We start from the raw sequence: 71,766 nt of genomic DNA on the forward strand, positions 1-71,766 counted from the left end.
GTCTAAGTGCTATTGCTATTGCTATTGCTATTGCTATCTACTAAGCCTTCCATTTATTCTCACATATATTTTATTTCCATCTTAGACTATTCCTACCACATCCAAATTCAATTCTCCAATCTTTATTTTTAATTTTGTTCACTTTACTAAAAGTGCTTGTTCAACTCTTTTAATCCCCTTCCATAGAAAGAAAAGTGTAATTTGGAACATACTATATGTGACATATGTTGGGGACATTTCAAACCAAAAGTGTCTTTTTGTGGGATTATGCAACACCCGAGAAAGGGCAGTCCATGCAAACTGAGAAAAAGGGCCTCTCAGTAAATCAGAACAGAACAAAATAACAGAGTTGGAAGGGACCTTGGAGGTCTTCTAGTCCCACCCGCTGCTCAAGTAGGAGACCCTATATCATTCCGGACAAATGGTTGTCCAGTTTCTTATTAAAAACTTCCAGTGAGGTTTTTATGAAGGCAAGTCATTTCACTGATTAATTCTTCTCACTGTCAGGAAATTTCTCCTTAGTTCCATGTTGGATTTTTCTTTGATAGGCTTCCATCTGTTACTTCTTGTCGGCCCTGAGGTGTATTGGAGAATAGCTTGTCTCCCTCTTCTTTGTGACAGCCTCTCAAATATTGGAAGACTGCTATCTTTTCATTAAACTAGACATCAATTGTTCTTCATATGTTTTATCCTCCAGTCCCCTAATCATTTTTGTTGCTCTTCTCTGCAGTGTTTCTACAGTCTCAGCATCATGGTGATCAGAAATGGATGCAATATTCCAAGTGTTTCAAATTCTGAGATGTGCTGTCATACAATTTCATTACCCATTAGATAATTTTTCATCTTAATTTTTTTGTAATTATTTCCTTACATACATTTTATCATCCATAACGTCTTTCACATCACCATTCCACCAAACCTTTTTTTAAAAATCATAGGTTTTTTTACACACTTCTAAGACACTTTGTAACATAATTCTTTTTCCTCTGTTTCAATCAGTTTCACATTTTACATTATGTCCTCATTTTGCTTATTCTGCTGGTAGGTTATCTTCTAATACTTTTCACCAAGTATCTAGTACTTATTTTCATGAAAACTTTCACTGTAGTTTTTAAAACTTTTCTTTCATGTACATTTAAGTCTCCTAACGCAATCCTGTTCTTCTAGGACACATTCCTTCTGAATAATAGACAGTGCTACCAAATTCATCTCTAATACTTTCATTATCACTATTTACAGGAATATAATATGCATCGGTGATCAATAAACACATTTTTTTCATTTACCCATGCCAATTTAAATGACATCAATTCGTACAGTCAGGCATACATTTTATTCCTTTTATTTATAATTAATTCTGTATCTTCACTTCCCTCCATAAGTTCAAATCACCATCATGCAGATCTGTTATGTTCTCCTTCTTTCTCTTACAGATACATATTTCTTAATTTCACTTCATTTGTCAGTTCATGCTTTTTATCATTTATCCTTCTTACTATCCAAGTTTCAATCTTCCATTTGCTCTAACCCTAACTCAACCAGGAAGATTTGGTAAAAAAACATTGTTGAGAAACATTAGCAGGACAAAATGTATGAGATGGATTTAGTAGGAGCAGCTTCCAGAGTGAAATAAAAGGGTACCACTGTAGTACTTAAATACAGAGACTATATATTTAAACATCTTTAAATTGAGAGTTGTAAAACAGTGGCTTATATATGCATATATGTTTGTGCATAAGTCTCTTTTGGCCCTTTCCCTTTAAAAAAAAAATAAACTACTTCATTCTGTTATTTCATTCACCCTTCTGTAAAATTCAAGAATTTCTGGCTCCAGAGCAGCACTTCAACCTCTCCTTCCTCGCTGCTTAGCTCATGATACAGCTGATCTTTTAGGCAGCCAATCCGCAATACCTGAGAGTGGAGATAGAAAGAATTTAGGGGTGGAAAAAGAGTTAGCGATGAATTCATCTGTCCTGAAAAATCGTTATATCTTCAAAGTGATACTATCCCTGGAGGTACTAAACAATCTATAATGGCCCCATCAAGATAAACAAGATGGGGATATAAAAAAGGGCAGTCTCAGAAACTGAAAATTCTGATTAAAAAAAAAGAACTGGGAAAAAATGCCATTGAGGACCACAGTAAATGATTGACTGGAAATAAATTTCAGAAAGCCTAAAAGGCTTAGCAGTGAATAAAAGAAAAAATGCTGTGTTGTTCTGTACTTCTTTCCCTGTTTTAAAAGAAAAGAGTCTTTCCCTTATTTCGGCCACAGGTACATTAAGAATTTGGAGATATATTCTCTGACTTATTGCAAAATCATAGGTCTGACAATTAATAAATAGTCCTGTTTTCCAAAAAGCAAATTTTAAAATAAAAAAACAAGTAATTTTGCCAAAAACATACTGCAGCTCAGTTTGTACTTCATACTAAATCCAAATTGTTAAACAAGTTACAAGGGATAATACACTGAGCTAAGTTCTTAACTGTAACGACCAAACCCCAATTCCTGACTTGCCCAAGAAGCTGTGCCCATATCAGAGAAACTACATTGAAGTTTAGTATAATGTTTGAACCTAACCACTGATTATGAGAAATATCGTAAATGCCCAGAAGGAAAAATAACACATTCCTCTTTAAAATGCTGCTTTTGTAAAAGGGCTGACTACAGCTATTCTTGTACACATACATATAATCTGTTCTACATCCTTTCAAAAAGGGAGCAGAAGGGAAGGAAGAGGGGAGAGGAGGAGAGGAAAGGGAAAAAAATAAACAAACTAGGGGAAATGAATACATGCTCATGTTTTGTATATATACAAAACATGAGCATTATAGGCAAATTACACAAACCAGGCATTCCTAGGGAAAAAAGCAGGTGGTAGAGACAAATTTTTGTTTTGCAATATCCCAACTATCCAGTTTTTAAACCCTTACAGCTGCATTGGGGGCAGAAGGACAGGCAAGCCTTATTGAAGATGTTCAAATACAGTATATTAGGTGCCTACATCATGTTGGAGATACAGCCTACGAAGAAGACTTTGTTTTGACTGAGTCAGACCCATGGGTCACCTAGTGGTCTTGGATGGGAACTGGAGAGCCTGAGTCTGTTTGTGCCAACCAGAAATATTTAAATGGAAAAAATTTCCCATTGGAAGAAGAACAGCTACTAAAAAAATATTTGAAAATCAAGTTATAATGCATGTGTGTATGTGTGTGTGTCTGTGTGTCTGTGTGTATTACATATTAATATACCGTATATACAGTATATTAATTACAAGGCAGTCAAGAAAAAAATGGATTTTCTTCCAAAAGCCTATTGCATTCTTTATGCTTATGTGAATCTTACAAGGATTAGTTTTAAGTTAGTAGAAGTCCAAGCTGACCCATTTTATTTTTTATATATTTATTGATTCTCAAATACCCTCTTATTGTTTTCACATTATTAAGTCTGGAACTAATTTGGCTGGTTTTCATGCTTAAATCCAAGAAAAGTTTTTCAACCAACATGACATTTTAAACAACTGCACTCCTGATTTTCTTGCTTGACATTTACATTAGTACCTTGGTAATCGTCATTAATTGGTTCCGGGAGATGCAGGAGTACCAAAAACAATGCGTACCAAACAAATTTTTCCCATAAAATATAGTGAGTCACAAGGCAGTGGACACTGACAAGTTCTACCTTGTGTATTGAGTACCAAACAAGCTATGAGTATTAAAACAACATTTTTACCTCAAAATGCTTTGAGTACGAAATTTGATGAGTTTCAAAGCAGTTAAGTACTAAGGTACCTCTATATTTTGCCTAAATATCAGCCTTTCCTATATGGAACACTATCAGATATTGGAGCTTGGAGCTATTGCATCTTCAAACAGTATCATCCCTATTCTTTTTTTTCAACACAGCAAATTTCTAGATTACTCACAAGTTCTGCAATAATGCTCCAAATGAAACCCCCTCCTGCTTTTACACTATCTTAATCTGACTTTATGTTGCCAGGACTTGCTGGCTTTTATATTTGATTTCATTTATGTGTGTTTCATTTCTTGAATGTAGTGTATATTTTTAATTACCATGCAACGTTTTACTTTTTCCATTTGTGCACCACTTTGGAAAGACTTTAAAGTCATACATTATGTAAAGACCTGGCTCTCTGGAAAAAGCCTCTAATGCTGGAAAATGTGGAAGGAAAGAAGACAATCAACTCTAAGATGGATAGACTCAGCTAAGTGAGGATGACACCAGAGGTGGGTTCCTACCAGTTCGCACCTATTCGGTAGAACCGGTTCGTCCAATCTACCGAACAGGTTAGAAGAGGTTCCACCAGTGGCCCGGAAAGCAGGCCACACCTACAGAAGAGGTTCCAAAATTTTTTGAAACCCACCACTGGATGACACTGTTGGAATACCTAAAAGACCAGGTGTGGGATAGCTAATCATCAGAAAATATGTATGGTTGCTAGTAGTAAAAATGATTTGATGGAACATAACCTATCAAAATTATATATCAAGTTAGGTATAAAACCCTTTTTCTATATTCTATAGACATATAGAAAGACAGAATAGGGTAAAGTAGGCTTAAAGTGAAAATCTATTTTAATGTTAATGAAACTCAATTCCAACTGTAGGAAGTTAGCACCCACACCTCTCCTAGAAAAATAAACTATGCTAGGAAATATTAAAGGGGCAGAATATTTCCCCTAAAAGGGAGGCAGAAACTCAGCCCCCCACCCTGTGTCGATGGGCCTGAGCCTATCTATTCTACATAACAAAGATCTACCACCTTCAGGCAGAGGCATAATAGGAATCCCAAAGCCCTTTCATTACATCATCATCCATCAAGGCTCAACCAAGCTTGGGAATCAGGACAGCTTACAGAGTTGCCCCTGCATGGCCCAATGGGAATCTGACAACCAATCAGAATACAAGCTCAAATTCAAAAGCCCAGAGAGGGCATAAAATCAAGGCACTCTCAGCATCTCTTCCCTTCCCCCGCCCCCCAGAACCTCAAACCATGTGGTCCTGTCCACTATCAATAAAACTTCTTTCCAAGCAACTTCCATGAATCCAGTGTCTTTTTCCCCACTTAGAACTGAATCCAAATGGACATTTCTTGCAACACAACTTAAACTATTAACTGTACCCAAATCAGCAAACATGGAGTATCAGTGATGACTGAAGAAAGGACCACGAGTTTATTGGGAAAATTACAAGTGACAGAGAGTTGCTAATTTTCTTGAATGAACTAATGAAGTTTCATATAGAGTTATTTTGGCTGTTAAAAGGAAAGCAATAATTAAGTCTATCCACCCGAGGGGAAAAAAAACTCATTACAAATCATTTCTATTCTACTTTAGTTCCTAGTTAACAAGCAATAAATATTTTATCCATTTAAGAGTAGGGGAAAGAAAGTACTTAGCACTAAAAGAAAGTTATAAAGATCAGGGAGTTTTGCTGAATTGTAAGCATACAATAGGATACTTTTCAAAGACAGAGATTTTCAGTTTTTTATAACCAGTGAAAAGGTACCACCTTTCTTTCTTCTTCTTCTTCTTCTTCTTCTTCTTCTAAACTTGGCTATTAAAAAACATTCCACAGGAAAGGTATATGACAATGCAGAAATTGTCTAAAGTCTTTATTAGAAATGAGAAAGCTGTCTTCCTTTAAGGAGGCTTACTGATGGCCTGTGGGATAAAAAGATGGAAGTCCTCACCTTCTTGTTTTGGATGGTGTATTCCATGCACTGATTGCTCTTGAATGCACAATAAGTTGGATGTTGAACTCCTGTTGAGTCACAAATCTAAGAAGAATGAAATGAAACAGAAGTGGGAAACATGAGAGGAACACACAACCAAGTGCTAAAAAATGCTCTTTCGTGAATGCCCACCTTGTTTGGGAAATCTCCTCCATGAAAGAAAGAATATTCTGACTGCAGCCAAAGAGCCACACGATAATCATCACAGCCATGAGCAGCCAAGCGGCCACACCAGTACTCTGCCCGCATGCCACCGTAACTTTCAAATCCATAAAATTCTTGCAGGTTTGGTGAACTCTAATGATAAGAATGGGAAAATAGAGGATTGGCTACTTGGAAATATAGCTATAGTAAAAGAGGCAAGATTCTCCAATATCTTGTCAACCTAACCGTTAATTTACCTCGAGGCTCATAGCCCGATGCTGAGCCAGAATCCCAGGGTTAATGTAGTTTGTGAAGATGCCTTCACTACAGTGGGTGCGTTTCAGATTAGAGGCCCCTTGACACTGCTCTGTTTTTAGAGAGCAGAATGCACATTCAGCACATAGATCTGCATGATGCCGGCCAAGGTTATCGCACACCTAGTAACCAGGGAACAAAATCAAAACAAAGCTCAAATTCTGGCAATAATCTTTAGGCCTTACTTCCCTAAATATGTGGCAAATCATTGTTGGGATGAATTAGTCGGGAAACTGTCCCCAAATACCTGTATATTCTAACAACATAAATGTTGTGGCATAAGGCTTATAGTGGACCCTGGAAATGTCTGCCAAGTGCTGAATTCTACTGGAGGGGAGATACCTTAGGTAATCAGCAGCGAATCTTACCAAATCCTCAGAGCCAAAGGTTTTTCTTTCTATTTCTTTCCAGGCCCTGCTAATAGCTGAGGATATGCAAATGTCCTGAAGAACTGCATAGCAGAGAATCACCAGAGCTTCATCCTTGTCAATAGCTAAAAGACTGGTATAGCAAAAGAGAAAGAAGCAAGATAATGGAGGAATAATAAGAAAGACTCTTTTAATTTTATTGCTCTCTCCTCATCTGCCATCCTACTGGGCAACTGTAATGCCTACTGTTTCGGAGAATAATGCCTGTTTGATGTGGGGCTAGGAGTAAAACTGGGTCTTAAGACAAAAGTGCATTCACTAAAGTGGCACCTTATTCTCCCATCCCCACCTCTCACTTATCACTAAATTGTTCTTATTTGAGAAAGCTTGTAGGACTAACAAATCTGGGGTACAAACATCCAAGACTACCCATAGATGACACCAGAGAATGCTGCAGCCTGCTTCTAAAGTTGTTGAAATTCATTTTTTTCTCATTAATCCACACTCAGTAACCCACAATGACAAAGTGAAAACAGAATTTTAGAAATGTCTGTAAATTAATTAAAAAGAAGAAAGCTGAAATACCACATTGGCCTAAGTATTCAGACCCTTTGCAACAACACCTGCAATTTAGCTCAGGTGCCTCCCATTGCTCTTGATCACTGCTGCCATGTTTCTACACCTTGACTGGAGATGATCTGTGGTAAATTAAATTGATTGGACATGATTTGGAAAGGCACAGATCTCTCTACAGAAGGCCTCATAGCCGACAGTGCATACTGTAGCAGAGCAAAAGACATGAGGTCAAAGGAACTCCCTGTAGAGCCCAGAAACAGGCATCTGTGCAAGGCACAGATCTCGGGAAAGCTACAATAAACTTTCTGCTGCACTGAAGGATACTAAGAGCACAGCGGCCTCCATAATTCTCAAATGGAAGAGGTTTGACACAATCAGGACTCTTCCAAAAACTGGTTGCCTGGTCAAACTGAGCAATTGGGGGAGAAGCGTCTTAGTAAGAGAGAGGACCAAGAACCCAATGGTCACTCTGACTGAGCTCCTGTGTGGAGATGGGACAGAATTCCAGAAGGACAACCATCACTGCAGCCCTCCACTGATTTGAGCTTTATGGCAGAGTGGCTAGATGTAAGCTTCTCCTCAGTGTAAAACACACGAAAGTCTGCTTGGAGTTTGCAAAAAAGTACCTGAAGGATTCTCAGGTGAGGAATAAGATTATCTGGTCTGATTAAACCAAGATTGAACTGTTTTGTCTCAGTACTAAACATTATGTCTGGAGGAAACCAGGCACCTCTCATCATCTGACCAATATCACCCCAACAGTGAAACGTGAAGCGAAGGTGGTGGTAGCATCATATTATGGGGGTGTTTTTCGGCAGCAGGGACACAGAGACTGGTCAGGAGTGAGGGAAAGCTGAATAGAGCAAAGTACAGGAATACCCTTAATTAAAACCTGTCCCTCAGTGCTCAGGACCTTAGACTGAGCCAAAGGTTCACTTCCCAACATGACAATGATCCTAAGCACACAGCCAAGACAACACAGGACTGGCTTAGGGACATCTCTGTGAATGTCCTAGAGTAGCTCAGCCAAAGCTGTAACTTGAACCCTATTGAACATCTCTGGAGGGACCTGAAAGTAGCTGTCCACCGATGGTTGCCATCCAACCTGACTGAGCTTGAAAGGATTTGCAAGAAAGAATGGCAGAAAATCCTCCAATCTAGGTATCCAAAGTTTGTCGCATCATACCCCAAAAGACTCGAGGCTGTAAATGCTGCCAAAGTTGCTTCAGCAAAGTATTGAGTGAAGGGTCTGAATACTTATGCCAATGTGACATTTCAGTTTTTTTTATTTTTAATAAATTATAGACATTTTTAAAATTCTGTTTTCACTTTGTCATTATGGGGCATTGAGTGTAGATTAATGAGAAAAAATGAATTTCAACAACTGTAGAATCAGGCTGCAGCATAACAAAATTGATAAAAGTGAAGAGGGCCTGAATACTTTCTGACTGCACTGTAAATAGTTACCCAAAAGGACTTCATCCAGTGTCCCACCAGAACAATGGATTTTTTCCCCTTTCCTCACCACCATTGGTGCTCCCTTGTTTTCCCCGGTGGGTATCCAATCTTTAGAATAACTAGTGTGTGTGGAGAGGGGATTGTAAAAATGGAATTATCTTTGTAATGCTGCTCAAATATAATCTAGAGAAACTCAATAACAAAGGCACAATTATCAGTGGATCAATAATCATTTTTTTTTCATTTTCATTCACAGAAATGTAATAAATGAATATATATAAATAAATAAATTTATTTCTGCTGCATTTCGGGCAAAGGTCTAAGAAGAAATGGTTATAGTGAATTCATTGCTACATTGAAGCAAGGACAATAACTTACATGATTTAGGTTATGCCTCTACCTCAAACTCTAACATTTATCCAGATGTAAAGAAGATCTTATAGATACCATTGTCAAAGATGCCCATGATTTTCTTGCTCTATGCCTTCACCAGCACTCCAGTGTTATTGATACTTCATGCATGGGATACAGTCAAATCCTATATGACAGAACACTGAGAGGGCCCTGATCATTGGCTAAAAGAGCCAAATTCCCATCCAAGTGTAAACATTGAAACACATTGAGAAATTTATATAATTGTTTTTGCCAAACTACTAAATGTAGTCTTTGACTTAGACCCATTTGCTTAGGGACCATTAAAAGTTACCACGGCACTGAAGAGAGTGACTTCCAACCATTCCTCACACTTACGACCCCCATAGCATCCCCATGATCACATGATCAAAATTTAGATGCTTGATAACCGGCATCTATTTACAATGGTTGCTGCATCCCTTGGTCATGTGATTGCCATTTGTTGACCTTCCCAGCCAGTAACAGGAGTTTCTGTGGCTGAATGCTCTCCTGGAGAATGCCTGCCCTCCTGGGTTCTTTGCGCATCCCACATTTTAAATTCAGTGTTTTTTTTGTGGTATCAATATACTTTCATCCATGAACAGGTTTCCCTTAACCCAGGGGTGTCAAACTGGCGGGCCGCGGGCCGGATGCATCACGCAGAGGCCACGCCCATCCCAGCTCTACGAAGGGGGAAAACGTCAAGTGACGTGGTGAGTTTGACACCTGTGCCGTAACCTATTGCCCTTCTAAAGTTGGCTTGAGGTGTTATCATTCGAGTTCATGGGCAAGATCCAAGTTAAATGCACTGTCTTGGCCATGCTTATATACTAGCATTTTAATTTTTTTGGGAGGGATTAAATAAGAGTTGTAGTAGTATTGTAGAATTAAGAATGGAGTGAATTGGATGAATAAAATATGTAGCAGCATTATAGGATATACCCAATAAACTGTGAACTGCATAGAACTCTGAAGGTTATGGTAGTTGCAACACTATTTGCTTTGCAATGTAGTTCTTCACACCTCATACATGGCAATGTCAAATCTTCATGACACTTGCAACACCCACATTTCTTACTTTATATTACCCTCCCTGTGTCTAGAAAGGCTTTGATAAGTAGGTCAGTTCTCCTTCAGTTATGTTGATTAACTCAAAGATAAAGATAATGAATTCAGACTTTGCTACATCTAGAAAAAGGAAGAGTTGCATAGTTACAATAACTTGAAAAAGTAATTTACAGTCATCTGTGCCTTTGATAAGTTAATGCCCACGTGTTGTGATTTCTCTTTCAACAAGAGAGGCCCTCCTGATTCCAAAGATAACCTTTGTTATTATTTTGATTATTATTTTGATTATTTTGAGACATGAATGTTCCTGGCTTTGCTTGCTGCGACCCTGGTGATCATTGTACATTTTTGTTAATCTAACACAGGAACAGGCTTTGACCAACTGTTTTGGGTCAATTCTTTCAGGTGAGATTTTTCCCTACTATATCTTATGAAGAGGAGCTGTAAAAAGGACCCACTGGCAATGAGTGATAATGCTGGTACCACAGACCTTTTTCCATTCCAAAGTCCTTTTCATACCACAGAAGTGATTTTCGGCACATCATGGCTGTCATTCCTTAATTCAAAGTTGACAAACCTTAGGTAGCCAGTGGTCACACTTAGTCTTTAGCTAGCATCAAACACGTGGACAGATCTAAAAGTTACTCCATTCTTTCAAATCTGTCAAGTTTATTTTATGGCTTCAATTATAGCTTTACCATAAAATTGCATAGTTGGGAGTCAGGGTTTGAAGGTCATAAAAAGGCCATAAAAAGGTGCTTTGCGTGGACCTGGTGCATCAGGTCACTCTCCTCAAACCTACTTTTTTCAGAGTGAATCATAACTTTAGCATTTCTTCTTTTTGTAACTACTCCTTACCTGTTTGTCTAGATCAGGGTCACTCTTTCTAAAGTACTTCCCATAGCTTCCCACTCATATTTGAATCAACACAAAATAATGCCAGAGTAAACTTTGCTGTTCAGAGTTGCTAATCTATGTTCTGCCTGTAGGGCATATGTTCTGTGAGTCAGTGTCACATGGTGTTTTCCTAATTTGCAACTGCCATTTGTTACGGCCAAAGTGATGACCTTTCTCACTTGGATTTGCTGTTGTCCCCCTTGAACAATCGGAGCATTGCAGTGGGAATAATGCCAGTCCGACTTTGGGTATATACCAGTGGTTCGGACCGGTTCGGTTGAACCAGTAGTGGTTTGGCAGCCTGGATCGCTGGAACCAGCAGCAACCCAGGCCTGCCACACCCCCAAACCGTGTGGTACAGTGCCACCATCTTGATTTTCGGTTCTGCGCATGCGCAGAACAATTTTCATTGCACAAATTTAATTTGTTTTCATTTTTTTACGTTCTGCGCATGTGCATACCTGTTTATGAGGAAATGCGCATGTGCTCACGAGCAAAGCCAGTTCACCCGCGAAAAATATTTGAGCACACCAAACCAGCAATAATGCAGGGAACAACTCAGCCCTGGTCTATGCCTAGACTTCACTAACATGGTCTGTCTCCCCATTCTCCCACATCCCATGTACCAAAATAGTGTTTTTAAAAAAATTATATATATATAGTAGATTTTCACAGGTGTAGGTATGCTGGTATTTTTGTATTCGGGTCTTTTCCCGTGTAAGATTGAGATTGTCTTGGCAATGTTTCGGCGAGGTCTCACTCGCCATCCTCAGGCTGGTCTTTTCGGCTTAAAGTGTGGTCGAAGCTGCCGTCTTTCTATAAATCTTGGTGGGTGGGTGTGGAGTGCTGGCGTTGTTTCAGTAAGTGGATTGATTGGCTGCGTGTCCGTTGTTGTTTTGTGTTGTAATGACCTGGGTGGTGCGTGGGGCTCATTTGTTGACCAGGGCTGGCAGACATCTGGAAACCAGCCCTAGTCAACAAACGAGCCCCACCCACCACCCAGGCCATTACAACACAAAACAACAACAGACACACAGCCAGCACCAATCAGTACCAATCTACCAATCATGATACAGCCACACAGCCAATCAATCCACTTACTGAAACAATGCCAGCGCTCCACACCCCCCACCAAGATTTATAGAAAGACGGCAGCTCCGACCACGCTTTAAGCCGAAAACACTAGCCTGAGGATGGCGAGTGAGACCTTGTCGAAACGTTGCCAAGACCATCTCAATCTTACATGGGAAAAGACCCGAATACAGCAAGACCAGCATATATACGAACTGACTAGCTCTTCTTTCACTTTGGAGAGAAGAGCAAATACAAGGAAACTGGCAATTAAGCAACCAAAGCTCAATTCCATATCTGATTATTCTTTCTATAAAGGCACTTTATAAAAATAGTGGAGCTATATCATATTAAGCCAAAGATACATTTCAGCATAAAGCAGATTAGCACAAACTTGTCATTTCTCCTTCAAATGAAATAGCAGAGCTATATACATATATTTTGTTTCCAAGCTGGATTTGGCCATTACCTTCCTGAGATGTCTTTTTCACTATTCAGACCTAGATTTTTGTCTGTCATCTCTTTCATACTCTTTTTCTTCAGGTTATTTTCCAATGACAATGCTTCACCAATCAGATGGTGGATGTCTTCAAAGAGATGTTGGTTTGTGGCCTCTTCTGTGACTTCAGCATTTTTGAGAAATAAGGTGAACGTCTCAGGAGGAAAGGTGCTCATGTCGGCATGTAAACCAGTTGACCATTCAGGTAGCTTTGGGGCTTCCGGATTACTGTGTGAAACATGGAATTTTTTCTTCAGCATGGGCTCCTGTCCTGAGACTGCAAAGGAGTATTTCAAGATGGAGTCAATATTGGAGCGGAGGCGGTCTTCAAGAGTTAGTGGAGAAACCTCAGTAGGGGCTAAGGCATGAGTCTCACTTGGGGCTGTAGGGAGAAAGTCAGACTCTTCAAGGACTGGCAGCTTAGGACACAGGATCCGCTATCCAGGGGGAAAAAGGGGGGGGGGAGAATTGGGGAAATTTAACTGTAGTATACACACAGAATCTCATTTACACTCCTTCCCAGGATACAGATGTCTCCAACTCCTACAATATAGTCTATTTTTGATATTCTCTCCAATAAGGATGCCTAATCACATTATTTGTTGCTATTATTTCTCTTCACACACTATCATTGACCTAAAGGTCATTTCCCTTTGTTGTTTCCAGCACCTGTCATTGGAAGTAGGCTTCCCGCACCTCATTGGCTGAAAGGAAGGTGGCACACAAGGACAAAGGTACTGTATATAACTTTGTACTTTTCTATAAAGATCTAAGCATTCCCTTGTTATGTAAAGCAACCTATTCCTGTCATTAGGTTTCTTGAATTCCACATAGCCTTAAAGAGTATGAACAGCATATCTGTTCTTTCCTTAGCACAGAGGTCTTCAAACTTGGCAACTTTAAGATTCAAGCTCTGCTGGCTTGAGAATTCTGGGAGTTGAAGTTCACAAGTCTTAAAGTTGCCAAGTTTGGGGACTCCTGCATTAGCAGATGAACAAAGCCAGAAGAATTAGGAATGGAAAAGAGCTCTGAACTACATTAAAAAATAGAAGAAAGAATGAGGAAGAGCTGATCTCCATTTCCTTCAAAGAGATAAGCCAAAAATCTCTACTTGATTTGATATACTCTCTCCATCATCTTCACTCACAATTCATCAAATGGAATACAATTGAGAAATTGCTGTGATTTAAACCCAACTTGAGGCGAGGTGGCGCAGTGGTTAGGGTGCAGTACTGCAGGCCACTTCAGCTGACTGTTATCTGCAGTTCAGCGGTTCTAATCTCACCAGCTCAAGGTTGACTCAGCCTTCTATCCTTCCGAGGTGGATGAAATGAGGACCCAGACTGTGGGGGCGATATGCTGACTCTGTAAACCGCTTAGAGAGGGCTGAAAGCCCTATGAAGCGGTATATAAGTCTAACTGCTCTTGCTCTTGCTATTGCTATTGAGGTTTTCAGAATTCAGGTGAATCCATATAGCTGGATTGTGCAACTCTAAGAGAATCAAAGCATGACTGTAGAATACCATGTTGAAAAGGGACCTAGGCAAGAAAAAAGAGCTGAGTAGTAGTGGGGCAAATACAAAATTTGACGTAAAATTTAATTTAAGAATAAACTAAATTAACATTAATTAATATAATGGGTATAATAAGCCCATTGTTTTCAATAACTTTCTCCCTCTCTTAGTTAGAAGAGGTACATAGATATTTCCAAATCAGGGACTTTGGTCTTGGTTAATAACATGATGCTTGACCATTTTCAGATATGCCTTCTATTTCTTTCAATTAATCCTGTATTACTGGACGTAGCTATATGCCCTGGAAAACAAACTCAATAAGAAGCCTCCTCATCTGTCTCTAGAGTTTGGCAACGTCTGTCTTTAAGATGAACCACGTAAACTATGTCCTTCCTGCAAATCTGGCTAGTGGCAAATGTAACACCTCAGATGTAATTCCTAACACTCCTAGTAATTATCTTTCTGCCAGGATGAATGGAGCAGAATGGGATAACCAGGGCCTATACTAAACCAATAATCAATAAATACAAAAGCCTTTAAACCCCTTTTAAAGACCTCAGGGCTTTCATAGTGAGAAAGACAGCTGCTTCTTGAAAGCCCAGAACTTGGAGATTGTCACCCTGCAGTAGACATAGAGAGGCAGATATATCGTAATTGGAGGAACATAAGAGACAAATAGAATTGTAAAGAAAAGTAGTTAAATACTGGGGAAATTGTGATCAGGGAGCTCTGAATATTAGTGCTAATAGTTTTCATAATCCCAAGAAAGCTATTTTTACCATAGATGCCATGATTACAATGAAAACATTGAAGCTATGCTGATACTTGAATCTATACTTTATCTCAGTGTCATTTTAAAGAACACAAGACACCTTTCCATTCCCCTAGATAGTTTTTGCTCTCTCAAACCCTTCACCTTCCATTTCTTATCAGATTTTGCAAATAATAAGAAGACTAACGAAGTTTGAACCCCAGTTTCTGAATATTTTTAGCTAACCACAAAGAGTCACAGAAGTTGGAAGAACACTGACTCATAACTGTCAAGAAATGTGTGAGGTGTGACTATTTAATTTGCCATGAGTTAAGACAGTTAGAAAAAAGAAATAGGACATTCAAGGGGTTTGACTCCATACAGGATACGGGTAAAAGAAACAATTAGAAGGAGAAACTGTTGAGTGGAGAAGTGTAATCCACTCTAAGGGTTTTAAAAAGAGAGAAGACACTGCTAAGGGGACTGGAGAAGATCCACTTAGTTCATTTCCTGGTGCCTCTGATTTCCCTCCTGCCAACCTATTTCCTACTTCATTTAACTATCACTGAATAGATAAGTCATGGATGAGATGTTTATTTCCAATTGTACTGATTCAGAAAGAACTTAAGGGTCTTTCTTTTTCCTGTTTCCCATTCCATCTTCCTTTTCCATCCTTTTTCTTGTCTTTTCTCTTCTGTAGCTACATATGATAATCAATTGCTGAGCTTCAAGCAGAGACAGCAGTAGATACCTTTATGGAAATGAGTTGAATTTTTAATAGAGAAGCGAATGATTAATTCTGGTCTGGTTCTGAATATTTACTTAAAAAGAACAGCAACAGCATAATCTGGATGTATGAGGGAGGCTATGGTTATGCTGAAAGAAAGCAGCGAGAGAGTGGAAGAATGAGAAATAGAATAAATAAAAGTCAGGGGTACCTTCAGGATTGATCTAATGGAAGTATCTCTGTAATATCTCTGGTTATATTTGGTAAGGGCTGCCTGGGGAGGGCAACTAATGGTCCCATGTTCCTAGTGTGAGAAGACAAAAGGGAATTCTTAGATACTGAGTGAAACACTTAGAACCTCAAAGTATTGAGTATGTTTCCTTAAGGCAGAGGTCTTCAAACTTGGCAACTTTAAGACTTGTGGACTTCAACTCCCAGAATTCTCCAACAGCTCTGCCTTAAGGAGTATGGCTCCAGAAAGAGAGTTTAGGTGGTTCTCGAAGGAGGCAAGTGCTTTGACATTGACCCACCCCATAATGTCAGGTAGTATTGCAAAGTCCTGGGTTATCTCCAAAGTACAACACAGACCTACTAAACACTATGTGAGTGGACAATAAGTGGATATCCTAGATTGGGCATAGACTTTAAATTGGGCTCTGGCTGGATTACTGGGGAGAGCCCTGAGGTGTAACAAGACATGAGCATAGAGGGGGGAAATATCTGAATGGTACTATTCTGAACTTAGATTAGAAGATGAAGATAGGAATCAAACACCTGCGACAATTGCAATAATCTTATTGTGAAACAATGAAGGCATACACTAATCAAGCCACAATCTTTCCACCAGAAATGCCTAGATCCTACAAATACTCATCATATAAAATTTACTGCCCTGATGTGAGTCAAAAAGACTAGTATAAACTCAGCTATGAGGCAGTCCTCAAGGACTTTGTTTAAAAAGCAAGCAATGGGACAGAGATGGACCTGGAGCACAAAGCGAGATCCAACGAGGATTTGGAAGTCCAGGCCTTCCGCACAGCCCTTAAGAACTGGCTAGCCCGTCAGGCCTGGGGACAAGGATAGCCGCCCCTCCCGAATGATGAATGTATGTTGCTTATTACTTTTATTATATGTGTCTACGTCATTGTTTGTATTCCCCCTCCCTGATTTTATGTGAGCCGCCCTGAGTCCCCTCAGGGAAAAGGGCGGCCTACAAATGTTAATAAAATCTAAAATCTAAATCTAAAGTCTACCTGTTGTTAAAGAAGAGTTCACCAAGCAGAGGGACAGAAAAGAGGCAAAATAATAAGATAAAGAAAGGAGGGAATGGGCAGTAATATTAAGATTGTTGAATCTCTTTCCCCAAACAGGGATATATTTTACATGCAAATGGAGACGTTTCAAAATCATAAATTCATTACTATATTACATACATGCACACATCTATTACCTATTAGTATTTAGTTTCTTTTTGACAGCATAGCATGCCCTTGAATCAGGATGTCCAAATATTCCAAGTTTGGCTGATGAAACTTCAAGATGTTATGTTCCTCATGCATATATTTTTAACAACTTATTTGTTTGACAGCAATATTTATAAACAAGAATATAGTTCTTTTTTTAAAAAAAACTGGTCTTTGCATTTGTTATTTATTGAATCCATCAATACAATCTACAAACAACTAACTAAACTAACTGCTAGTGGCCTAATGGATTCCCGCCCCGCTAGACTTAATCTACACTAACGATGATAAATCAATCTTTCCCGATGTTTTCTTATAAATATTTGAATTTCAACTCTGATTCTCAATTTCTCAGCAGTGGTCCTTCGAATTAGGTAATTACTGTATGTAAGTTGGTTCAAACTGGTAGGAGATACCCAGTTTGGAAAGGCGATTTAAGACCTAAAATAGGCTTAAAAGATTTTAAATAAAATAAATAAATCCTAGATGGAGAATTCTGGCCTATCACTTTGTATGAATGCCTTTTCTAAAATGGCCCTGTCTCCTCAAAACAGAAAGTTTCCCCCCCCCCAAAAAAAAACGTCAATCATTGCTTCTTTTTTCAAGGTAAGAAACATCTTCTAGAGCAGGGGTAGACAACTTTTTTATACCTACCACCCACTGTTGTATCTCTGTTAGTAGTAAAATTTTCTAACCGTCCACCAGTTCGACAGTAATGGTGATTTATAAAGTAGGGAAGTCAATTAAATTTTAAAAAGGAAAGTGCTTCAGTATCGGACAAAACCTGCACCGCCCACCATGAAAGCTGGAACGCCCACTAGTGGGCGGTAGGGACCAGGTTGACTACCACTGTTCTAGAGCATAGTTAGAGGGTCTCTGGCTTTTTGAAGAAGAGGAAGGAAGAGGAGGAGGAGAAATTATTGGTCTTAGCCTAGTTCCACACTGAAGGCTGTTTACGAAAAGCTTTGTGTAGCAACTCGTATGGATAAATTCTGCTAAGTACACTTTTCATCCCAGTTTGTTTTAGACATTCTTTTGCTTGCCTTTGTGACTATTTGCCACTTGCATTTTTAGTTGATGCCCTCTGAGTGCTTACTTATCTCAACTCTTCTTTTGGAATTGATTATACTTTTGGATGGATCATCAAGCAATAATGGTCCTTATGAGAAAGTAAGTTATGAGGTGATGTGATGGCAGGTGGGAATGCCCTTGGGAGCAGGGTGGAATGAATGGGAAGCACTTTCAGAAGGGATATTCCAGTGACTAAAAGGAGAGGAGAAATACTTTCAGTCTTGTAAGATTGATGTTAGTCCTTCATGTTAGTCAGACATGAAGCACAACCAGGAGAATCACCACTATCTTTATTATAAGGTTACATTAAATAGAATCTTGCAAGACTGAAAATATTTCTCCTTTTCTTTCTTTTTATCACTGGAAAACTGGGGAGAGACTCTTCTGATACACTTACCAACTTTTTCCCCATCTGCAAACTGAGCTGCTTCTTATCAGATGGTTGCCTAGGTTGCTGGTCTTTCTCTTGTCTCCCAAAGTCTTTCCAACATACCATCATGGGTGTCCTTGACGACACTTTCAAATCTCATCCCTGTACTCTCTTCATTTTAGCCACTAAGGGACTGACCCCTATAAAATGGCTGTAAGATATGTTCTTGTTCTTACCTTGGTGTAGAACTTCTGGTTTAAGCATCGAAACTGTGCAAAAACACAAAAAGTCTCAAAACGTGGGGTTTGGGGAAGTTCAGCACAGATAGGACCTGGAAGCAGAAGGTGGAAGAGAACAGCTATGTTCGTTAACATCAATGGGCAGTGAAAGTTTAATCTATCCAATACGTTCTGAAGGAGAAAACTTCATAATTTGTTCCTTAACCCAATTAGAAGTGTCACAATATCAAATGTTCTAACATAGCATTACATTTTATTTCCAAAATGCAAGGTACTAAGAATGCCAACGTGCATTACAGCATTGCAGGCAAACAGCAACCTGAATTCCAAAGTAAGAAATGAAAAGAAAAATCAACAGATACATTTCAAAAATTAGTTAGGGTGCCTAAGTAAAAGAATAAGCACAAGCTACTGTATATACTCGAGTATAAGCCTAGTTTTTCAGCCCACTTTTTGGGCTGAAAAAAGCCGCCTCGGCTTATACTCGAGTCAGTGAAAAATTTGCCCGAAATGGAGGAGAAAAAGGGGCGGGGCCATGCCGCTGGGTGACACTCGTGAATGGCCCAGTGCCCCTGTGAGTTTCCCCTCCCTCTGTGTCAGTTTGCCGCGCAGCGCGCACCGCACCATCCCCCCTCCTCACGTTCTAATGTAATGCAGGGCTGTCTTACGATTCCCCTTCCTCCCCCTCCTGCCGCTCTGCAACGATGTCCCACCTCCTCCTTGTTATGGCAAGCAGCCACATAGCGATGTCCCACCTCCTCTGGTACAGTGATCCAATGATAGGAATCACTGTGCCGTGTGTCATAGGAGGCGGGACATCGCTCCCGCGGCTGCACGGGACATCATCATCACAGCGGGACATCAGCATCATGAGGTGAGTGAAGTATTTCATTGAATACACCGCTAGTTTACTGTTTTTCTTTGAAATAAATATTCAAAAACATTATTGGTATCTATTTTTATTTTTGAAATTTACCGGTAGCTGCTGCATTTCCCACCCTAGGCTTATACTCGAGTCAATAACTTTTCCAGTTTTTTGTGGTAAAATTAGGTGCCTCGGCTTATATTCGGGTCGGCCTATACTCGAGTATATACGGTAATTTTATACAACACTTTCCCAGATCATCTTCTTGGTAGCAGCTCCATAGCCCTTCTTTGTCCTATATGGCAATATTTTGGCTTTGAATGTGACATCAAGAAAAGAATCACACTTCTGGAAGTGCTGTTGCTGTTGCTAGTATAAGTATGCAGAGATACATACATACACTGATTTCCAAGAACCCCCTCCCCCATGCATAAAAATCTCCAGCTTTTTTATAGCACCTTCACCTCTCCTTAGGGCCATTATATCTCAGCTAGTGTTAGGGATTCAGTTGGGTCAATGTTTTTTTAGGTTTTTAGGTTTCATTTTATTTATATGCCGCCCTATTCCCAGCGGGACTCAGGGCGGCGCACAAACCCAAAGGGGGAAAGGAAACACAAAAACTACAAATACAGGCATATAAAAATGACCAACAGCCACACAGATCAAGCGGGGAAGGGATCAACCCCAGGCCTGCTGACACAGCCAGGTTTTAACGGCTTTTCGGAAGGCCTGGAGAGAGGTGAGGGTCCGAATCTCTGCGGGGAGTTCGTTCCAGAGGGCCGGAGCTGCCACAGAGAAGGCCCTCCTCCGGGTAGTAGCCAGTTTATCTAATGAAAGTAGTATCCACGGATAATATAAATTGATTACAAAGTCTATCTATTTTACATTTGAGAAAAGAGTTCTATACAGTTGGTCACAACGATCATCCTGACAAACTACTAGGAATGAGCTCTGTGGAAGAGCTTTATAGCTCCCGCTGCCTTAAGAAAGTTCAAAACATTCTTAAAGATCCATCTCATCTTGGGCATCCCCCTTTTTTTTAAACCATCTGGCAGACAGTACAGGATAATAAAAACAAGGATAAATAGGCTGAAAAACAGCTTCTATCCCAGGGCAGTAACCATATTAAATTCTACTGTATAGTGCAATATTAATGCAATATCAGAGTTTTCAATTTAATTGTATACAATGTGTGCTTGTGTTTTATTTTTATAGTTATAATGTACACCGAAGATGACATTAAATTTCATTGTATGAGGTGCAATGACAATAAACTAAACTAAGCTAATTTTCCTTTGTATTGAACCTTTATTCTTCCCTATAGAACTGCAATTCCTAAGTGCTCTATTGAAAAGAAATGAATGTAAATCCAATTATATGTAACCCACTGCCCGAAAGCCCCCTCTACTGGCTCATTTGAAAAGTAAAACTAATTTCATTTCTAATGTGACGTTTCCTCAGCCCTTCTAGGCATCAAAGAAAACCGACTGTTTATTTCCTGATGCTGTTCGGCTGTCCATTTTTCATTGGAGAGCCTTCTTACTGCGCTTCCTGTTTCCCAGCATTATTGCTCAGCTTTAGCATTTAATTTCTGTCTGAAACTAGGGCAGATACAGCACTAGCAGTCCATCTTCAGTCTTTTCTTCCCCCAATTCCATAGAGGATTAGTGTTCACAAGGCTGTCTTCTCTGGCATTTATAACTGTCTTATTGTAGTTGATATTTGACTGTTACCACTCCATTTAGGAAAGCTATTGAATGAAGTTTAGTACTCGCACTGCCACCGTCACAATGATTCAGGATTTTGAACTTAGGTTTACTGCCCTCTTGTAATAGAGCAATCACATCTGGGGCCTTTCCACTCTTTTAGCAACTCATCTCTTCCCTTGCTATCATCTTCTACCTATAAAGAGGGGTTTTGTCTATAGACATATAGATGCAAACAAATGGGAAAAAGGGGGAGAGATACTGTTATTTTCTTTTCATGGAAAGACTTCTTAATTCTTGTTAATTCACAGCCTGGTAGTGTCTTGGTAGGTGAAAAGTTCTAAGGTAAAGGTAAAGGTAAAGGTTCCCCTCGCACATATGTGCTAGTCGTTCCCAACTCTAGGGGGTGGCGCTCATCTCCGTTTCAAAGCTGAAGAGTCAGCGCTGTCCGAAGATGTCTCCATGGTCATGTAGCGGCATGACTAAATGCCGAAGGCACACGGAATACTGTTACCTTCTCACCTATTTTTCTACTTGTATTTTTACATGCTTTTGAACTGCTAGGTTGGCAGAAACTGGGACAAGTAACAGGAGCTCACTCTGTTACGCAGCACTAGGGATTCGAACCGCCAACCTTTCTGATCGACAAGCTCAGCATCATAGACTGAGCCACCATGTTCCTTACTGAAGAGAGTTCTAGGCCTGCATAAAATGCAAGCCCACGGATCACACTAAATTAGCTGACACGTCACTATATAGTCTTTATATATACAAAGATATAGACTAGTCAATTATGGTAAAACTATGAATATCAGCCTAGATATCATAATGGTAAAGATAATCTCAATGCTTTAGGTTTTCATTTTAAAATGAAATTAAATAAATAAAAGGATTGGCATCTGTAAAGTCTCAGTATGTCTTCAGTGTGGATACGTCACAACGAAGAGCAAAGAGGAAGGAATGTTGACCAAATCAAATTTGTGTCCCATGCTGTGCAGAACGGGATAAAAATGGATCCATGTTTTCAAAAAGTGGAAGATTATTACTATAGCAAACACATAGGGTTAAATTAAGAATTTTTTAACTGCAGGTTATGAAAAACTAGCTATGTATGGGAAATCAAGTGCTACCAGCAACTCTCACCACAAAAGTGTGCTGGAAGAAATCTGAAGTGTGTACCACGTACCCTCTGGGATCTGGCCATGATTCTCAAACTGATCCAGCTCTATTATTTTAGAATCATGGCAACCTTTGGTACGGCGGATCTGACACACCAGGCTTGCCTTCCATGTGGGACTCAAGGAAGAGAAAAAGACCTTATATTCATCATCCGTGAGCGGGCTGCCTGGGTTTGAGGACAAGGAACTTTGGATTGCTGGTGTCAAAAAGATTGGGAATCCTGAAGGAAAACAGCACAAGAAAGGAAAAATATTAATTAGGCGAAACAACAGGACAGAGCAATGCTACCTCAATTTTATTAATATCAATAAACTCTGAAGAGCATTGGCATCAACTTCCAATATTTCAACAAAACTGATGAGCAGAAAATAAACTGGTCTACTGATACAACAGTCTAACAAGCTTAGACTTCCAGTAACAAAACATATTCTCCTCCCTCCAAACTATACCACTGAAATAAAAGTTTGGAGATTGAAATGGATTTATGACAAAACTTAGAATTTAAACAAATTCTGATACTCAAAAGGTAAATTACCAGTCTAAGAAATGTTTAATTTTGGGTTTATATATGCATCAGGCTCTCAGAAATTGATCTTGGGACTGGTGAGAAACAAAACTTCCTAGGAGCCTGACAGGAGCGATCTTTCTCAATTCTAAAAGGCCTTGTACAGTGGAAAAGGTTAAGAGTAAGACATGTAAATTCTCTTCTATGCTCATTTTTCTTGAAGAAAATGGGGTGTATGCTGAATAAATGTGCATGGAGTATTATTGTACATTCACATGTTACAATACTTGAAAATCCAAAACAAATTAAATCTGGTATTTTGTTATGCAAATGTTTAAGTTTAAGTTTTATTTTATTTATATGCCGCCCTATTCCCAAAAAGGGACTCAGGGCGGCGAACAACTTAAACGGGCAAGGGAAACATACAAGTACAAAATAGACATTTAAAATGACCAACAACCACACCTGTCAAGAGGGGAAGGGAACTCATCAATGGAATAGCATCACTTTTAGATTTCCTTGAAATAAAGAGATATCAGTTTCCCTAAGATATATTATTTTCTTCTCTTGAAGGTTTTTCTAGATTTAAATATAAGATGGTCTTTTGTTCAAATATGATTGTAAAATGTGTGGATATTTTAAAGTCATTTAAAAGAATTTCTTCCATTTGTTTAAGGAGCATGTATTCTGATTTGATTCTTTGAAATCCCAAAATAGACAGGATAAATTCAGTTAAAAGTGAAATATCTTTAAAAATCATTTCCCCCTCTCTAAGTGCAATGTGAAGAAATAATGTTTCGCCATGTATAAAGCAAAAGCGAAGGGGGAAATCTTTTCCTAATATGCACATACAAGACTTTAAGAGCAAAAGGAAGCAATGCCAGTTCAGATTTTATCTTCCCATCCCACACACTTCCCAGCTTTAAAAACTTCTCAAAACACAGGGGAAAAAAACATTGTCAGCAATGTTAATACATGTCAAATTAAAGTGGAAAGCTTATTTTTCACCAAAATGTGAAAGTTCAGCTTCCAAGCTTTTGGAGCATCTTTGCTATTATGAAGTCCTTATTAAGGACTTCACATTTCTAGGCTTTGTGATGGCCCAATATATGAGAAGAAATAGATCAATACTCTCTGGGACTTTTGTTTCATTCCATATTGGCAAGAACTATTGGCTACAGACCATGGGGTAAAGTATAGAGAAGACCGGCAGGTAAAATGGCAGATATGGATTAAACAAAATTTGATAGAAAAGTAGTTTGAATAGTTTCTCATCATACAGGTAAGTCAGCCACTCACCCACCAGAAAGGCCCATGGTGAGGTCCTGAACCTCAGGACTGGCATTTTGCTTCTTTCATGTTAGACTTCTCCACTTCTCACCAATACACCCCATTTCAAAGGCTAACAAGACCAGACACTTTTAGAATGAGAACACAATGACCTCACAGTTGAAGCTATTGCAGGAGAAACAAGAATCTTCTAGATAGGTTAAAAACGCTGGTAGGAAATGGACCCTAAGGCATATAGGGAATAAACAGCAGTCACCATATTGTAAAGCAAGAGATTTTTCTATGTTCCTGGCCTTTGGTTGCTGTTAAAAATCAGAATATGGTAGGCAGACAGACGGTAGATACAGCCTATTGAAAACTTTATTGTGAAATGAATGAAAATTCCACAAGATGCACTCTTGATTCATTTGAGAAAAACTTGTCTATTATGCTTCATGTTAATGCAAAGGATGCAATGCAATATTGATTTGTCAGATATTAAGTTTTCCTAAATCAGCAGAATGAGGAAGTTGAAGGCAGAAAGATCCAAAGGAATGTACTGTAGAAAACATAATCAATGTTTAAGACAATAGGCTGAACCATTGTGAGTTTCATACTTTACTGCAAGATAATCCAGTTCTGGAAGATTGTCTTTTATTATATCTTGTTTACCTTTGGGAGGCACCTGGATTGAAATGGGAGACTGCATGTTCTAGTCCTGCCACAGGGTCAAATCCTACTCAGTGACCATATGCCTATCACTCTCTTAGAAGTAAGGACAAGCCACTCTGCAGGGACCTGTCCTAGGCAGTTGCCAGAAATCAAGACTGACTTCTCCCATCCCAAAAGGTATGCATTTAAGTAGGAAACTGATTAAACAACATCAGTCTAGTGCAGTGATTAGGGAATTTATGTATTGATTTAATGGATTTATAGGGCTGCTGAACTCAAATACTATGACCGCAAAGCAACGTTGGATCTATGAATGTGCAAGGAAAGTGTTATATATAAAACTATATAATTGGATACAAATTCAATCAGGATTTGTGGTAGGCTAGGATCAGAGTCCAAATTCAAGACACCTTCATCTATGGAAAATCACTAGGAAACAATTGCTAGGTTTTTGTGTTCCTCATAATATTATTGTGGAGATATCAGAAGAGGGCATTCTAGATAGTTGCATCACTTCAAGGTCCTATAATAAAACTCCATTTTCCTTTCGATCAATACCACTAACCACTGAATGTATTTTGATAGCCCACTTATCACCCAGTTCTGATACATTTTAGCTATCATTTGTCTTCTCTCAATTGCTCCTATCTTCAGAAGCATTGATGGCTATAGAATTATTTTTAACCAGTGATAGACCTCACAATTCCTTTCATTTTAATTTAGATACCCCCAAAACAATCTCCCACAATCCCCTTAGGAACTTTTTGTAATCCTGCTGTTTTATTTACTATTGTTGTATTTTTAGTAGAAATTGTAACTCAATAATATTGAGTTTCTGAAAATAAATGATGAAATGTAGATATCTGACTCATTGGTATGGATGGAAGCAAAATATATAATTCATTCAGGCAGTTCTTTCAAGTATAAAAGTCATTTAACTCAATCTTATGAAATACCCTACTTATTCATCCAGCTTACTACTTACTTTTTCCCTTCCACTAATTGCTCCTTCTTTTATTCTATCCCTTTTTCCATGTTGGGAGAAACATTTAACAACCTGAAGTGCTTAAATGGCAAACTGATATTTTGAAGCAGAAGAATTAACAGCTGATAATCAGATCAATCATGCCACCATTGTGTCGAAAGTGAAAATCACTCAAGATATGTATTGAATTGGTTTTATTTAATGCATATTTTACAATATGGGGTTTCCCCCTAAAACAAGCACCATCAAGAAAAGACGAGCCTGATTGGCTTCCATTACAAAATCCATGAAATATTTCAGACAGGGGGGGAAAAAATCTCACTTTTAATATTTTTCCCATGAAGAAAAATGGGTCACTTTCAGTTGCCTCTGTATGGCTCCCTCCCTTTATAAAAATGGAATGTTGTAGTAGTGAAGGAAGGGAGAATAAGAAGGCTGTCTTCTTAAATTACATACTGCATGAAGGGTTGACCTGAGGGCCCCTCCTCTGGAACACCAATTAGGAAGTCTGGAAAGAAAATTGCAGTTTCTTCAATCAGATATTCCTCCACCAAGAAACCTTTGTTCCTTTAAACTGATGCAGGTTTTAAAACCTATGTAGGGAAAAGGGCTGTAGGACAACGACTGACTTCATCTTCCTCTCAAGGACAAGCAGTGAGTGTTTCAGTACACACAGGAACCATCAAATGGATACAAGCCATTCACAAGTAGCTCTGCTCACCCAGATTGGGGACCCCTACCTAACGAAGCCCCAGGAACTGGGAGAAGAGTGCTGAACCCCAACTGCAGAGCTCGGAAACAGTATCTGGACCTTGGAAGATGATAAAATTTATTTTTTCTTCCTTTCCTGGGAGCAGCGAGGACAGAACCTGTATCAAGGAGAAAAGGTAAAGCAATAATTGGGGGAGCAACACTATCCAAGAAAAACAGAAAAACAGAATTGATTTAAGGAGCTGACAATTCTGCAAGCAAAAAAAGAAAATATAATATTTTGAAGTATTATTTTTACACTACCACTCTCAAATATTTTGTAACCAGTGTATGTATAGTCATACCACTAACCATATAGAATTCAAATTCTGAATAATACAGTTGAAGTTTTTTCAACATGTGTTCGTGCAGGAGTTGGGTTCCAAATGCTCAATGGAGAAGATTCATTTCATTTACAAATAAAATTGGAGGCTGAAATTGTGGCCTTGATACAGCAAATTGAATTTCTTCAATGATTTTAACTTTTCCAAGAGATCTTTGTCACTTGGTGGAAGGTGCCAAAACAATTTTTTCTTCTTTTATAGGGCAAGATATAGGAGTCTGAGAAATCACTAATGGGACTAGTAGGAGAAATCTGGAGATGAACTGTGTATTCTAAAGCCCTGACAATCATATTGCAGGGCCAAATGGAGAGATCATAATTAACATTTTAATTAAGCTTGAAAGCCAGTAGTTTTTAATGCAATATTACTTCTGGCTTCCTGGTTTATTTCCATGTGCATGGGAATGGAATACATAAAACTTACTAAGTTGAGATTTTATTATTTATTGCCACAGTATATTAAGCTCCTATAAATAGCTAACAGACTTTGATATAGGAATAAACATATGTATGAATAAGGGTAATTCTCCCTATTGTTGAGCCTCCTCAATCAGGAACCAAGATTTTATATCCCAACATTTCAGAAGTCCTACGAAGAAAACCAAGGATTAGAGAGTACAGTTACTTACCATTTCCCTCTTGGCTTTGTTGTCAAGCCGACACAAGCAAAATGGAACCATTCAATGGAGCACTAGTAAAGGATACAAATCACAGAGATGAATCAGTATTCTTCTGGCAACTGGTCATGATTTAACTCTATTTCCAATGGAATCAGAACATGGCTCTAATGCAAAACCTCTTTCCTGACCACTTATGTACAGTTTTGATACATTATTATAAGAGGATGGAACAAAGTGACCTGCAGCTATTTAGACAATGGTAAAAAGTTATTTATTTTATCCTGCCTTTATTATTTTTACAGATAACACAGTGCAGTGGACATATCCAATTCATCTTCTTACTCTTATTTTCCCCACAACAATCACCATGTGAGGTGAATTGGGCTGAGAGTGACTGGCCCAAAGTCATCCATTTGACTTTCATGGGTATGGCCAGAACTGAACTCACGATCTCCCACTTTGTAGGCTGGTCCTTAACTACTAGAACGAGTGTGAGGGCATGGGGCAGACTGAATAAATGCTTCAGCATAAAAGCAAAATGCATTTGCTTTTCTACCAAATGCTGCACTTTGGTAGAAAAATGTAGGGCACAGATGATTGACTAAGTGCCCAGGATAGCATCTGGTCCTTGAAGCACTTTCCTGAATGCCCACCGACCATAAGTGCTAAAAACTGACAGTATGGTTTCTGCAGTTTAGATTGCACAAATGTAAATTTAGACTCTTTGCTAGAAGCAGCTTAATACTTTTCTAAAAACTGATTGTGTTCTGCAATCTGGTCAATCAATCAGTAAGTCAAAAGTTTATTACAATCAAAGACCAGTACAATTAAAAACACTCAAGGAGTATCTTCCATAACCCATAAAATAATCCGAAACAGAAAACAGTATCCTATCCATTGCATTTGTGATACAGTCCTGCCTCCTTTCCAATATTGCCCATGCAATAGGTCTCTCCCTCAACTTTCAAAAGCAGGCCCAGCATCCACTCTCCCTAGTCTAAAGGAAAGGTTTATATACTGTGGGCACACATGTGCATAACTGTTTCACTAAGCACCACCTCCATCTATAACTTCTTTTATGAGAGGGGTGAGGAGGTGAAATATTGATTTAAGGGCTTTTGAAATATATACAGATATTTGGATGTAGTGAAATACATTCCAGGGATACTTTTAATGGCTTCAGATAGAATGAATTCAAGTGGAAGTATTTCTTAAAATAGTGCATTTGCCCAATACAGAACAGCAGAAAAGAAAAAGTAACATTTTGGAGGTGCAAAAGGCTCAGGCTTGGCAAGGAAATAGACTCAAAGCAAAGGACTCTCTTTCTAAACAAAGCATCTAGACAATGATGATGATGATGATGATAATGATAATAATCATAATCATAATCCCCCTCCGAGGAGCTTTACCTTGTCATGGTGGAGGGGCTTACGCACTCTAATGATCCTAAGGGATATGCTGAACAAGTACAACCATATCAGACAAGTCTTAGGTGAAGGGCCAGACAAAATTTGCTCCACAACCCATACAAATATGGTGAATATGAAAAAAATGAAATTTATGCCGGCTGAACTGTCGCCCGGATTAACAAGGGTTCCGTTGGATGCTATGGCTCCTGGGCATTCTACGCAAAATGAGCTACAGGGCTCAGCTCCCTCTGCTCAGCAACCAGGTCATGGAGCTGACAAGCTACTGGAAGAAAAAGTGAAAAAGCGGACTAGGGAAGAAAACATCTCTATTATGAAAGCTTACTATCAGTCTGAGCCAGCAAAACGTGGATTTCAAAAACGAATGTATCAGATTTGGAAGGTGAACCACACGGACTGTGCTATCAGTGAAAAAAGGCTAATGGACCAGCGACATGTAATTCTAAGCCACAAATTTTTCACTACAGCAGAATTAATAGGAATCGAAGACAAAGCAACTAATGGTCTGAGTATACCAACAAAGAAGATTAACACCAAGAATGATTTGCAGACTGAAAAGCAAACTGAGGAAGAAAGGGAGGAAGAGGATGCTGAAATGGATGAAGATAAAAAACAAGGAAGCACTGAAGAACAAACACCAACAGATATTGCTCAATTAGCTGAGAAAATAAAGCATCAAATGGAAGATGCTGAAAGAACACATTTGCCAAACCTGAACCAAGTGAACTGGAAAGAATTGAGAAAGGTACTAAAAAAGGTCATGAGGCTGTGCAAACCATTCAAACCACTATATTAGCTGAAACCAACCAGCTGATGTATGCAGCAGCCTTCATAACCACCAAAGAATTGGGTTTGAAAATACAAAAGAACCAAAGAGGCAAGAAGAGGAAGCCTAAATGAAAAATTCGGTTGGAATTGAAGATCAAAAAATTTCGTGGAGACTTGAGCAACTTGAAGAACCTAAGACAAGATCAGCTAAAGAACAAGTAGGTCAAAAGAACCCTGGAAGCAAGATACGATTTGGAGAATAAACAGATTGCGACAGTAATTGAAGAGCTGAAGCAGGGGGATGTTGCAGTTGCTGAAAAGATTAAAAGATATGAAAACCGAGTAACTCAATTCAAGGAAACTCACAGTTCAGAGCAAATCAGCACCAGTTTTATAAGAGCTTAGAAAGTGGAGATGGAGTAACAACAACTGAAAAGCCTGATAAAGAGAAAGCTCTGAAATTCTGGAAGAATTTGTGGGAAAACAACAAGAAGCACAACAGAAATGCAAAACATATTGAGGATTCTATTAAAGTGCATAAAATGGAAGATGTGAAAGTAACAAAAGAAATGGTGCAAAGACAGTCAAGAAAAGTGGAGAACTGGAGTACACCTGGACCAGATGAGTTACATGGCTTCTGGTTAAAGGCACTTACAAGTGTGCACAAAAGATTGGCAGCCCAAATGAACCAGATCTTAAAAACATCTGAAAATGATGAATGGATGACAACTGGAAGGACATTTTTGATCCAAAAAGATAAAGAAAAAGGAAAGGATCATGGAAACTATAGGCCAATCACCTGTTTGCCAACAACATACAAGCTCCTTACTGGTATCATTGCAAACCAAATTTATGGATACTTGGAAAGAAATAACTTGCTTCCTGTAGAACAGAAAGGATGCTGCAAAAATTCAAGAGGAACAAAGGACCAACTGCTGATTGACAAATTAATCCTAAAGAATTGAAAGAAAAGACGAACCAACCTGTTCATGGCTTGGATAGACTATAAGAAAGCATTTGATTCAGTTCCCTATAGCTGGATCAAGAAATGCCTGAAAATCTTTGGCATCAGCAGCAACATACAAAAATTCATGGAAACTTCAATTAACCTCTGGAAAATGAAGCTTATAGCTAATGAAGAAGTATTGGGTGAAGTTGAAATTAAACGAGGCATTTTCTAGGGCGATTCCCTTTCACCCCTACTTTTTATACTCTCAATGCTACCACTGACAATCATTTTGAAGAAGATGAACTATGGATACGAACTTGCAAAGGAAGGACTGAAAATTTCGCACTTGGTGTACATGATTTGAAGCTGTTTGGTAAAACAAAAGGTGAACTGAATTTATTAATTGAAAGCACAAAAGAATTTAGCCAAGACATTGGTATGCAGTTTGGAATTGACAAATGTGCAACAATGGCAACCAAAGCAGGCAAGGTCATAGAAGATGATGGAATAGAACTTGAGAATGAAGAAATGATAAAGGCAGTAAAACCAAAAGAAGGCTACAAGTACTTGGGGATTTTAAAAGCCTCTGTCTTAATGCATAATAAAGTCAAGAAATTAACTTCAGCCAAGTACATTTGACAAATTCGCAAGATATTCAATTTGCAAGTCCAAATTGAGTGGAGGAAACATCATAAAAGCCATAAATACCTGGGCTATACCTGTGATTTGATACTCTGCAGGAATAATTGACTGGACCCAGATGGAGTTGGACAATTTGGACAGAAAAACAGGGAAGCTTATGACAATGAATCATGCTTTGCACCCTAAAAGTGATGTTGACCGATTATATCTACCAAGAGCAGAGGGTGGTCGAGGACTCCAACAAGTAAAACAGAATGTGGAAGAAAAACACAGCTTAAATTATTACATCCAGAAAAGTGAAGAACCAATGATTAAGGAAGTAAATAAAGGAGGCCTTTTAAAGACAACTAAGTCAAAAGCTGAATATAAGAAAGAAGTAATTGAGAAGCGAGCTGAAAATTGGAAAAACAAAGCTATGCGTAGCTAATACTTGAAAAGTATTGAAGGCAAAGCTGACCAAAAGCTAACTTGGAACTGGTTAAGATCAGGAGCACTGAAAAAAGAAACAGAAGGCTTTATTTTGGCAGCTCAAGAACAAGCCTTAGCCACAAACTGCATGAAGGCAAAAATTCAACATGTTACCACCAACACTAAATGTTGCCTCTGTAATGAGAAAGACGAGACAGTAGACCACTTGATCAGTGGGTGCAGCAAAATTTCACAAACTGACTACCTACAATGCTATGACCATATTGCTAAGATCATTCACTGGAAATTGTGCCAAAAGTTTGGATTTGAGTACAATAAAAACCACTGGGAACATCAGGTTCAGAAGGTTTTAGAGAGAAAGTCAAGATCTTGTGGGACTTCAGAATTCAGACTGACAGGCACTTGGCCCACAACACACCTGACATAACAATAGTTGAAAATAAAAAAAGTATGGTTCATTGACATTGCAATATCTGGAGATGCATGAATTGAAGATAAACAGCAAGAAAAAAACACAAAGTACTGGGACTTGCAAATTGAAGTTGAGCGACTATGGAAAAAGAAATCGTGTGTTGTCCCGATTGTAATTGGAGCAATACCTAAAGGGCTACCTCGCTATTTGGAAATTCTAAATTTATCAGACTTGAACATTCTGATCTACCCTACTTGGAACCACCCTACTTGGAACAGCTTATATCATTCAACGTTACATTAACAGTTTCTAGGTCCTTGGTTAGGACTCGAGCTGTTGAGCTACCAACCGGCCCCAAAGGCTGTGAATCTCACCAAAGATTAACCACATAATAATAATCGGTTTTCCCTAGGGGTTAACTTTTTAAAATGAATACATCTGGAAAACAAGTGCAAGACTAATTAGCAATTAGCAATCATATATGCAAATATGTCACCCTGCCAATTTGTTAAGATCCTAACAAAAAGTTCTATGTTGATGTCTCTAAAAAAGTATTAAGGCCATTTATGTTCTTCATTATGTCTTATTTGCTTAGCTCCCCTCATTTTCCACCCCCTATTAGCAAGACTCTCTCTTACGTCAGGATTGTCACAACCAATCATCTCGCCATAGGAGACCTGGTGGCAGAGGCAGTACGTGGGCTCATTGGGATCCACAGGCATATCCAACACATCAGAAGGGTGGACATTTCCAAAAGTCACTGACGGCATCCCATATTCTGTGCTGCTTTAAATGGAAAAAGTTGAGTTAGCGAGAGTTTTTCAATGTCCCTAGGAGAATCCCCTCCAATCTATATCACCTAAACTACTTATTATTATAAATGATTGGTTTCAGGGTTAGCACCTGAGAGTGCTAATAACAGATGACTGCAAAGAATATAAATCCTTCTATTCCCCACCAGTCAGAGCTGAAGAGGTTTCGTAAATGAGAAGGGAAATGTTTTCAAACAAAAAACCAAGAAAGTCCAATGGCCTTTTGGAAAAAGCACCTTTGGGACACCTTTTACAACTTGCCTCGTAGGAACTTTATCTTCTCAAATTTAGGGAAAGCATGAGCAGAACAATTGGGCTGGAAATGGAGTACACTGATCTAGGGAAGATCAAGCAACACCTACTAGTACACAAACTAGTGACCTAAGTCTGCTGCTGCTTCCCACCCACTCACGTGCGCACTAATTTCAGCTTCTTCTGGGTTGTTTTTGGTGCTTCTTCATCAGAGTTTTTCCCCTTGGAACGAGCACGAGCAGCTTTCTTTTCCTTTTGGGCACGACCTTCTGTACAGATAACATAAAAAGAAAAATTCAACTAAAATATCTCTGTATAGACTGAAATGTTTCAGCTAATCAGCCAATTAATTACACAACTTCCGGTATTCCATCTTTTCTTATGTTCTACCTCTGATCCAGTTCCATGTTGATTAAGTTCATTCAAGAATTTGGACAATAATTATGTAAAAATAAGTAAATAATAATTAAAAAATCATAATATCAATTACTATATATGTTTATATGTGCTAGTGGTTCCCAGCACTAGGGGGTGGTGCTCATCTCCGTTTCAAAGCTGAAGAGCCAGCGCTGTCCGAAGACGTCTCCATGGTCATATGGGCAGCATGACTAAACGCCGAAGGCACACGGAACACTGTTACTTTCCCACCAAAGTGGTTCCTATTTTTTCCACTTGCATGTGCTTTCAAACTGCTAGGTTAGCAGAAGCTAGGACAAGTAACGGGAGCTCACTCCATTATGCAGTGTTAGGGATTTGAACTGCCGACCTTTTCTTATTGACAATCTCAGCATCCTAGCCACCGCGTTTATGTTAAAAATATTTTAATATGTATATTCCATCAAGATGCTGCAATTTTAATTTGTAAACTAGTCCTGGTTTATTGTTATTAACTACATATGCCCAGCTGCTGCCCAAGATCTTCAAAAATAAACATAAGGCATGTATTTCTAATGCAGCATCTTTCTCAGTTAAGGTACACTTGCAGGATGGAGGCATTAGGAAAAAAATAGAAACTGTAGTAAAAAACTTATGCAATTAATCTAAACAGTATAGCTTTGGAATGAGCAATTCATATTCTCCATGGATATGAAAATGGACTATTGTCCATTTTCTTTGCCTGCATATTTCCACTAAGAACTAAGAAATTATTTTATGGCTTTCAACTACATTACAATTATACACAAATATAATTTTTGTTATATAATAAACAGAAAAAGGCTTGTTTATTATGCTAATCTTGTCTCTAAAACTGCATTCCAAAATTAATTCATTACTGGATAATCCCCAAATATTCCAAAATAATGTGTATCCAACATAACACTTTTTCTAATACAAAGAAGTAAGAAAAAGATGTAACTTAGTATTTAAGAAACCAAATAACTATAAATAAATTTCAATTAATTTTTCTCTTATGATTATGCGTATTAATTTCAAGTGGCTTTCAAAGTCAAATTTATTCCCATTGTCTGATTTCTGTAACAAGCTAACAACTCTTATAAATCAAGGTTAACTCCTTGTAACTGCCTTCTCCCTAGGACGTTTTCCAACAATCCAGTCTAAGCAACATTCCTAGAACTTTAAGTGGTTCCACATCAAAATAGTAATTAGGTCCAACCCTGCCTATTTATTGAGCCACATTTTGTACTGCCTATCTTGTAACTTGTAGCTTACAATATACAAAATTACAACATGTATAAAAACTAAATAAAAAGCAACTAGTAAATAAAACAATAAGGTATTGTTCGTAAGAGCTACCACTACCTTAAAAAGATTTTCAAGACTTAAAGAGAACTATCTTAACCACTTTGCTAAAAGCCATAAGGGGAGGGGCACATCTGACCTCCAGGGGAATGCTGTTCCAGAGGGAGGGGCTGCTCCTGAGAATGTGCTTCTCTGAGTCCCTGATCTCATTCGGGGTGGGCACCTGAAGCATTCTCTCCCTGCTAGACTGCGTAGAGTGGACAGATTCTACCTGGAAAAGACAGTCCCAACAGTAATGAGGCCAAGCCATATAGGGTTTTATAGGTAATCACCAACATCTTAAATTGGCCCAGAGGCCAAAATGCAACCAAAGCAATTCCTACAACATGTGGTTTATTCTGTTGAATCAACTAACACTAGTGGGCAAGCGGGCGACCACATTATTTATGAGCTAAGGCTTCAGAGTCATCTAGGATAGTCCCTATAAAGCGAATTGCTGTAGTCTGACTGAGAGATGAATTGCTATCTTCTGCATCTCCTGATCCAGGAAAGAGGGCCACTAGTAGATCTGCCAAAGCTGGAAGAAGGGTCTCCTGACCATAGCTTTCAGCTCTCATTCCAGTAGGAATTACTTATATTCCAAGGTCAAGGCTGTTACCCTATTTCAATCTTATTTTCATAGTGATCTCTAAATATTTTCTCAAAATTAGTTCATATTTAAATCAACAATATTGCTTAAGGGTGTAGCTATCAAATATCAAGACTGGCACCAGGGAGACTCATGTTCAAGTCCATTCTCAGCCACAGAAGCTCACTAAACGTTAGCCCAGAGACTGGTCCAGGCAAGACATAGTTTGAAATCTAATTGGAACTGCACTGAAAAGACTATAGGAATAGAATCTTGAAAACCTATAATGTTTTCCCTTCCTCCCTCTTGTACCAAAGAGAGGAATTTGGCAGCATCTTTTCTGAGCAACAAATTTTATTAACAGAAGCAAGCCTTTGTGAGCTGCAGCTTATTTTATCAGGTGGGGTCAGGTTAAATTTCTAATATTCTCCTTATTCATCTTTTACAGTATTTCCCCCCTAAACATTCAAATCCAATTGTGATAGGTACTTGATTTCTCATAATTCTCCTTATTCTCCCCCACCCCCCAAATCTCTGCGAACTCACTCTTTTTGCCTTTGCTAGATGAGCTGTCATAATCACTTGATTCAATCTGTTTCTCTTTTAGGTCAGCTTCAAACCGGGCAAGATCCGTATCCAACCTTCGGATGTGCTTATCTACCTGTAAACATAATAGGAGTGCAAGAATATTATTTGAGTTGAGGGTCAATTCATCATCATGACAGAGATTCTACAAATAGAAGAAAGAAGCTGGCTACACTAATAACTGAAAATGAATGAATGAATGAAATCCAATGAATGAATGAAACTTTATAACATTGTCTTCTTGCTGTATCTCATACCATTTCATATGTCTGCATAGCCAATTGTACTTTGTCATCACCAAACTCCTTGCACTTCCCATAGGCCTCCTGGATTTGTTTGAGAAGACCCACTTTCTCTTCTGAAGACAGAGTCCGTGCATTGCTGATATATTCTGTAGCCAATTTATCAATCTCTGATTTAAGATCTAGAAGAAGCAGAAAGTAGTCTGATGAAGACTATTTTACATAAATTCCACTGTAACAGAAATGGACATTAAAATTAACTTTTTTTTAAAAAAAAGTGTGACACACAATTACTCCAAATTAATTGCTGTCTTCACTCATTCTATCTCTTATTCACCTTCTGTTCGTTGGTCCAGATCTCGCATAAGCTGAAAGTTTCTCTGCAGTTCAAAAGGCAAATTCTCAATGCCTAAAAAGGAGGAGCCCAAAAACAGGAAAGATGATCAGCAAAGGGGAACAATAACATTGTGCTATTTTCTTTAACACATTAACACATGTGCACCCATACTAATGGGTGTTCATATGTTAACAGAAAATGAATTGTCAGATATTTAATTTTATATTCAAATATCAGCATGAAAAAACACAGGAATGATTATCTGCATCTTAAATGACATGAGACCCAAATTTCTCACTAAACATACTGCACAAATACTAAACATACTCACTAAACATACTGCGGCCAATCCTAGCTGTGACTATTATGTATTTGCTTATATGTATACTAATACTGGCTCAATTAGGTTTTCTGCTATTCATCACAGGGGGTTGCAAAAATAAAAATGTTTACAGCAAAGTCTCTTTTAGGCTACATTTGATTCACTGATGCAGGAATATCTGTTTTACTCCCCAAACTGTCTGCATCTCTTAAAATGTGCTTTCTTCTAACTTATCCTTTAGGTACTTCATTCCTTAAAGGTTTCTTTCTTTCTTTCTTTCTTTTTAATTCTTTCAAAGTACATGTATTTAAGGTACAACAATTATCACTGCTTGGAGTCCACTGGAGTTGGGCAGCTAATAAAGTCAAATAAACGAATTATAGATCTACTCTGCACAGGTGCACCCATATAGACTGAATATTGCTTTTAAAATGAAGGAGGCATGCAATTCCATCCCTTAAAACCGGATTGCATTACAATATATCATAAAAGTTGAGCCAAACTGAACAAAGCGATTGAATAACTGCCTGAAAATCTTTCGGCTGCTCTTGGAAAGCTCCAGTTCAGCATCTAAGCTGGATCAGAGACAATCTCAAGCGTGTTCCGACTACCCTCACCCCACCTTTCCCAGGAATAACGCCCCCGACTAAAAGGGCGCAACACCGCCTTTCCCCTTAGAGCCGCGGGTAACCACGGGAGGCGGGAAGACACTCATCAGGGGTTTCCAGATCATGCTTCACCCACCGGGCAACCACGATGAGCCGAAGCGCCCTCCTGAACAGGTTCTCTCCGCTGCTGAACCTATGAATCGCCCGAACATGCAAAGAAGCGTCCCCTTGACGTCATGCGCCCACCCAGCGACACGAAACCGAGGCGTCTGCCGGCATTTCGCGGGCTCCCTCCCGGCCGAATCCCACGCCCGGTCTTACTATCAAGGTAGTGCTCCAGGTACATCCCAGCCGCCATTTTGGGTTCCAGCCAACCGCCCAGGCGCTTCTCTTGGCCCCGCCCAATCCCGGCATTATTTCCGCCCTGACTGAAAGCGACTTCCGTTCTGCGGCAGACTCGCTTCCGCCTGCGTGCCCGGTGGTTGCTGCTTTTTAATCCTTCTTGTAGAGGCGGTTGCCCTGTCAGTTTTAGCGATGGCACAAAGGGGAAGAGATAGTCCTGGCCATCTTTCTTCCCACCCTTTTTTAAACCTACAGCAAATACATGTACCTTTTTTAACCTTAAACGAGCATATTTTTTTAACTAAAACAAGTACATTTTCAGACGGGACGCTCTGAATAACAGAGTTGGAAGGGACCTTGGAGATCATCTAGTCCAACCCACTGCTCAAGCTGGAGATCCCATACCACTCGAGGAATGGCTGCCAGTCTCTTAAAGGCCTCCAATGATGGAGTGCCCATGAGTTCTGAAGACAAGCTGTTCCACTGGTTGATTGTTCTGTTCAGATTGTTGTTATTTTTAGGTTGCTTCTCTCTTTGATTAGTTTCCATACATTGCTTCTTGGCCTGCTTTCAGATGCTTTGGAGAATAGGTTGAGCTTTTCTTTATGGCAACCCCTTAGATATGGGAATACTACTATCATGTTATCTCTAGTCCTCCACACTAGACATACCCAATTCCTATGACTGTTTTTCATAGGTGTTAGCCTCCAGCTCCCTAATAATCTTTGTTGCTCTTCACAGCACTCTTTCCAAAGTCTCAACATCTTTTTTTATAATATGGTGAACAAAACTGGATTTTCAGGTGTGGTCTTACTAAGGCTTTATAAAGTGGTACTAATATGTCATGTAATCTTGATTCTATGTTAATGTTAATTTAGGATTTGCATTGCATTGGCTTTTTTGGCTGCCGCTGCAATGTTGGCTCATAGTGATTATACACTAGGACTCCAAGATCCCTCTTGCAGTTACTGCTATTAAGTCAGGTTTCACTTAATCTGCACCTGTACATTTTTTTCTTCTTACCTAAGTGTAAAATCTTACTTTTCTCTACACTGAATTTCTTTTTGTTAAAGAAATTGGTTGTTTGGTATTCAAATCTGTTGAGATCCATCTGGAGTGTTGGCTATTTCTGCCAGTTTAGTGTTGTTTGAAAATTTGATGAGTTTCCTTTCTATTCTGTCATCCAAAGTGCTCTTTTCTTACCCTTGATTCTTTTTAGAAAGAAGACATATTTCACAGAAGCTCAGAGGTACTCACTTTGAAGTTTCTCCATTTTTCAAAATGAAGGAGAATTTGGGAATTTCACAACCAATTTCATTATGCATGGAAGGGGAACAGCGACAGTGAATAATGTCTCTATAGTATCATTCTAGACTGAGTTGTGCCTTCATCCAGTTACTACCTGTTTACTCACAGAATTTTGGGAATTTTAGTGAAATTGTTTTTTTTTAAAAAAATCACATGCAAAGAAGCAAATGCACAAAAGCATAAAGTGTTACTACATCAAAAAAGCTGACCCTACAGTTAAATTCATATTTATTCTCAGCCCTTTAAGATAATAATCCCCTAGAGGTATTGTACAATGGTGTAGTCTAGAAATAGAAATGCAATAAAAATTATTTGAAAAGAATCACATTGCTAGGATTTTTCCCACAGGGCAACATTTCCATAAGCAAGAAGGAAAAAAAAGAAAATTAAGTTGTACATAGTTCAAATATATTTTGATTTATTAAACAAATACAAAAATGTAAATTGAATTTGACAAAAGCAAAGGCAGCTGAAAATGAAAATAAAAATGATGTATGGATATAGAATCGTAAGTGACCTTGAAAGAATTGTAAACATGCTTATACAGTATTTCTTTCCATAGTGATAACTATACAAAGGCAAAATAATTGGCAACAGATCTTGAAACTGCAGAATTTTTCAGAGATCCTAATTGTATTTATTTTTCTGTTACAGCAATTTGCCACTTAAGTTTATGTTTCATACTTCTTAACAATGTATTTCAGATTTCTGGTCCTTGCCATAAAAAAACCTGGTGGCTAGTAGAAATTAACTAAATTTCTTTATTTGTTTATTCTTTCATTTGTTTTAGGAAAAAATAACAAAAATTACATGTATTTGATTTAATGCAGGTGTGTCCAACCTGTGGCCCGCAGGCTGCATGCGACACTGACAACTACAATGCGGTCCCACAAGATCATATAAATTTTTTTTAAGGAAGTTTGTTATTTATTACATTAACTATATTATATATTTTATATGTGGCACAAGACAATTCCTCTTCACTCAATGGAGCCCAGCCAAGCCAAAGTGTTGGATACCCATGTTTTAATGTTTTATCTTGTTTTTATTACCACAGAGTCACCTCTAGGTGAGATGGGTGAAAAGGTGAAAAATAATCCGAAATGTCTAAATGGACTTTGCTGTCAAAATGGATATCTATAACTTTAGAATGTTGTCAAACCTATCTACAAAATTTATAGCTTTTATGTGGAGTAGAGTGCCACCTGTTGATTAACTTCAGAAGCAAATCTAGATGACTCCATGAAATAAATTTAAAAACTGTTTTAAACTACAGAGCACCGCACTGGGAATCTCTAAATTTATATCCCAAATAATTTATATAGGACTTTCAGAAAAATCTGTTGTGCTGTTAAAGAGTTTTAAAAACCTATAAAATTCCCATTCCTAAATGAAGGCCATTTGGTAATCTTATCAATGAACTTAATGGAGAAGATTGATTTATGTAAATAGTTTACGAAAGAATGATTGAGCTTTGAGTTACAGTTGGAACTTATGGCTTGTATAAAATATTCAGCAGTAATAGGTTTACTGGAGCCCATTAATTTACCATTGTTTTATGGTGGGCATGTACATGTATTTTGTACTAAAATATGTCCTTATGCTTAAAAAGAGGATGAGGAAGGAAAGTTCAGGACTTTAAATTTTTTTCTATTTTTTCCAGCCTTCTAAGTATTCAGTACAGATTTGAAGTAATAAACATTAAATTTCTGCCATGTTAATTCAATTGGTACCCATGGAACATTAGTTGATTTCCTAATTAAATGATATTTTTAGTTTAAATGTGTCAAATAGTTTCAAGTTGGGTACATCTCAAGTGCCATTATGCTTTGTTTGTATTGTATAATTTGTTTAGTCCCATGCTTTTTATAGTTATTCATAATTAGTTGCAGAATATGAAATCAGGCAATGGAGACGTGTGTTTGAAAGACAGATTTAAGGAAGCTGAATCTGTAATAAACTGTCTGATGCCAAAGTGACAACATGCATCATAACATCATCATGCAAACCAATCAATCTAGAACTTGCATGATGACATCTGATACAAGTATGTAAGTTGTATCATTTGCATCATGTTATAACCCATGTTGTCAATGCTTCTCCCATACCTTTTCCTGAAGATTTCCCCATTTCACCACAAAACAATTATAATAAGCCAGTTCAAACTTAGACACAATGCTGAGGAAATAGAGCCTCACACTTGCTATTCCCCTCAATCTTTTGCTTGTCCAAATATTGGTATTTGCTTACTTGAGACAGGAATAAAAGCTTGAAAGACAGGAACAGAAAAGGAAAATTGTGGTTAAAGACCTCCATCCTCTAGCACTAAAAGAAAACACATCAGAAGTCCCAATGGAGAAATCTGACATATGAATCTTTATAGAATGGACAAGAGGGGACCAAAAATGTAATGTAAATCAACAGGTTTCTTCTGATCCAGTAAGCTTCCTTAAATTCATATTGATGATAACATGTTCCAAGCTATCTATTTCTGGAGCAAAACACACTGGCATTAAATATTATTGGCTGGTGAAAGGCAAAATTTCCCTTTTCCACGTAGTGAGTAAAACGAAGTTCCACTTTTCGGTAGTGTTGCAAACAGACGAATAGAAGAGATCAAGACTACGTATTGATCCCATGAAAATAAGAAAGCCACAATATGTGATCACAACATGCAGCTACCTGACAATTTTAGACTTGTTCCAACATAAAATTTGAATAATGGATTGGTCTGAAAGCCATTTGCCATATCATGGTAATCTTACATGCTGAATTCACACTTTGCAACAGATGAATATATATTTTCCCTGGCTTTGACTTTAGGCTGTCATGTAAACATAGCTACTGATTTATAAACCATGGCTTTTGTACTGTATAAACATACAGTATATAATTTTGCTTTATTTTAAAAAGCTATGGTTATAACAAACCCAGGCTTAGTGCAGGTATCTTTAGAATTGTTTTTGCTATTGCAGCAAATGCTATAGTCATGAGTGTCCAAATTTTAACTAGTTGAGGAAAGGTAGTTTTGACTATATCAGAAGTGAGAGCAAAACCAATTGCTCAGGAGTATTAGAATTCGATTGTTTAGGATTAGGGTTATACCAAGAGCACTGAAAGAGAGTAGTGAATTCCAGTCCTCTGAAAGGCTACATTTGCAGTTTATTAATACAAGCCGTAAAGTGGTTTGGGTGATTGTAATTGAATATGTGACTCTAGCCATTGTGATTTGGAAACTATGATCTCTAATCTTAACAAATCATGATTAAAACAGCTTGGTGCTGCAGACTATGCACAATTTAGAGAGGATTCACAGAGGCTGTGTGTATTTTTTTAAAATAAGCTTGTGCAAATCAGTATCAAAATTTGTGGGGTTTGCATCTTGTTTTGTTTGTGCAAACTGAAAGGAGCAGTTGTGGTCCTTCAAAGTTTGAAAAACCTGTGACATATAAATTAAATTTTAATTATTAAAAGTAAGAAGTATTTTGATTTATTGCCCCAGCCTAACCCGAGAGAAAAAAAAACATTTCTTTTTAAATAATTCCATTGTCATGGGGTATCACACATATATATTTAGCATTTTGGGAGATGCTATATCACAAAAAAATTGAGAACCTGTTTTAGTACAATATTTCAACTGAGACATTATTAGCCAAACATAGTCAGAAGGAAAAGGCAGTCACTGGACAAATTTCTGTCTTCTAGCTTCATAACAAGAACCACCTATTAGCGCTCGTCACCTAGAAAGAGAGATAAAAAATTAAGAGAAACATACAAATATTTCCTTGGTAATCCCAGTGTCAGGATGAATACTGCATTTCTTTGGAAGTTTCTAAACAAGGATGTGGAACCTTGTATCAGCCGATAAAGCTAAAAGGAAACATATCTATGCTAATTGAAATGAAATTAATTTCTTTCACTGCAATTGTTGTCTGAATGCTGGGAAGCTAATATGCACATACAAAGTAGTATATACTTTGTGTCCTGCTCCCTATCAGGCTTTCAGTGAGAGAATTTTGACACGGACAGTGTAGAAATGTGATGAATACTCTGTTTAACTTATACATTGTATAAAACTTAACAGTAATCCCACTGAATATATAGGAACTACCTTCCTAATATACCTATGTTGGACTGCATTCTTATATACTCCAGTTCACAGAATTTTAGATCTTGGGAGATTCCTGGAGAAAGGAAATGTAGTTAAAATCAGTTCCTGACTAAAATGTTTAATATACATTAGGAATTGATGGTGGATGTCCTGTCCTCTTCTCAGATGTTATTGTAGTGATAGAGAAGCAGAGATTATCTTCAGCTGATCAGAAAGTAAGCAATGATTTCTTTCTTTTATCTCCATTAATTGTTTTATGATCTATATGTGAATAAAACCTGCACCAATAAAGGAATGAAAGGGGAAGCTGTTAGTCCTGCTGAACAAGAACAAGGGGGTAGCTAACCAGATTGATCCAAAATAGTTTAGCCTCAAAGTCAGTAAACTTAAATTACTAATTACTATAGTGGAAAAATTTCCATAGAAGGGGACCAGTTATGCAATGTGTTACTCTTGTTCCTTTTGCATTTCTCCAATTTTTCAATAGGACACCTCCAACAGTATGCTTGTGTTGTTGCCCATCCCTTTTTTCTCTAGGCTCATATTTTTTATTCAGGAATATTTTCTAATTAACGTCTTTTTTGCCCCTTAATTTATAGGGCCTTTTCAACAGCACTTTCCCATGATCTAGAAATCTTATCTCAAACAGATCCCTCTAACAGTGATAACCAATGACCCAGCATTTGCAGGATCCTTTAATGTGTTTTTGAAAGAAGGTAAGGAAGTGGCTACCTTGTGTTCTACTAGGCACTAGGGAAGATACCCCGTCCCACAAACTCCCACCCTCCCTTGGCTATTTTAACATTGGCTTATTTAGGAATGGGAATAAAGCTGGATGAATAAGGGGGAGGGAAGGAAGGACATTGGGATGATGAGAAAGAAAGAATAATTGCATTTGTACCTAAGATGAGAAGCAAGTTTTCAAATTACAACACAATAGTTGGAACAAAATAGTGAATTTTCTGCTCAGCTTTGTAAAGATGCCAGAGTAATGTAAGATTGCCCAAGTCCTAAGCTGATTTTTTGTGTGAAATGAATAGAGATCAGGAAAAGGCTTAGTGCTAGATATAAATTAGAATTTATACAGAGTATGAGTCTAAAGTAGAATCCTTTGGAGATCAACGCTCAAGATGGCTACAACTGTTTAGTCAAAGCTCTAGTGTTTTTATATGTGTGTTGTGCAATGAGGAACTGTCTCTTGCCAGTTATATCTACCCATCCATCCATCAGACGTATGGTCTGGATCCTGCCTGAGAAGGCGTTCCATTGGTCAGGACCCTGACGATGCACCTTTCCTGCTTTAACTCCATTCCCAGGAACATCATTCTCCCTGAGGTGAAGTTAGCCCCATCTCTTGATCAAGCCTTGATCAATAAAGGAGAATATTTATAGCTCACAGTTGAAATGAAGGGATCTTGGTATTCTCTGAGCTTTCTTGCTTTCCTGCAGACATTTCATTACCCAAACTAGATAACATCATCGGTGCTGATGATGTTACTTAGTTTGGGTAAAGAAACATTGTAAGAAAGCAACCAAGCACAGAGAGCACCAAGAAAATGTTGAAAATGTTATTCCACCAATCCTAGGAATCCCATGGCGAGTCTGTGAAATGGTTGAATGAGACTAAATGACAATTGTCCTCCCGCAATCTTGGGGTTCTTTATTCCTGTAAGCTTTTTTTCTTATTTATGTCTGATTTGTAAAATATTGCGATGCAGTTTATTTTTTAAGATGCCAACAGGCATTTTTTATGAGATGGGCAGCTATAGAAATTTTCTAAATAAAGCAATATAAGAAAAGGGCTGGGCCTTCAATAATATGGTTATAGCACAATTCTACTTTTTTTAAAGACTTCTCTAAACAGCCTGAGAAAAACTTTTTTTCATAGTAAATGATTGCCATATGCATTTAAATTTATTGTAATTCACAATGGTGAATTCAAAGTGGTGTGGATTACTATTTGAATCCAACCTCTAACCACTCTAGTGTACCCAGTCCTATATTCTAGTTTCCTCTTTTTTCTAATGGATGACCAAGGTCTCAACCAAAGTGCCCACCAGATCCAAAAAAACATGAAAACCAACTGGATTCTTAAGCACCCAAGACGTTCCCCATTGCAAAATCCACAGCAATCAGAAAGCAGTATGTCCACGACAGAGTGACTTTGATGCCCACCAATTTTCAGGTCACATTATGGCTGCCCTGTTACAAAACCCAGACAAAGCATGGAACTCTCATGTGTCTTGGGCCCTCAGTAACTAGTTCAGGTACATGACATGGGTGTCATGGTGGCCAGAATGCCTGGGCCACTTCAAGCCCTTGGACAGGGAAGGCTGGTTGAAAATATCCTGTACAACCAGTTTGGGAAACTTTACTGTCACCTCAACAATTAGGCAAAGCAGCCCTGGGAGGTATGCTGTCTATGCAGCAGGGTAAAGCAGCTGATTCAACTACTATCCCCTTTGGGTCTAACTACATAAACAAGGCCCCAAATTTGGTTATCTGAAGAGTAGGGCCCTTTGATCCTAGTAATTTCATAAGTGACAGTAGCTATTCCCTTGCCCACCATACACTGGGGCTATAGGTGGTGCCTAACTGAATTTCAGCAGGCTATGTCTCTGAGAGAGACAGCTTGTCCATCCAGGTTTTGGTAATGCATATCAGGCCTGCCCTGACACCCATAATTAAATGGCAGATAATATTTGTAGATAGATAGACCTTGCAATTTGTAGCAGCTGCCAAAAACTCAGGGTTTTGTTGGATGAATCTGTTATGGCCTAAAGACATAAATTAGCAGGTAAAAGAGAGTAGCCTATTAAGAATATCCTCTACTTGTCCTGCAAGGTAATTTAATATCCATTGGTGAGGACAATTAGTTCTGTCCCTTTGAAATACAGTTACAATGCTAATTTAAAAAAAAAAAAGCTTTCCTTTGCACCCGATTGTGATGGCTTTGGCCAGACACTGCTTTGAGAGTGGGGATTGGACTAGAAGACCTATATGGTCCCTTCAACTCTATTAATCTGTTAAACTGTTAGATATATCATTTGAGATAAATTCACTTCAGTGGATATTTACTATAGGGTAGGATACACTCATGCATAAGATTGAAGCAGATCAATAGTCAATCTGACTTATTTTTTAAGATGCCAACAGGGCTTCTTAAACATGGCTTTAATCCCAAATTAGCTTAATTGTTCTAAAACAATTAGCATGACCCATCTTAATTTAGCTGGACTTCTCGGCAGCTTTCAGTATTATTGATTGCAACATTCAATCTGATTATTGTGGTTAAAACACAGAAGGATATCACCTTGAAATATTAATTGGAGGTTTTTTTTAAAAAAAATTAAAATGTCAAGATTCATTGTTTCAATATCAATTATAAATGATTTAGTCTTAGTTTGTGCTTAGTATGCAAATGGGTTTTCTGTATTCAACAATATTTGTTTCTCACATGCAAGTTCACTTCCTATACTTCGTTTGAGCAGTCTAATTTACTATAACTGTGTCAAAAATATTACCAGAACAATTGCAAATAATTCAAATCAACCTGTTACACTTTCAATTCACTTTGGTCCTAAGATTCACATGCATACCCTAAGCTATTGAGTCTTTAATGACAATTTGGGCTAAGCAACTTCATGCAAAATGAAGCAGCTTTCCAAGCTGAAGCAGCCCTTGGACCTGGTTTTTGTCAACCTTAGCAACTTTAATATATATGGACTTCAACTCCCAGCATTCCACAACTTGCTCCAGACCATGGGTGTCAAACTTACAGTATCATGGTGCCATCACATGACATTTTGCAATGTTTTTCCTTCGCAGATCTGGGGTGGCCATGGCCCGCAGGCTGCCAGTTTGACACCCCTGCCCTAGACAAAGTTTATCTGTTACTTTATAAGATTCCAATAAGACTTCTGAAAAATATTGTCAGTGGATTCGCTTTTGGAGATAGGGAAAGAATGTCAGTTGGTTCAAATAAGAGGTTGGTGAGGATCAGTGTTAACATAAATACATTGCTCTTGATCAGTATGCTTTTTAGATATCTAAATGACTTTATGATATACCTTGTCTCATAAACTTGCTTGCCTACTGTGATTCTCACAGAAAACCCCTCTGTAGTTTGCTTATCTTCCAAGGCTAGGTAAAATGTCATACTACATTTTTATGATGCTTAGCACAAGTTGATATTTGCTGGACACTTGGTCTTAAAAAAAATCTAGATATTTTTATCGCCCCAAGCTTTAAAAAATAGGATTTGAATGGATTATTTCCATTGCTATTTTTGCTAGTTAATTTCACCTAAATCAGTACAGTAATTTCAACTGTTACATTGGTTGATTTAATCTATTTGGTGAACCATCCTTGATGTAGAAATACTAAAAGCCAACATACATAATTCTGAAGTTTACAACACATGGGCTGAATTCTGGCTATCCAGAGCGTTTCCAAGCTCTGGCCATCCAGGCCCCTAATCTTAATTATCATGAAATTCATACAAACCTGGGAGTTTCTCAGGAAATAGCAAAACACTCATAAATCCATGCTTCTCTAGTGGCTGAGCAAAAGACAAGTTCAAGAGGGGAAAAAAAAAAACAAGAGGAGAGAATTAAGAGTCTTGATCCAGATGAGATCAGAGAACAGAGCATCCATATACACAATAAAGAGTAGTATCAATCTGATAAAAAAGTCACTCCTACTTTAGAAGTAGTGCAAAGGGAGAAAGGAAACGTGTTCAAAGACCTGGCCATGCATTCTTCAGGAAAATATGTGGGCCTTAACAGCATATATTTTAATAATTTCTAGTAGGCTTTGAACCACTTATAACCATCTTATTATCATCCTTGATGAACCACAAACACAAACACAGTTTCATTAACATTAAGAGGGCTTTTGGAATTTATTCTTTAAAAAAGGTAATGAAATTAAATACAAAAGTTCTAATGCAATATTAAGGTTGGAAATTTAAAATACCCCCCTTCCTCTGGGAAATGCAATATGAAAGATTCTTAAGAACAGCTGAAAATTACCCACACTGAACTAATGCGGCAATTTGAAAAGGTAAGAGCAAACAAATTTGTCTCCTTAACATTCAGTAACCAGTCTTCAGTGAGGATGGAAAATTATTGAGGAAAACACAAATGTTGCCAAATGCCTCAACATTTGTCGTTTCTCTATTGGTTACCATTAACACTGCATCTCTGGAAAAGTGCTTTATTTATCACCATAAGGAAAACTGTGGAATTCTCTCACCCAAGCTTCATTTTTCTACAATGTCCTCTCTCTCTGGAGTAGCTTTAGAAGTCAGAATACTGATTCAAAAACTTCATGTAAGACATGGGCAAAAGGTAAAGTCTCTTCATACATAGGCAAACTACCTTTATATTCTCCACCCACTCAGCCTCTTCGTATTCTTATTTTAACTTCCATCATTGTTGCAGCAATTTCCCCCAGGCTTTTTCTTAAAAGTAGATGATGGTCATATATCCCAATTCCAATGGCCCGTAGAGGACAATATTCTCAGCCCCTCACAATCTGCACAGTGAAGGATAAACATGACAGGTGGAAAAAGCAGCATGCTCCCAGTTCCAACATGAACCTTAGAGCAGGCAAGAATTGAGGACCTAGAATACTCTCATTCTGTTCTTGAGGTGAAATGCCTGAGGGTGGCTAAGTATTAGCAGTACTCACACTTCAGATACATAAAGAGTTATTGCCTGCCCACAATCTTAGTTCTTCCACTGCCCTGTCAGGAAAAGAACTCTTCCTGTTGCACTCTATGTGGCCCTTCAAGCCATTAATCTAGTTACAAGGAAGCTTCTGGAAAAAAAATTCATCAATATCTCTCATGAATGTGAGCATCTTCTGCCAAGCATACACAAGGTAGAAAAATTAATACATAAGTAGTTACAGCCCTGAATCAAGGTCTGCTCACTCTCATCATCCCCTCAGCCATGTGCTCAGAAAACAAGGGAGATAGCTCTTGTAGCTCTTACAATGCTTGTAACAATCATGGACGTTTTACGTGGTCCAGAAAATTAATACCCTGAGGGAAAGGAAGTGCAGGATTTTATCGGACGTGCATGTACACTTAAAAGTGTAGGGACACATGCACACAAAATTCATACCCATGCCCAACATAGAAACAGAACACACAAACGCACACACACTCAAGTTCACCATAATCCCTGCAGCCAAAGCACAATCTTGAAATGTTTATGCACCGTTTAGATTTCAGTAGGACTTTGTGCCCAACAAGTGGGAGGCAGAAGGGAGGAAGATCCATCAGTGGGACCATCAAATCATTCACAGGTTTGTCCTTACACAATGCTGCTTTTAGCAGACAGAAAAGCAGTGCAAATTGCACAGAAAACAGTCTGCCCTGGACAATCTCTGACGTGACTGAGGGAAGAACAAGCAAACCTCATATCCTTGCCTTAGGTATCCATCTACTGCCACCATTGGGCAGAATCTTTGCTTGTCTAGAAAGGCACCTGAACTGATTTGTTTTTATGCACCAATATTTGAAAGTAAGTTCTCCCACTCTTTAATCTACAGCATTTGCAGGCTTACTAGAGACAATTTTTTTCCACAAATCCCCATTAGCTTTTGGAAACCTCTTTGTGCCTCTGTGGCCCAAGGAATAACCAGAATATTGAAATGAAGGAACAAGAAATTACAAGATTAAAGCAAAGGGGAAATACTTTGAAGATGAAGGCAGCAACCGAGTATGAAGGATAAAAGTCAAGAACTGAAAATAAAAGTGTGCAAGGATAATGTGGTTTTATAAACACGGATAGAAACAGTTACAGCAAGGACAGGGGCAGGCTGGATGGGATTGAAGTTTGAATAGATATATCTATCCAACTATTTGTATATATATTTATATATATATTTATATATTTATATATAAATTCAAGTGGGGAGAAGGCCCGAGTCTGTTGCTTGGGAAATTTTCCCTTCTAATTGGTCTCTCTGTGCAGTGCAAGAATGATTGTTTCCACCATTTCCTCTTCTCCACTGTTCACTCCCTGGAAGATTCCTCTGATTCTTGCTCTCCAAACATCACCGCACTAGAACCATCTTATATCCAGCCTGGCCTGGCAGTAAGGACAGTGAAGGAGGCATCTGGACTGCACATAGAGAGAAGTAGCCCAACAGTTCCCTTCCCCAGGGGCTTTCCCAAAGACTTCATTTGAGCCTTGGGTTCCAGACTGCACTTATTGCAGAAAGGGGGAAAGAGGGGAGTGAAGACAGAAAAACAACCCTCAGTCTCTTTGGGGCAGGGGGGGCGTCATTTTGGCACTCTTACCACTAGGCATTTTTTTTGGTTTAGACTTGATGCCTGCAGGAAGCTTAACATTATGGTGGAAGTTAAACCATATAAGTTTCTAAGTTGTAGTACCCACCTTCCCATCCCTAATTCTTCCTGAAGTTGGCTGGGAAAAGATTAGGCACTCCCCCATTCCATAGCCCCCTCAAGAATTGGATTGTGCAGACTCAGCTGTCAGTCACCAGCAACATCCCATTATCTTCAAGGTTTTGTAAGCCAAACAACATTTGATGCCTAGAACAGGAGCAGCCATTCTTCCTTCCTCCAGCTCACAGGAAAGAGGGGGTGAAGGAAGGGAGTGACATAACGAGTGAACGTTCTCCAGTCTACACCCCAAGGGAATCTTTGGAAGACTCCCAGTCACCTCATTTACTTGCAATCAGTCATTGCCGAAGCTCCTTTCGTCCACTGGTACCCCCTCATTTCTTATCTCTGCTGGATACCTTATCAAGTGAGAGAGAAAGTGGGGTTCCCTTAATGAACAAGAAGGCCTGGTGTAAGGGAGGAGCCCTCTTCTTGCACAAAGAGAGTTCGATCCCCTGCTTACGGGGGGAAGGTTGTGCCTCTGGAGGCACTAATGGTAACGCCAAGGAGCGGCCACTAAATAGATAGAATACCCATTTCCCTCCCCCTAAGGGAAGCCGTCACAAGCTGCTGCATGAGGAGAGGCCATCACAAAAGAACTGCCCATGGGCACACAGATGATGCAGGAGAAGTTTTCCACTCCCCTCTTCGGCCATGGTCTCTAAGAACTGGAAAGGTGCTCCACTTGGATGGTGCTGGTGCTAACCGTGAGGCAGATGTCTTTGTGATGCTCCGAAGTTTTATAAGGGGTAAGGTCAAAAGAACACTGTGGGGGAGGATTGGACGGGTTGTCTCCAGATGGACCCCCTGCTGCTCCACTGCCCTGTGCTTGGAAGTGCTGCTGCTGTGATGCCTGTGATTGAGCCTGGACTTGGGCTTGGACCACAGCCACCTGCTGCTGGGGGTCAGGGATGTTGTGTTTCCGCATGTGTTTCATCAAATATGTTTCCTGAAGTGGAAAAGAGGCACAAAATACATTCAGAACCATGGATACAAGTGGAGCGACCAACTCTTTCATTCCACTAAGAGGATGGTGCATACCCATGGGAAACAGCAGAAACCTGTTTCCAGAGCTCTCCACTGAGGGCAGCGGCCAAATGGTCCTCCCGTTGTCTCCCTCTTTCAATTAAGTTGTGCTTACCGAGGTATAGGCCCGATTGCACATGGAGCAGTTGTAAATCTTGGCATGCTTCACTGTGTGAGTGGCTAGATGAACCTCCAACGAGGTGGCATCTGTGTATGCTCGGTGGCAATTGTGGCACTTGAAGGGTTTGTCTTTGTTGTGCTGCCTTCTGTGGGACTAGAGTGGTAGGGAGCGAGAAAAAGGGCAATGAGTTGAAACCTTGTACTGTCTTATTCTGTTCGGAGGTCTATTAATGTTACTCAAGGAACTGTGTTATCCGTATGGGACAGGCCAGTCCCATTGTGCTGGCAAATGAGGTATGCTGCAGATCTCCTCAGTCAAGGAATTCTTGCTGGCAGAGTCCAGGAGAAGAGTCTTCTCTGCTGCAGCCCTGATCTTTTGGAACATCTTGCTCCCTGGGGTGAGCTTAGGTCTCACCCTCCTGACCTTCCACAAGAGCCTAAAGACCTGGCTCTGCCAGTTGGCTTGGGGCTGCGCTGGGGGAGCACCATGCTGGACCTGGTTGATCAACTAATAGCAGCCTTCACTTCCCTCCCCTGTACGTTCTGTTCTTTTCCTCCCCATCTTTTAGTTTTAGTTATGATTTTATCATTTGTGTGTTTGTGTGCGCGCGCATGCACACACACATAAAATAAATAAAATGAAAAATAAATAATGCCATTTCTTAAATAAAACTCAGGTATGTGTATGCGAACACAGGCATGGATACTATCGAAGTATCTTCTAAGCTGGCAATTCACATAATATTTATATAGCCAGATCCCCTATCATTTGTTTTGGTTTTATCTTGCCCAAATTCCTCCAAAATACCAAATTACATTGTATTTACCTTCCCAAAGAACTAAATTGTACATCATGCTATTTCAAATGCTATTTACTGTATATAAATTTCAACTTAATATAAAAACAAAGACAAAGCTACAGCAGTGAGTTTATTGTTGCTAAGCAAATAAGCAAGTAATCAACTAAACATGTTAGTATTATTAAAATCTATTAAAGCTCAGCAGTCTAGATTTGGTTGCCACACATGCTTCTTCTTGGCAACAAATCTGGGAACTGAAGGTAGCAAGCAAGACCTAAAACAATATAAATTAAGATCTGTGCTGTTAATTACAGTTAATTTTTGAATTTAGCAAAGTTGGATTCTTTATCTGTGACATTTGATAAAGTAGTTAGTTTGAAACACCAGCCTCCTCTTACTCAATAAAAATCAGATTATTAGGATCACTTTTTATTTTCCTTCAAAACTATTTAGGTTTGTCACAGTTCGCAATCAGGCTAGTGGTCAAATTATGTTAGATTTTCCTAGCAGAACTGTTGATACAAGCCATACCTTTGCAAAAGTGTAAAAAAATAAATAAAAAATGACACATTGTAACAAACAAAGAAATGAAACCTTTCCTCCCTCTATTTAAACGTCCACTTTCTCTTGCTTACTTTGATTCAAAGTTACCCACTGATTGGAATCGTGTTTAATCAGCATACAACGTCTAGTGAGCAATTTTATTTTTAATAACAACTACCATGGATTGGATGCGGATTACTAGCAATTCAGCAATGATCCCAATGAAATAAAAAAGAGTTAAGTGCAACATCCTTAACATGTGCTGATTTCCCCATCTTCCAGTTTATGGAATAAGTACACAGATGTTCAGCCTGGATAAAAAAAACACAATGCTGGCAGAGAAGGTACGGAGGACTCCCTCCTTTCTAAAACAACCACTGGGCACATATGTTCTTTCGATTCATCTGCCTGGTGCCTCAGGCAATGCTTAAACAAAAGGCTACTGCCACCCCTCAATGCTTTCCAACCACAACCCCAAGTTGCTGGATATTTGGATCACTTCCTTTAGAGACTTACCTAGAAGAAACAGAAAGCCTTACCTGCAAGTTTGAAAGTTGTGTGAAAGCCTTTTCACAGCCAGGGTGAGCACATTTGTAGGGTCGATCTCCAGTATGAATCCTATTACCAAAAGGATAGAAAGAAAAGATCAGCAGAAGAAAAGTCAGCATAGAAACCCACTCCCAGATGTTCTGAAGATGCCCTCCAGCTGAGCTAGGCAAGCAAGAGATGCACCGCCCTTCACCAACTTACTTCCTTGTTTCTTTGATCAAGCCACATGCCACCTCCTTCCCAGTCCAGCTTAGCTAGCTAAGCTCAGAAGGAAAGCCCGCAAGAGCATGCAGAAACAAAAGGAGAGGGACAAGCAGCTCACAGGCAAGAGGCAAACTCTCAGTTACTTCAGCCACCTGTGGCAGTGCCAGGGCAAAGGACTGGAGAACAAGATCTCAGTCCAAACGGAAGTTGCTTCTTTTAATTCTGCCCTTCACCATGCCAAAGAATGTGCTTGCTCACGCACATTTGCAATGCCTGCCAAAATAACTAAGGAAATCATACATTCATCCTTTAAAGTATCAAGGAACATTGCCATACATTCCACTTGTACAGTGCCACTTTATTCCCTGTAGCTTCATGCCCCTCTAGTCCATGCCTGCCTCAGTCTCTCTCTCTCTCTCTCTCTCTCTCTTTCTCTCTCTGGGACCCCCGGGAGGGGAAGTGAAAAAGGGCCACATCTTCCCCGGGCTATACTCCCTGCCCTGGCATGGTCAGTGTCTCCTCTGCAGCCCCCACTCTTTCCTCTCTGGCAGGCCACATCTTTCCAATTGACAGGACTGGCTTCATCCCCCACCCTCTCCATGCATGCTTGCCGTGTGTGCTCCAAAATAGTGCATGCTGTCGGCACGGGGGGCCAGGCTGGGCCCCCAGCCTCCTTGGCCCTTACCGTGTGTGCTGCTGTAGGTGGGAGAGCTGGCGGAACGCCTTCTGGCAGTAACGGCACGTGTAGGGTTTGACCCCCGAATGGATGCGGAGGTGCTGGGCCAGGTAGGACGTGTTGGCGAAGCTCTTGGAGCAGTGAGGGCACTTGTGTGGCTTGACAACCGCCGTGTGGAGCTTGGAGTGGATCCTGCCGAAGAGGAGGAGCAGGGGCAGCAGTTGGACATGACCGCCAGCAAGCTAGCAATGACAACATGAGGAATGGTACCATGCTGTCTCTCGCTACAGTGGAGGAAAACCAAGTGGGATACTTGCCTTGAACTCCATAAAAGGGAGTTCAAGACCAGGAGGCCAGAGAGAGGAGTCGGGAGTTGTGGGAGTATGTATATGAGAAATCCTGGGCTGGGGAAGCAAGGGGACGGAGCTGCTCAGCAAGTGTTTTTGTGATGTGAAGTGGGGAGGCCGTCAGTCCTGCACCTACAGATTCAGTCTCCCAGACATTGTAGGAACTCCTGTCTCTGACGACCCAATAGCTTCTCCATTTTCTCACAGACTGTTCTGTGGCAAAGGAGCAGATTGCATACATTAAGAGGCCCCTCTGCTCTTTGCACAAACTAAGCATGGACCAACTGGCAGGAAATGGCTGAGATGCTCTGAGCAGTCTCCCCATGGGCACTTGCCTCATGCTACGATGTTGGCAGCATGCATCATGGATGTCTCCCCCAGTCTCATCGGACCTTACCGTGTGTGCTGTTGTAGATGTGAGAGTTGGCGGAAGGCTTTCTGGCAGTAGCTGCAGGTGTAGGGCTTAGCCCCTGAATGGATGCGTATATGTTGGGCCAGGTAGGAGCTGTTCGCAAAACTCTTGGAGCAGTGAGGGCACTTGTGTGGCTTTGCCTCGGTGTGGGACTTGGAGTGGATCTGCATTTCTGACTTGGAGTAAAAGGTCAGGGAACACATCCGGCACCTGAGACCAGGTTGAGGGGAAAAGAGACAAAGTCACTCAAGGGCAAGCCAATATCTATGTTCCTAGGATCATCCACAACTGACCAGAAAGATCCTATCACGTGAAAGAAGAGCTGCCCATGTCCAGTCCTGACCAATTCTGTTAAGAGGCAAAGGAATAAAACTGATTTGGATTCGGCTCTTTCAGGAAGGCCTTTCCTTAGTTTAGACTGCCTTGGAATATGAACAGTATGGTAGGCTCAGCACATCTGGAGAATATCAAGCAGGGATTAGTTGATCTTCCTTTAAACTAAAGAAACTACAAGTACCAGGGAAGACATAGCCAGTTAAAAGTATTTTTGTGCTAAATTCTTAATCACTATGGAATCTGAAATTTTAAGATTCTTTCTCAATTTGATGTTGAGAAAGATGTTTTGAACTACAATTTGTTAATCCCCAGCCAGCACACTAACCTGCAGAAGGTGTAAGTGCTCCAACACTGGAGGCTTTTAAGAAGAGACTGGATAATCATTTGTCTGGAATGATATTTAGGGACTCTTGCTTGAGCAGGAGGTTGGACTAGAAGAACTCCGAGGTCCCTTCCAACTCTGATATTTTGTTATTCTGACTGAATTCATATCATATTGATATTAAATTACTAGATGAAAAATGATTATATTGATTTTAATTAGGCTTTTAAACCTTCCTATTATGTTCAATTCTTTTCAGTCATTATAATATATACAGACCAGAAAAAGAGCCCAAATGGTAAGTTGGTTAAAACTCCTGAAACTGTGCACAGGATCACAGAATGATAAATAAATATAAATCATAAAGACTTTGAAGGAAGAGTCCTCTACCATCCTGGACAAACGGTTGTCCAATCTTTTCTTGAAAACCTCCAGCAATGGAACACCAACAACTCCGGGAGGCAAGCTGTTCCATTGGTTAATTGTTCTCTGTGTCAGGAAATTTCTGTTTCAGGTAGGATGTCTCTTTAACAAGCTTCTACTCATTGCTTCTTGTCCTACCCTCAGGTCCTAATAAACATATAATAAATAATAAAAATATGATCCTTATATTTTTAACCAAAACACCATGAAAAATGTGTAACTTGTGGATAAGCCATCCTTCAAAATTTTCTGTATATTTTAATTTTCATAGCTTATCTGATGGTGCCACATTTTCATGGTATTTTTAAAAATCTAAGGAATGCCTTATCTATCAGTATATATTTATTTGTTTATTGTGTTTATTGATATGTGGATACTTTATTATGGATAGTCATAAGCTCATTTGCAGATAAATTGAACACAATTTGGTCTGTGTGTGGGTAATTTTGAACCAAAAATCCATGATTTATGTGCAAATATATATATATGGTAATAGTAACAGAATATTATATAGACGAATACAATGCAACAACTTAAAACTTTCTGATAAACCTCAGCTTCTGCAGCAGTGGAACTATCTTTCACAAATGCATCCTAATCTTCCTTCTAACATATATAAAATTAGAACAAACATACCTAACAAAGCAAAAATCCTCAACGAAGAGGTGCAATTTTACCTGAATACCCTGATTTCTAAACTAAAGATTGGCATAGTAGAATGTCTCCACTAACCAGTTGTGCTCTTGTTAATCTCATCTTGCTATGGTGCTCAAGCATCTAGTAAAAATATTCTGAACAAAAAACGTCAATGTCATAATTACACAAATTAAAAAGACCCAATTGCAGGGAAATGTCTTGATTCCTTTACTAAAAATGGTCAGAGTAATGATAAATGCAATCCCTTGCATTCCATAAGCCAAGGAAGGGTGGAGAGGGGGAATCCTCTCACATGTCCAAGAAATAGCAGTAGCAATAGCAGTAGACTTATATACCGCTTCATAGGCCTTTCAGGTCTCTCTAAGCGGTTTACAGAGAGTCAGCATATTGCCCCCAACAATCTGGGTCCTCATTTTACCCACCTCGGAAGGATGGAAGGCTGAGTCAACCCTGAGCCGGTGAGATTTGAACCGCTGACCTGCTGATCTAGCAGTAGCCTGCAGTGCTGCTCTTAACCACTGCGCCACCTTGGCTCAGAAACAGGTGCCTGAAATCTAGGAGAGACTCCTGTGTCAACTTTAGTACAGATTTATGTTGAGATAAGTAGTTACCTGCTTAGAGCTTTAAAGATAGTAACTATCTTGAATTTAGCGGAAAACACAATTGGCAACCAGAACAGAGATTTCAACCCAGGCAAAGACATATCATCATTTATCCAGTGGGTGCTACCTTTTGCTCTGCCTGAAGCACTACATAAAACATGCTGCATGTTTACGAGTATAATCACGATGTAACAAAGGTATGGGTAATCACTGGCAGATCTGATTGGATTAAGAACAGACATATCTGGCATACTTTTGGTTATAAAAACAAACTAGCTGTCATTTCTACTTCCTCAAAGATGGCAGGGAGCCAAGGAACCCTCCAGCCATTCTTGGCAGTCATTCTTTCAAGAGTAAATTTTACTTTACATAGGCTAAATATCAGCCTAGATTTACTGAAGGTTCATCAGCATATTTGAAGGCACCTCATTCCAAAGTTATGGACAGCCTCCCATAGCAGTTCTATATAAATTAATAAGTAGCAAAAATTAATATAATAGAACCAGGGGTGGGTTACAGTAGGCAGTACTGCTGGTTCGCTCGTATGTGTGCTGTGTGCATGCTTGATGTGCGCTGTGCGTGCATGTGCAGTGCAATTAAAATTGTTCTGTGCATGCGCAGAACTGAAAAACAAGATGGCGGTGCCATAGGTGCTACCCGGAGAACCAGTTTGGGAGCCAGGCCACCAAACCACTACCAGTTCAACTGAAGCAGTCCAAACTGGTAGGAACCCACCACTGAATAGAACCCTGTCTAACACTATAGACCAAGAAGTCCAACTCAAAGCCTATTAGCATACAAATTCATAAAATACAGGGCTAAAAATGTGGCAACCCCCCTTTTTGTGTGTGTGATATCAGGCTCTTTTTTTAAAAGTAAAAATGGATGCCTAAACCTTGGAGATAAAAACATCAAATTCACTCTTTAAATTCTCAAAACCCATCCCACAAATTACCTACACCAAGCCTCACTGTGGCTGATTTGTCTACATACAATAGGCTTTAGGACTTATTTTCAAGACGTTTTGTCCACGTTTTAGCTTTACATAAGCTAAAAGGAATCTAATATAACAGGGACCACTGATTTCAAGTGATTTTACCATGTCTAATATGAAAACAAGAGCCCAGGTTTAACCAGTTGAGTCGTTAAATTTAATTTATTTAAAAAATAATGGTCTCAATAGAAGGAAATTGACACTAATAACCCCAGAGATCCTAGAAACATGTATGGTTGGAACCAAAAATTGTCTCTTTATCTTCTCCATCAAATGCAAAGCTTGTATAGAAAACAGCAATATACTAGAAAATATGAGAGGTGGCAAAAAGGAGCTGACAGCATTATAACTAAGACATGTGGAATTGTTTCCTGTGTGGACCATTTCAAGAGTTTCAATGAATTCCCAGTCAATGACTTAACCTAAATTGAGTCATTCTTTGGGTTCATTGATTATTACTCCTGAAAACTCTATAGGAATTTTGTGATCATATTGAACGTTAGCTAGCCTTGCACATCATACTGCAATCTAAATAAGTAAAGCCACTGGCTCCTTGTTGTTTACACTCTCTTTGGATATGATGCACCCTTCTGAATGGCATAGAAGTGTTGCAGCCAATGAAGGGAGAAAAAACAAAACACACTTGACAACTATATTGGTTATTTAAACTGCCAGCATATTCTGCCAGCAGAAGATATAGTTAAAGAAAAACATGAGGGGATTTTCAAGGTTGTTGTTGTTTTAATTGGGAAAGACTTTACTTAATATAAAAATATTCTGAAAAAGAATATTTTACTCACATTTTACTCTAGAGAAAATTTATTCCTGTCCCTTACAGTTTCCATAGAGCAATTGAACAAAAATACTATTATGGTACACATGAAAACTGACAAAGCACTTACATACAGTTTTTAAAATACATAGCCTTATTGGGAGTCTAGTCATCCTATTCCCCTGTAGGTTTGTAACACTTCCTATCTGTCTTTTTGGGGGTACTGCATGCCTACATTTTCTCATAAATGCCTTTCTTTGACCAATAACCATTTTCCTGGGTTTTTCCTTTGCAGATTATGAGTCTCTAATGATACTTCTGATCTGCTCTTCCACACAGGGTATGGTACTTACAAGACATTTCTCTCCTTTTTATCCATATTTTGGGATGCCATTTAATATTATATTCCTTAAATATTTTTTCACAGAATTACATTAACATATAAATTTGAAACAACAAGGCTGTAACAAGACCCAAACGTATGAGTTAAAGAACATTCACATTTCTTACCCTGCGCCTCTATAAAAAAAACACCAATGTCTATCCCTTTTAAAAAAGACTTTAAGGAGTGAAAAATACAAGAAGTAATATTTTCTGATGAACTAGTTTCATTTTTTAAATATATATGATGCATATGTCACATTTTTAAAGCCTGGACTCATTGATTTTTAAAAACTGAATATTCCAATTCCAAATATAGAGGAAATGCTAACTTTTATTTTACTTTTAATGGATTGTAAAACTGAATTAGTTGTTTCAAGCACAGTATTTTTTTAAAGTGCAATAATTGCAGTCACCTCAGATAGCTAATGCATCTGGGCTATACTGTTTATTTAATATATGTTTCAGTTGTATGTACAAGCAGTCCTTGACTTACGACCACAATTGGGACCGGAACCTCCATTGTTAAGTGAGGTGTTATTAAGGGAGTTGTGCTCAATTTTATGACCTGTTTTGCCATGTTTGTGAAACGAATCACTGCAGACATTAAGTGAATCATGCGGTCATTAAGCAACTCTAGTTTCCCCCTTGACTTTGTTTGTTGGAAGTTGGCTGGGAGGTTGCAAATTGTAACTACAGGACGCTGCAACCATTTAGCTATGTAAAGTATTATTCCCCTTTTAGCCCAAATATTCCAATAGAACTTCATTCCTGCTATTTTCAGATCTGAGTTATACCACAGTCAGCTTTTCATATTATTCAGAATCAAACTGCTTGCCTGTTATTAAGCAAATATGACTAGCGGCTTTCAAACTAAGAAAGACAACTCTTGGTTTAATATGTCTAGATCTTAACATCTGCCATGATTCCATATTTGCTTTCTCAATGACCCCCGAGAAGAAAATAATCCTAATATCTCTCATTCCTGAAAAATACAGACATTAAGCCAAATGATATTGTTAAAACTGTAGAAGAATTCTGTAATTTCTTGATGGCCTCTCATCCAATTATTAGCCAAATCCATCCCTGCTTAGTTCTTACAACATCAGCTTATATTCATTAGATGCTGCCATCTGACATGAGATAAAATTCATATACACGGTATTTCCAGTATTCTGCTAGATGGTGAAAAAAAGATACACCAACTTATAATTGTGCAAATCAAGAGATGAATTTTCCATATGATCAACAACACTAATTCTATACTCAAAGTGCATTTCTCATGAATAAGGATCGTACAAGTACAAATGTTGCTTTAAAAGCAATTGTAAGAGAATCAGGGCAAGGCAAATTAATATATTTAGAAACACCCAGTATCACAAGTGCAAGATTCCCACACTGACAAATAAATAAGTTTCCTCCAAAAAGACATTAATTTCAAATAAAGCCTATTGTGCTACTTGCTAAAAATAGGGGTTTTGGTTTGTGGGACCAATCCATTCAGCAATAACCATAGTCCAAAGCTCAGTCCTCAATTTTTATCTTGGAGATATATTCTTCAGAGGAATATTATTGCATTCATATAAGCAATCCAACTATGCTATTACATTAAAATACTTTATCAATCCCAAAACAAGGATAGCATGATCATCCAGTGTACTACAGTTCTGTCAGGCAGAATTAGACATAATATGACCATAGCTTGATAATTTTAATTAGCTCCTCAAGAGTTTAATGTATTCACTAGCAATACCAGAATAAGACATAAGTATTTTTTTCAGTACTTTAGGTGAAAAAGAGTGGATAAATCATGAAATAAACCTTGACTGCTATATAGTCAAATAGCAGTCAAAGTTTACCACTGCCAGAAAGACTAAAACTGTAACTCACATAATGGAGACATGAGGGACAGACTAAATTCACACAGGTAGTTCCGGCATGCAGTTGCATGTACCAACCATTACATTAATTTAGAGAGCAACTTACAACTGGGTCAACTGGGTAAAAGCCAGCTAGTGAAAAGTTATCGTTCAGTATAACCTGCTAGGTTCTAATGCATACTTCCCTCTTACCTAAATCATAAGTAAACCAGAAGCGCAATGAACTAGAATGCCACATCATGGAAGAAGACAGTTCCCCTGTAATTCAAATGAAATACTACTTGTTCATATGCACTCTTGTGAAATCTGCCCAGAGCGAGTTGGGTAGGCTATAAAACTGTCAAATAAATAAAATGCAGGGTTTCTAATCCCCATAATCTCACCGGTATGTCTTGCCATCTTTGTGCTGGTCTTCTTCATCTTCATTGGGTAACACAAAAGGATCACTCATGTCCGGCAGGCCCGTTTCCTGCAGCCGCTTCTTTTTTCTTCCCCTGGGAGCTTTAGGGGTGATACTGCCAGCAGCACTCACTGCCCCACCCTCTGCAAGGATGCCCTTCTTAGAAAGGTCAGGTATTACTTGGAGAGCTGCCTGGGAACCAGGAGGAAGAGCTGAGACAATCATGGGTGCAGAAATGGGAAAAGTTTGCACAGAAGAGGCTGTGGTCACCAGGGATCCAGAGGGAGAAGTTATTACCAGACCAGGTCCTGTATGAGAAAACAGAAGGATTGTCTCAAACCGTACATGTCCTAATCCACCTGTTAGCATGTCAAAGGAAGAAAATCATACTAATATAATTATGTATAACTGCTACTAGACTAGGCCCGCAGGGATCAAATTTAAATGTTCATGCACAAGCTTCATCCTAAAACTCTAGGCCTACCTGAGTTGCTGCAATAATAAAAAAAGGTATAAGTTTTAATAAAACCACACACCCCATACTACTTTCTAGACTAGATCAGCTATTATCTAGATCAGACCTGTCAAACTGGCGGCCCATGGGCCGGATATGGCCTGCACAGGCCATGCCCACCCCGTCACCACAAAGTAAAAAACATCCCAACATGTCATGATACGGCCTGCGATGCAATCGGGTTTGACACCCCTGATCTAGATGGGAATATATTTTATGATACAGTAATATTTAGGTCACACTACACATTTAATCAGAATGCTCCCTTTCCAATATCTAAGCAAAACTTAACTACATTCTTTTATCAAGAACAATCTAAAACGTTGAGTTAGCAACTGGACCATCCAAATTACCTCACCTGTTGTCATGAGCCCAGTAGACTGCACTGGTACCACTGTGATGTTCTGTGTTACTGACGTCTGGCTGGTTGGGGTAAGGTGTTCTGGCTTGGTGTCAGAATCCATAGAAATGTTGGTGGGAAGGGCCACAGAAGTGGGGACAGTCAGTAAAGTAGGATAGTGAGGGGGAGCCAGACCACAGCTCTTTTCTGAGGGCAACAACTGCTCCTTCATTTTGTTAATGAACATACTGTTGTCAATCTAAAGAGAAAATGGAAGAGTTTTAGAATAATCACGAGCCAAACTTCATAAAAAGCAATTTACATTTCAGATATTCCTTACCTGTCCCGAGACTGTGGGCACTCCTGGCCAGAAATACGGGGAGGAGTTGAAGTGAGATTCTTCCATTCTAGCTGGAAGACATAAAGATACAAAGCTAGTTGTCAAACTATGTAATGTCTATATGGTACCGAGAATCATCTTGATCCCTCCACAATACCTGTTCTGATCCTTTCTCAGGTCATTGTAAACATTTACTAGCATGTTCTGATGTTCCAAACATTAAAATAGCTCTCAAATGTTCTAAGCATCATCAAAAGGAAATCTTGCTTCATATAGTTACAATCTTCATGAAAAGACATGAAAGACATTTCTCAGTATCTTTCAAAAATATTGACAAGCAAAACATAGCAGCAAGATGTTTGGAATCACTAAAAATGATTGACTCCCCTTCCCATTTTCACACAAAGAATTGGCAAAAGACCCTGCATCTCAATGTTGTAAACCTACTAATGATGACTAAATCTGGGTATTTGCAAAAACTGGTTTTGTTTAGTTCTCTGGCATACAATGAGGGACACAAATTATTTGCTGAAAACTGGGGTGAAATCCAACACTGTGCATTCCCAGGTGATTTTCTAATCCTTCAGAAAACATTTTACCAATTATGTAGGAGAGCTGGAATTATCTTTATAATTCTGTTGAGGAAGTTGCACTACTGGATTTCATACTCAATCAGACACAAATAACCATATCCTAATTCTGGATACTCTCTACTGAATAAAGTGTTAAAAACACTATCTCCAGTTGTTAGAATTGTACAGAATTCCATACATAGCTTCTAAAATTATGATGAGCACATAGTCCCTATTCTTTCACTTTGAAAAATCTCAGAATGCAATATTTTTAATCCATCAAATTAAAAGAAACTCTTAGTGCTACATGTGGTTAAATAGTCTTTGATCTAAAAATTTGATAGTAGAAAAGCAAGATCCATGGCTTGAAAACTCTTGATCATATAGCTTTTACAAAGTTTATATAGCATGACACAGACATACCAAGAACATGCCACTTAAATTACTTATTCAAATTTCAGTAGCCTCCAACTTCTGATAGAGCTCACAATGGATTTAGTTTCTGTTGTGCTGAAGGATAACTAAGGAGCAATTAAAAAACAAATATTCTTGGTTTCATTGAAATGGCCAAAATTTAATAAACATGTTTCAGGGTCAACTTTGAAATATTCACGGCATGTATGTATGTATGTTATCTAACACTTATATTAGCAGATCACAGGTAGTTAGCAACCCATTCCCTACACTCTCAAGCACCCCAAAGGAAAACTCCGCTGTTCTTTAAAAGCAGTTTTCAGCCTAAAAACGCTAAAGTTGCAGATGAAACATACCAAAAGCCTGCTATAATTATGCAAAAATGAACAATCCTGGAATTCTACAATTGCAGTGCTAGACTATCTCTTTCCTGGAAATCTGCATTCCATCTCCATCTTTCTCCCAATCTCATCTTGTGGGCCTGCACCTGTTTTGGAAAAAACTAGACTTCAAAGAGAAATGTCAAACAAGATTATTGAAGCATCCCAAGCGCAGGCTTACAAGTCTACCACATTCCAAAATCGAGTATAATTAAATGTGTGTGTACATAAAGGGGAAGAAACTAAAGAAACCACGTATAGAAAACACAGCTGAGGAAATTAGATCTATTCTGAAATACGTTGTGTTAGATCAAGCCATGAGTTTAACAAAGCCCAACCCCCTCGCTCCAGGGAAGTCCAGGAGCAATTTAGGGAGCCAGCAAGCTTCCCTTTTTCTCTGGCAACAACATTCAGAGGGATGCAGGCTTTGAACCCCAGGGATTTATATACATTAAAATGGTCAACAGCCAATGATAGGCTTTGTCTGTAAAGGGTGCACGTTACAAAGACCAACTTTCCTCTAGTCGGTCCCAAGTCGGGATCAATTTCCCTCCCGCTTTAGAGGCGCCAGAAATCCAGGCACTCCGCTCCTCCCCCCCAGGACCCCTCGCCCCCATTCGCACCCCCGGCTCCCTTCGCGCCCTTTCGCTGGCACTGACCCCGCCCGCGGCCCCTCGCTCTCCGACCCGCCCGGGCTGAAGCGGGGAACAGTGGTCGAGATGACGCAGAATCCAGAGGCGCTCGGGCCACCAGTTGAGACGGGGCAGCCCCGGAACCTCCACCGCCGCCACCCGCCGCCGCCGCCGTTCCCGCGGAGAGCCAGGCGGACAGCAGACAGCCCTTGTCTTCCGCTTCCGGATGATTTAACCCCGGAAGTCCTCCTTGTCGAGGAAAGCCACTCATATTCTCCCGCCCGCTGCCCATTCATCTGCCCCTCCCGGCCCCCGGAGACACAGCCCCCCAGCTCTGGCCCAAGTGGCGGCAACGGCAACCTCCTCCTCACCGGAAAAGGGAGCAAAAATCACTTCCGAGTTGAGGAGGAGGCGTTTGAGCTAAAACTTCCGGGGCATGGTCCGCGAAGGGCTGAATCGCGACTTGCCGGAAGTGACGTGATTCTTGGCCGCGTTTGAGGAAGAGTGGGCTTCTCCCTTTCCTGCATTGGATGTTCAGTCTGAATATGAAATCGGATCGACTTATGTAGGGGAGGTCCACCTGCTAAAGATCCGTACAGCTTCGTCAAGGCCGTAGGAGAGAGAAAGCCGACATAGACACTGAAAAGTCAACCGGCGTTGGCGGAGCTCCTTCCAATCCGAAGTCTCGTTTAGAGAGTGATCGTGTATATATTTCAGTTAGCACCTGAAATGCAAACACCTGAGCCAAGGCACAAGGTTGATCCCAAAGTCCTCGAAGCAGCATTGAAGATGTGTCTGCTAAAAACCTTAGTGCCAGGAAGAAATCAACCTTCCTCTCCACCTAACAAAGGCAAGGGGAGAAAAAGGAAGGCCATTGTGGAGTCGGTCGACCCACATTTCCCCCTCTAAAACTTTACGAACTACCCAGGACTCTCAGAAGGAGACCCTAGACATGTCTGACCCAGAGCAAAACCAAAAGACAGGCAAGCTTGTCTTCAGACAGGCACCAAAGGAAATATAGAACTGCCTGCAGGGTTGGCAGATGGATGTATCTGAAGATCATCCCCTCAGCATAGACCCAAGAGCTTTCTTGCAGGGTGTGCGCTCCCAGATCTGCCAGACGGTCATAGAAAAAATTTGGGCTTGGAGAGGAATCAAATTCTAGCTGGTGCTAAAGGTTGATCTCTGGAAAGGCACTTGCACAGAGGCTATGCTTCCTCTCATCTTGCAGGACAAAGAGATCGACAGGGCAGTAGAGAAGGCATTCACCACTATTCAGGAGGCTCTTGAGAATTGGAGCCAGAGAGGCTCCGCTTGGATGGTTGAAAGAGTGCAAACACTCTGGCTGAATATTGTTTAATGTTTAATAAATTTATAGGCCGCCTAATCCCGAAGGACTTGCCCGGTATCGATCCTTGCGGGTATCGATCCTTGCTCCTACATCTCACAACTGTCTGTGGTGAGAAACACAAAAGCGGTCATAAGTGTAAAAAACAAAGATGATCACAGTCTGAGGTGGGGACTCTGCTTAGCCATGTTCCCTGCAAAAGACCACGTGGATAGACCCTCCAAGTACCCCACACAGGACGGCCTTGATTTCAAAGAGATCCCAGCCCCCACACCCATCTCCAAAATCCAGAGGCTAGAAAAACGGAACAATCTAGCCATCAATGTCTTTGGCTTGGATAAGGGTGTCATCCACCGTCTCAGCCAGCAGCCAGGAGACATAGCCAGGATCAACCTCTTGCTGACCGAGGAGGCTGGTAAGTTCTACTATGCCTGGGTGAAAGATCTCAACAGATTTCTGCATCATCAAACTAAGCATCGAGAGCACAAACATTTCTGTGAGCGCTGCCTCCACTGCTACACCAGGGAAGCCCTGCTGGGAGCCCACAAGCCTAATTGCCGTGGGATTGAACAGACGGCAGTGATAGAGGTGATGCCAGAAGAAGGTAAAAACAAGCTTTTCTTCCAGAACCATCACAAGCAGCTCCCATTCCCATATATCATATACAGTTGTACCACAAAACCGCGGACGACAAAATCGCGGTCGACGAAATCGCGTATGTGATGTCATCACAGCGCGACAAAAAAGATCGAAAAATGTAAAAATAAAGCGAAAACCTTACCCTAACCCCCCCAAACCTAAACCTAACCCTAAACCTAACCCTTAACGTAACGAAAAACCTAACGCTAACCCTTAACCTAACGCTAAACGTAACGCTAACGCTCTAACCCTAACCCTTAACCTAACCCTAACCCTTAACCTAATGCTTACCTTTATGTGAATCGGCTTGCTGTAATTTAATTTTTATTTCAATTTTTCGATCTTTTTCGTCGCGTTGTGATGACGTCACATACGCGATTTCGTCGACCGCGCTTTTGTGGAACGCGGTTTTGACGGGTCACGATCATATACGCTGACACTGAGGCCCTCACCACAAAGATCAAGGGCTCCAAGCCCAACACTACAAAGAGTAACATTCAGAAAACAGAACAGCAGGAGGCCTGTGGCTATGGTTATATAGTTGTGCGCTCTGATGGTCAGACAGAGCGACCAGTTATAAACAGAGGGCCAAATGCAGCAAAGGAGTTTCTAAACCGTCTCCTAGAAGAAGTAAATGAAATCAAGTTGGAGCTGGCCAAACCCCAGCCCATACATATGACCCAAGACAACCAGAAAGCCCACAAGACAGCCACTATCTGCCACATGTGTTAGAAGCCACTTGATGGAAAGATTGTCCGTGATCATTGCCACGTCACAGGACAATACCGAGGTGCCGCCCACAATGACTGTAACCTTAAGCTGAGGCAGCACTCCAAAAACCCAGTCACTCCAGTTGTCTTCCACAACCTGAGGGTCTATGACTCCCACCTCCTGATGCAGACTATCTTAAAGGTAGCGCTTCCGATCACCTGCATTCTGAACAACACAGAGAAATACATCTCCTCTCTAGGGCTACTCCGATTCCTTGACAGTGCCCAATTTCTGCTGGCCTCTGTTGACAAACTTGTTTCAGCTAACTAGTCTGAAGGCTTTCAGATTATGGCTCAGTGGGAGCCCAGCAGAGAAAGACGAGAACTTCTGCTACGTAAGGGCGTCTACCTGTATGAATACATGGACTCTTGGGAACGGTTCACTGAGTCACAGCTCCCACCAAAGGAAGCATTCTACAACAAACTCACAGATGAACACATATCGGAGGCCGACTACATCCATGCCCAAAAGGTCTGGGATGCCTTTGGGTGCCAAACACTAGGGGACTACCATGACATCTACTTGCGTACAGACGTACTTCTCCTAGCAGACATCTTTGAGACCTTCTGGAAGACTTGCATGCAGCAATATGGTCTAGACCCTGCCCACTATTATTCGAGCTCAGGCCTTTCTTGGGATACACTGCTAAAAAAGACTGACATGGAGCTGGAGTTGCTTACAGACCATGACCAGCACCTCTTCACTAAGAAAGGGAAACGGGATAGTATCTCCATGGTCTCAAGGCGCTATGCAGAAGCCAACAACCCACTAATAGAGAGCTACGGCAGTTCTAAGCCAAATATTTACATCATGTACCTGGATGCAAATAACCTATACGGATGGGCCATGAGTCAGCCTCTTCCTACAGGTGGCTTCAAGTGGGAAAAGTATTTGCATTGTTTGGAGGAAACCATAGTGAACCATCCAGCAGACAGCCCAGAGGGTTACATCCTTGAGGTGGACCTGGAATACCCTATAGACCTCTATGACATGCACAATGCCTACCCACTGGCCCCGGAGCACATAGTGGTTCAGAAAGAGTGGATGTCAAAGTACCAGCACAAACTCATTGGCAAAGGCATGGCATCTACCAAAGTTGAAAAACTGGTCCCCAACCTCCGTAAGAAGGAATGCTATGTGCTACATTATTGCAACCTTCAGCTTTATCTGTCTCTTGGCATGCACCTGAAGAAGATTCACCGGGCCTTGAAATTCAAGCAGAGCCCTTGGATGGAACCCTACATTAGGATAAACACAGACCTCCACAAAAAAGCAAGCAGTGACTTTGAGAAAGACCTGTACAAGCTAATGAACAACAGCGTCTTTGGGAAAACCATCGAGAATCTCTGCAAGCGAGTCAGTGTTCAACTAGTACGCTCAAACGAGGAAGAGAAACTGCAGCGTCTGATAGCCAGCCCGGCATTTGCATAGGCAAACATATTTGATGATGACTTGGTAGCTGTCCAGGTTAACAAGAGGCGCCTAGTCCTCAATCGGCCTATATATGTGGGTATGAGCATCCTTGACCTCTCAAAATATTTCATGTACAACATCTACTATAACAAGACGAAGGCTCAATATAGCGAGTGCTGCCAACTCCTTTACACAGATACCGATTCCCTTCTTCTTGAGATCCAGACAGGATGTATATAAGGACATGATCACACAGGCAGACCTCTATGACACATCCGACTACCCAAAAGTTCACTTCCTCCACAGCATAACAAACAAGAAGGTCTTGGGGAAGATGAGGGATGAGTGTGCTGGATTGCCCATTGCTGAGTATGTTGGCCTGCGCCCCAAGATGTATTCGATCCTGGAGGCTGGTGGCACGGGCCAAGAATATCAAGAAGGCCCAGGGCGTGAAAAAGAACGTTGTGAAAAAGCATACCCACCATGAAGACTGTAAAGAAGCCCTCTTCAGCGAGAAGACCTTCCACCATTGTATGTATGTGTTGCAGTCTAAGGGTCACCACATCTATGGACAGCGCTTGAACAAGGTAACGCTGTGCTCCTATGACAGCAAGCACTGAATTGCAGAAAATGGGTTGGACACCCTAGCCTATGGCCTATGGTCCTATGGCCACAAGGATGCCATAGGACTGCAGCAGCTGGCTAGGAGTGAATGATGCTACTTTGTAATGTGATGCCAGCTGGGTATCAGGCACCAGGAAGAACTCCTTCCAGACAGTTGTATGAGTTTCTCATTGTGGAATGTAGAATATTAAACCAAAATCCATGTAGCTTAAAATATTCCACTCTTGATTCATTTATCAACATTCCTCCAGAAAGCTGAAGCCTGTCTTATTCCCCCGTCCCCTTAAGGGGGAGGGAGCATTAATGAGCAAGATTTTTGGCTTACTCCTGTCTCATGAATTTCTTTTTTACTCTATCATTTTTGATGTTGCACTTATGATTGATGATTTTAACCAAAACAAGAAAGGCTGATATACGTCTGAATGACTTCATGGACAATTGTTTACAGTGTTCTTGTTATTTTAAGTAGATGGCCAATCTTGGGAAAAGTCATTATTATTCCAAATTACTTCCATTTCAGCATTAAGTGTCTGATTAGATTTGTGGAACCCCAAAGCTTTAGAAATTGTTTTGTAACCTTTTACAACCGATAGGCATATGTGACATTTTACAGAAGTCTTCAGCAATTTCTTTGGAAAAGAGACATTTTACTATCTTTGGCGGACATGTAAAAAAGCTAAAAAGTTTTGGATTCAAATACTTAATTCAGAAGATCTTGCAGATTAATATACAATTTCAACCAGTGGGTTTTCTTTTGGGATTTATGGACAAAATTTGTAAAAAAAAAAGTTTTTATATATCATAAGTATGAGATTAATATATACATATAGTTAGAAAGATTCAATATTACCCACGAAGAATGATTGGCTGGTGAAGATGATGGAACCTATATAGCAGTGTTTCTCAACCTTGGCGACTTTAAGTCCTGTGGACTTCAACTCCCAGAATCCCCCAGCCAGCGCTGCTGGCTGGGGGATTCTGGGAGTTGAAGTCCACAGGACTTAAAGTCACCAAGGTTGAGAAACACTGCTATATAGAGACTAAATTGACTCCCTGGATTGGAGAAAAGACAATATTTATATTATTGATTCGAAACTCCTTAACGAACTTTTCATGTGAAACAGAAAAAGAAATGAAGATATAATTTATGATTTTGATGATTAGAAAAATATAGATGAAAATAAAGTTTTTTGAACCATTACAGTAAGAAATAATGTTATATTTGCACTTATAACTGCTGTAAAGAAAACCAGAAACTACTTTGTACTATTTCTTTTCATTCTTTTGTACTTTTGGCTCTATTGTGTTTCTTTTCTCTACTTTACATTCTTGTTACTTTTTATCTCTTTTTAAAAAATGTTTAATAAAAATATTACCCACACAGGCACAGGTAATAATCCTTGACTTATGAACCACATGACCAGACCCATTTTTGTGATGTTTTCTTTGGTGGTTAAATGAATGCTG

General features: G+C 39.5%; 3 protein-coding genes and 1 pseudogene across 15 annotated transcripts; 1 reads left to right on the forward strand and 3 right to left on the reverse strand.

Annotated features, from left to right (window-relative positions):
- Positions 1-1,318: 1,318 nt before the first annotated feature.
- Positions 1,319-24,912, reverse strand: ACRBP (acrosin binding protein). Its single transcript, XM_014064655.2, has 9 exons — positions 24,876-24,912; positions 22,437-22,649; positions 18,677-18,771; positions 12,515-12,981; positions 6,583-6,715; positions 6,157-6,336; positions 5,888-6,052; positions 5,714-5,800; positions 1,319-1,911 (listed from the first exon to the last, which is right to left on the reverse strand). Exons 1-9 carry the CDS (start codon positions 24,910-24,912, stop codon positions 1,798-1,800), a joined length of 1,491 nt encoding a protein of 496 aa, XP_013920130.2. The 3' UTR covers positions 1,319-1,797.
- Positions 24,913-26,039: 1,127 nt separating this feature from the next.
- On the reverse strand, positions 26,040-38,102 carry ING4 (inhibitor of growth family member 4). 4 transcript variants are annotated; one of them, XR_015696773.1, is made up of 9 exons: positions 37,824-37,978; positions 36,758-36,829; positions 36,436-36,602; positions 36,140-36,254; positions 33,425-33,533; positions 32,839-32,986; positions 27,583-27,644; positions 26,601-26,729; positions 26,040-26,368 (listed from the first exon to the last, which is right to left on the reverse strand). XR_015696773.1 is itself a non-coding variant. In XM_014064685.2 (8 exons), the coding sequence occupies exons 1-8, from the start codon at positions 38,043-38,045 to the stop codon at positions 26,690-26,692; spliced, it is 750 nt and encodes a 249-aa protein (XP_013920160.1). In that variant the 5' UTR covers positions 38,046-38,102; the 3' UTR covers positions 26,040-26,689. The 4 variants fall into 4 exon arrangements, 3 of the variants coding, with proteins under 3 accessions (XP_013920160.1, XP_013920159.1, XP_013920158.1); XM_014064685.2 differs by lacking the exon at positions 37,824-37,978 and adding an exon at positions 38,009-38,102 and having other exon boundaries at positions 26,040-26,729; XM_014064684.2 differs by having other exon boundaries at positions 26,040-26,729; positions 32,839-32,983.
- A 1,632-nt stretch (positions 38,103-39,734) lies between these two features.
- ZNF384 (zinc finger protein 384) lies at positions 39,735-65,880 on the reverse strand. Of its 10 annotated transcripts, none has more exons than XM_087716427.1 (12): positions 65,532-65,668; positions 64,849-64,979; positions 63,507-63,577; positions 63,185-63,425; positions 62,296-62,620; positions 55,531-55,755; positions 54,796-54,978; positions 53,897-53,975; positions 52,010-52,168; positions 51,575-51,817; positions 47,955-48,009; positions 39,735-43,077 (listed from the first exon to the last, which is right to left on the reverse strand). In XM_087716427.1, the coding sequence occupies exons 3-12, from the start codon at positions 63,570-63,572 to the stop codon at positions 43,064-43,066; spliced, it is 1,590 nt and encodes a 529-aa protein (XP_087572553.1). In that variant the 5' UTR covers positions 63,573-63,577; positions 64,849-64,979; positions 65,532-65,668; the 3' UTR covers positions 39,735-43,063. The 10 variants fall into 10 exon arrangements, 8 of the variants coding, with proteins under 8 accessions (XP_087572553.1, XP_087572552.1, XP_013920136.2 ...); XM_087716426.1 differs by lacking the exon at positions 64,849-64,979 and adding an exon at positions 64,502-64,599 and having other exon boundaries at positions 65,532-65,659; XR_015696774.1 differs by lacking the exon at positions 64,849-64,979 and having other exon boundaries at positions 50,861-51,817; positions 65,532-65,880.
- Positions 65,881-67,920: 2,040 nt separating this feature from the next.
- Positions 67,921-71,253, forward strand: LOC106547471 (uncharacterized; annotated as a pseudogene).
- The last annotated feature ends 513 nt before the right edge of the window (positions 71,254-71,766 follow it).

Source organism: Thamnophis sirtalis, unplaced genomic scaffold (assembly GCF_051295495.1).
Source record: "Thamnophis sirtalis isolate CommonGarterSnake01/CBP01778 unplaced genomic scaffold, rThaSir2_p1.2 scaffold_5, whole genome shotgun sequence".
Taxonomy (NCBI): domain Eukaryota; kingdom Metazoa; phylum Chordata; class Lepidosauria; order Squamata; family Natricidae; genus Thamnophis; species Thamnophis sirtalis.

Coding starts and splice junctions, on each gene's coding strand:
- ACRBP (XM_014064655.2), bottom strand. CDS start 24,912: ATGCAGTCTCCCATTTCAATCCAGGTGCCTCCCAAAG. Junction 22,650..24,875: donor AATCCAGGTGCCTCCCAAAG/GTAAACAAGATA, acceptor GTTTTCCTTCAG/GATTCCCAATCTTTTTGACA. Junction 6,053..6,156: donor ATCGGGCTATGAGCCTCGAG/GTAAATTAACGG, acceptor TCTTATCATTAG/AGTTCACCAAACCTGCAAGA.
- ING4 (XM_014064683.2), bottom strand. CDS start 37,899: ATGTTCGGGCGATTCATAGGTTCAGCAGCGGAGAGAACCTGTTCAGGA. Junction 36,830..37,823: donor CGGCTCATCGTGGTTGCCCG/GTGGGTGAAGCA, acceptor CCTCCTTTTTAG/GCATTGAGAATTTGCCTTTT. Junction 36,603..36,757: donor TCTGGACCAACGAACAGAAG/GTGAATAAGAGA, acceptor TGCTTCTTCTAG/ATCTTAAATCAGAGATTGAT.
- ZNF384 (XM_014064661.2), bottom strand. CDS start 65,796: ATGGGCAGCGGGCGGGAGAATATGAGTGGCTTTCCTCGACAAGGAGGA. Junction 63,578..65,531: donor AGCGAGGGGCCGCGGGCGGG/GTCAGTGCCAGC, acceptor TATGTCTTCCAG/CTAGAATGGAAGAATCTCAC. Junction 51,818..52,009: donor GCAATCGGGCCTATACCTCG/GTAAGCACAACT, acceptor TTTCCACTTCAG/GAAACATATTTGATGAAACA.